This window comes from Haplochromis burtoni, unplaced genomic scaffold (genome assembly GCF_018398535.1).
Source record: "Haplochromis burtoni strain Fernald_Lab_line unplaced genomic scaffold, NCSU_Asbu1 Contig_71, whole genome shotgun sequence".
NCBI classification, from domain to species: domain Eukaryota; kingdom Metazoa; phylum Chordata; class Actinopteri; order Cichliformes; family Cichlidae; genus Haplochromis; species Haplochromis burtoni.
Genome location: NW_024582432.1, coordinates 1692891 through 1747391, shown reverse-complemented (window position 1 = coordinate 1747391; position 54501 = coordinate 1692891). Strand labels below are relative to the sequence as shown.

Here is a 54501-nt window from a genome sequence, read left to right as displayed (position 1 = left end):
CATACATACACAAAGCTATGTAAACCAACTATAAATAACGAATCTAAACTTATATACATAAAATACAGAAATGAATGAGGTGGAATGAATACTACAAAATGGAGTAAAAAGTCACATTTCTGTTTGTTTTTACATTTATATTAGTGGAAATACTAATATATTCTGACTGAATCCAACAACAATGTGTAATGACAAGCCTGAAGACAATGATCATTAACTCTTGAGCTCTGCTAAGCTAAAGATTTTAGCATCTTCCAGCTTGTTTGGTTTATATGGTGCTCAACTTTGTCTAACTCATGCTTCCAACCTTACCTGCTCCAAATGATTGGTTCTGAATGTGTTTATTCAGTGAATAGTACAGTATTTTCCCCTGAGGGTGGCTGGCTACCTTTAGAGATGAAGAGTTCAGTCATTCCAGGGGGGCTCAGAGTAGAGCCGCTATTCCTCCACATCAAAAAGAGTCAGGTTAGGTGTTCAGGCCATATCCTATCATAAAGAGGCTATCAGGGTAGACCCAGAGCACACTGGTGAGATTATATCTCTTGGCTGTCCAGGGAATGCCTCGGAGTTGACTCACTGTTCAATTCTTCCAACCAGCATTTGACTGACCAAGTTCAGCAACCAAGTTCAGTTTGCATTTTGGAGAAAAGCATGGGAACACGTTTGCGGTGGGTGGAAATTCCTCTCTGTTTATTTCTGTCTTAAGTCAGTCTCTATTGCATATGCAGACAGGGACATTTGTGGGACCATACATTACGCTTTAGCTGACAACTTGTAGGTTTGCTGCTTCTCAAATGAGGCAAATGGCTTCCTATGTTCAAGATTAAGAAATTTTAAAGATGACAATGCGGTCATTATATTGTCTAGTTATTAATTCTTCATTTATCCAAATTTCACTTCCAAGAGAGACCTGGCATCATGGCAGTAAACGTCAAAACAGATATAGCATTTAACAAGATCATACATTACCGTGACAAGGAAGAAAGACTTTTCTATGTGCAGGATGATGCAAGATGACTCAAGCAACAACTCATTGTTTTTCTGCAACTATCGTGCTAACTAGCTAGCTACCTTTTCTCAAGCAAAGTTCCACAAAGAAGCACAAATATTTGATGAGCACAAACTATTTTTAACCAATTTTATAGAAAAAGGAGTAGGAAATACTCTTTTTACATGTTTTAATTCATGTCCCATTTTGACAAACCATGGTTTTCCAATGTCAAAATGTGATAAACATCTTTGAGGTATGTACAAGATTCCTAGTCTCCTAGTGGTAAGGAAAGAGATTGGGGCAAGTAAACAATTAGTATGTGGTTGAGTTAGAAATGTTTAGTGTTTTGCTGAATGGTGTTTCAGAAGCTTTTCTTTTACAACAGTTTGCTACACATTCGACACATTTATCTCATTCACTGAGATCTAAATTGTTAAATATCACTTATCAAATAAAACAAACCTTCTACTGACTGTTTGCAGGAATCCGCCTTGGATTTACATAACTGCACTACATAATGAGGAAGTGAGACAGCCTGTTGTAAGGGCGGCTGTAGCTCAGGAAGTTGGGCAGGTTATCTACTATTTGGAAGGTTGGTGGTTTGATCCTTGGCGGCTCCGGTCTGCATGCCAAATATCATTGGGCAAGAGACGCATACATGTGAACGGCAGATCGAGTTCAGCAGAAAAAAGTGATTGTGTGAACGAGGCAAGTTGTATAAAGTGCCTTAAAGTCTCACAGGTAGAGTAGAAAAGTGCCACGTAAGCACCAGGCCATTTGCTATTACCTAAGCGTTCTGATCCAAAGCTTTTAGCAGAGCACTTGTTTGTGTTGTGCTGTGTTGTTGAGCTAATCTGTGGCAGAGATTAAAGAGTATAAATAAGAGCTGTTTCGGAAAGATGTAGTAAGATGCACAGCCAAACAAGTGAAAGTCTACTACCTGAACATCACAGCACCAAAAAATATGTTAAATCCATGCTAACACACTGTGAGCTTTGCGCATTTATAGTATCTTTATTTACATTTGCAAAGATAATTAGGGGATGTAATCCGACTCATCTGCCTTACTTTGGGCTAAGTTCATATATAAATAAGGCACACAGTTGCTTGTGTTTAAACAGAAAAGCAAAGAGGGCCTTAAAATGTAGCAAAAAATACTTTTCCATGAAACAGGAGGATAATCACTAGCTTTACCTGTTAATTGCAGTAATCCAGCTGCACTCTATGACATGTAATTATAGTTTGATTTGTTCTGTATCTACCCACTTGCTATAAAAGAAGCAGGTTCTTATTCCAGGCTTTTTGACAGATCTCAGATCAGCGAGTGCTTACTGGAATCAAGCAAAGAGGTGAAGTACAAAAGGCTGAGTCTGATCTGGAATCAGAGTAAAGAGGTGGCACTTCTGCTCTTAAAGTCTTGCTCTGGCTTGTTTATAGCAGGTCATCTGCCTGTGCATGACACATGTTTATGAAATTTTATTAATTAAAGGTTTGAGTCGGCGGCTGAATCTTGACACAAAGATTACAACTCTGGTAGGGAAACAAGAAGAGGCTCCTTGTTTTAAACTGTGTCTGTTCATCCAGAGACACTTCACACATTTTGTGGTCTCAGTTCACAAACACAATAAAGGGATCAGACTAGAAACCATTAAAGTGGGACACTGGATTTAATCTGTGTGGGTAAATGTGTGTTGCAGATGGAAACAGATTTAGTGCACAAAATCACAGGAACCACAGGATACAGCTAGCCTGGCTCCATTCAAAGCTTTTAACATTAAGTAATAGTGATAGTCAGTTTACAAAGGATTGTTACTATTGGTGTCGATGGGTACGATCACCGTGTAGTATTAGCATTTTGGTCACCACCATGTAAAGTAAGTAAGTAAAGTAAAATTTTATTTGTATAGCACCTTTCAAGACAAAAATCACAAAGTGCTTCACATGGTTGGTGCTTGTCCATGCAGAGCCCTGAATGTCAAAGTCAAAATCTTGAAGTGGATTCTGAATTTTATGGGGAGCCGGTGCAACTGGATCCGCAGGTGTAACGTGGAGGATTTAGAAGATTTGGTCAGAAGCTTTGCGGCAGCGTCCTGAACAACTTGCAAATGATCCACAGAGGCTTTACTTAAACAAGTGAACAAAGAATTGCAATAATCCAAACGAGATGAAACAAATGCATGGATGACCATTTCTAGATCTGAGCGTGAAACAACAGGACTCAGCTTAGCAATATTTTTTAAATGATAAAAACAGGAGCGAACCAATAAATTTGCATGAGTGTCCAAAGTCAGAGCTGAGTCAAAAGTTACACCAAGGTTCCTGATAGAAGGTTGTTGGCTTTTTGGAGCCTGAAGTTAGCATATCTGAATAGAGGGTTGAGTGTTAAAAGGTCAAACTACTTTGTACACCCACCATTGTCACTTCTGTTTTTTAATATGAAAACCTGAGACGAGGTGTTTATGGTACAATGTTCTTCGTGAGACAAAGCTGGTTTAATGTGATCGTAGCTCAGCAGATGATCCAACAGATCAGAGGAAATTAATTCTGTACTGTCCTTTAGTCACTTTACAGCTTAACCTCGATCTGCTTTGAAGGCCAGCGATCCCCAACCTTTTTTGCACCACAGTTCTTGTCCGACAATATTTTCATGGACCGGCCTTTAAGGTGCCACGGATAAATACAACAAGACCAAACCAAAAAAAAAGAAAATGTATTCATAACTAGTGCTGTCAGTGTCAATCTCGTTAAAATGACGTTAACGCCATAACTGCATTAACGCGGCAAATCTCCGTTAGCAAGTTAGCGCAGATCAACCCGTGCGTGGGGCTGCATGGTAACGGCGTCAACGCGTTAGCGTGGTAAGCTCATTAACGCATTAGCGCCGTGCACGCACGGTCGATCCAACTTCTTTTCTTCTTCTCAGAATACTGGGGGAAAAAATAAAAAATTGTGGCCCTAATCGTCTTCCGTATCCGTAGATTTTAGTCTATGGCCTGTCAAATTTTAAAAATATTTATGGTTAGTGAGTTTCAAAATGTGTAGAAAAACTTAATACGGGTTCATATTTATAACATTAACTTTCTTTCCTCCCTTTTTGCTTCTTCCATTTGACTTTTCATGTTTTTGGGGAAAAAAGGACAAACCAGAGCACACACAACATTCACCCTGATATTTCCTCCTGCAAGGCCTGAACTACCAGGCTGCTTTCTTTTGCAACTATGCTTCCAGAAATGTTGGAAAGCCCACACAGAAGATTTCATTTACATCCTGGCTTATCTGGACCCTATACACATTCAGTAAATTTCATATAACTGAACATATTTCTGTTTCAAATTGTTTTAGAGTCCAGCATTTTTGTAAACAGGATCACTTAAAAAAAAAAAAAAAGAAAATGCCTGATACAGTAGTGCTGAATGTCACCTATACTTTTACTACTTCTTTCAAGGCTACAAACCTCAATTCACATTGTTCCACATTCTTGGATTTTTAAGCAATATAAAAATAAAAAGCATCAGCTTTAAAAGGTCATTTAGGAGTCTGACCTATTACTCTCCTCAATAACATTCTCAAAGTCACCAAAATGTGGTGTCCTATTGAATCCTGACATCCTGGAGGCACAAATTAAAAAAGACTGAGCACATCAAATCAAAGAAACAGTGTATGGTCTCAATTTCTGCTGGTAGGTTGACTGATGGCTTTAAATTTATGACTTACTCATAATAGCAACTATATAAAGTTAGGAGATCAGACAAGCTGACGGCACCTCAATCCTCTGATCCTCAGGGATCAGATGGGATCTAAAAAAGACAAGACACTCAGGTTTGAACAAACAGTCATCTTTTTCACACCAGCAAAAAGTCATCCTTGTTAATATTTTAGCTGCCTGAAGCTATGATTCACAAACCAAATCTGAAAGCTCTCTGCATCCAAATATGAAGCATTAACATTACACAGCAACATATAGCATGCATTTTTAATTTCCATGCCTTTGATCTGAGACAACTTAAAAGTTCACAAACGTTACTTGAAACCGGTGACTTGGTGTGACTTTTGCAGGTATGTAAATAAAGACAATCCAGGTTTTATGACAATAATGCTGTTTGAGATGAAAGGACAGCGACCACTTTCATTTTGGTAAGTTTTGTGGGAGCAGAAAATATGAGCTCATATCACCCCTCCCCAACCTTTTGTGGTAAACTTATTATCCCGGTGCAAATGTGCCATAGCCTCTAAGAAATGTGCAGCTCTTTACTGACATCAAGTGGTTAAAATGACAGACGTGTACCTCCTTATAAATATTCAAATTTAAATATTCAGTACTTGGTCAAGTCTCCTTTAGCAGGAATTACTGCGTCGTTGTGGTTCGTTATGGCGAGCTGCCATCAGCTCTTTCTGCATTTTTTGTTTGGGGCCTTTTCCCCATATATACTCCATATATATGGGGATGGGGTTCAGGTCAGGTGAGGCAGTTGGCCAGTTCCATACAGTATTAATGTGGTCAGCGAACCATTTGGTCCTGCAGTAGTTTTAGCATTGCAGCCAGATACTGATTTCTTTTGTTCAGCTGGATTCACTATCACACAGATGCACACAAGAGCTCTCAAAGCTCCTGCTAAGCTGCTGTGTTGACTTTGGACTTCACAAAACACAGAAAATCAACCACTGCCAACAGCTACCGATGACTTTACAGACTGTGGAAACAGATTTCCAACATCTTGAATTCTGTACCTCTTGACTCAAACCCGTCATCTGAAAATAAAATCCAAGCTCTACTCATCTGAAAAAGTTAGGTCTAATCCACCGAGCTGAGAGGGATGATTTTATTCCACTAGATGTCACTGTTGGACTGAGAACATCTTATTAGGCTGTTCACAACTTATTTTCATATAAATGCCAAATGACATGTAAATATCAGACTTCTGGTAATTTAACCATTTGTTAATACTAGCATGAAACACAGAATGCTTCTGATTGGTCAGGTCTGCTTCACCGGTATTACTTTTGAATTTGGTTCATTAAATTTCTCTGTCCTCTGGAGCGAGGTCAGACCTCCTCTTGTGTAAACCATGTCTAACGAGGCCCAAAACCACCAGTGAGAACCAATTTTTATTTAATTGAATTCAGTCTACAATATGTTTTACAGTTTATTTTTTAACCACATTTTTCAGGCTTCTGTTCTCTCCTTTGCGGCAAATTTTCCTCAAAATGATGAGATCATAAATAGGATTGTGTTTACAAGAATATACATGGCAGTATCTATGAAATCTTTGCTGTGCAAAAGGAACAACGTCTAAAAGACTTTCAAACTACGTGTGACCAGAGTGAAGTCAGTCCGTAAACAATTAGCCTAAAATAAGTAGAAAGGAATGGCACTTTAGGGCTACTAAACCAAACACTGCTTCACTACTCTCCTCGATACACAACCACGTTCTTGTCGGTCTCATGAATCTTGATCTCATAGAGCAGGCCGGGCGGGAGAACCTTCACCATGTTGTCCCAGATGTAAACAGCCACGTTCTCTGTTGTGCTACGTGGGCAGATGAAAAAGTTTCAGTGAGGAAAAAAAATAAATAAATAAAATAAAATAAATCTGTAATAAGACCGGTGACAATAGCCTGAAAGGGTACACACCTGACAACAGTAGTAAAATATGGAACATCCTTATCCAGGTTTTTATGGTCCAGTGGAATCATGATTACTTCCTGCAGGGGAAGCACTGTTTTTAATTTAAAATGTTTCAAAAGACTGTACACCAACTGGGCAGTTAGTTACCAACTTCAGAGTTTGTTCTATACAAAGCTAATGTATGTCACCCTAAATGTTCCGTGTAAAACTAACAAATGCCAATTTTAGCCTGCATGTTGTAGAAGTAGTGCACAAACCAACTTAACATAATGAAAACCGTCTATAAACCAGTTAATATTTACAACAGTTAAAACTATACAATATTAATTTTAATTAGCACATAAGTAACTGAGTTATTTACTATCAAATTGTTAATAAAAACTGAATTATTAAATGAATCTTAGCATCCAAAACAGCTTTTATCAAGCTAAACAGTCCAAAACAAGTCTGTTTTTTTGAGTAACAATTAGCCAGTTTTTAAATTTCATTAAGGAAAAAAAAAAAAAAAAGTTACCTCGATACATTTCTTCAAGTCAGTCAGATTCATGACCATACCAGTTTTAGCATCAATCTGAAAACATACACAGAAAACACACTTGTTCCTGAAACAGGTTTTCCTATTTATTACTAGGGTGACATGGATTCCTCACAAAAATGTTGCAGATACCTTTCCACGCACGGTTACCTCCACTGTAGAGAGAAACGAGAGCGATGAATGAAGAGCATTACACTCCTAATATAGTTCGTTTAAGGGAAGGAGTGTGACAAACCTTTGTAGTTGTGTCCGTGACCGTTGGGATTGTTGCACTTTCCGTACACTTCTTTATTCTCCTCATCACTCAGGTGAATGCTGAATGAGATGTGAAGGAATAGTCAGGAAAGCCTTTTGGCCAAGACAGTCAAAAGCTCGTTAATGTGCATTTCTAACAGTCATGTAGTATAAAGAGATGACAAAAAGTATTTTGATTTTTAACAGTGTAACTGCCACATTATGTAGATGTATACCAGGTAACGTGTTATTGCTTAACAACAACAACAGAATTGTACACCAAACAATATAGTAAAAGACATTTATTAGCACAGCATAAACTGTTGATCTAGATCAGGGGTGGGCAACTCCAGTCCTCGAGGGTCGGTGTCCTGCAGGTTTTAGATCTCACCCTGGGTCAACACACCTGAATCAAATGATTAGTTCATTACCAGGCCTCTGGAGAACTTCAAGACATGTTGAGGAGCTAATTTAGCCGTTTAAATCAGCTGGACACATCTAAAACCTGCAGGACACCGGCCCTCGAGGCCTGGAGTTTGACACCTGTGATCTAGATCTAATTAAGTCGTCTCCAATTAATCTTTGGATAGGCTCGTTTTCGACAGAGCCCACTGCACGTAAATGCAGCATGAGTGGATATTCACGCGAGTCTTTCTCTGAGTTTAAGCAGAATGCCGCAAACACCAAAAGCTTTAATCCGCTAAAGAGCAAGAACACGGGTGTCAGTGACTTCCCCCTGCTCCAAACAATCCACATCACACTTATTCAGTATCCTAATCATCGCGCTTCACTTCTCCACGATCCTCCATCCACGACACACGGGATTTCACTCGCTCTTGTAAAAACACACTTCAGTACACGTCAAACGCAAACCCTGCGCCACCAGGTGAAAGCTACTTTGATTCGGCGCACTTCTGTGTGAGTGCTTTAAGAAGGTGTTTGAAATAAACCCGCTTTCGGGACGACTCTCCTCCCTAACGGAGGAGGGATGGAGGCGATGTACCTGTGAAGACGGTGACAAGCGCTGAAGCTCTCGATTCTGCTTATGTATCCGATGCGCTCCGCTGTGCTACTCTGCGCAGATGACCCTGCCATGATGTCACGGCACAAACACAAAGGGGGCGGCTTATATCAGCTGATAAACCGGAAGGAGAAGGTATAAAACCGTGACTCAAGCTGTAAGGTCATTGGCGCAAATCAGGGGCGTTATTATAAGTCACATGATGTACATATGCAACAAAAACCCTCAGGTGAAATTTGGAAGACCATGAATACATAAATACTCATCAATATAACACATTTTAATGCTGTAGATGCACATAAATAGATGACTACACGTGAGGGTCTTATCAGCAGGTAGTACCAGGTGTCCAACTTAAATGCACGACACTGCATTTTTATCCATAGTCTTCTTATCCTGCTTACACATTGTGATTGATTTACAAAAGTCAATATACGTGAGTCACTGGAAACAAAAAAGAATGGTGCTGATCTATGGGTGCATCCTTTCGGATACGTAAATATTATTAATAGAGCAGCAGCTGCAATAAGTTATTATATTATCAACAGTTATTTGAATAGAAAAAGTGCAATGGACATCATGAAAACATGAAACCTAATGTTATATAACACTTTACAACACAAACAAGACTCTTTCCCCCACATTTAGTTGCTGGTATCCAGTCATCCTGCTAATAGCAGCATAGCACTGTCAGCAAAGTCAATAAAGCCACAAGCTTAAACACAAATAAACCCTATTTCACGTAATCATCCCCATGTTGATGTCTGGTGCCAGCAATGACTAATAGGATGCGGTCAGCATTACCTGAGATACACAGGAATAAGAGGAAGAAGACGTCTGGGAGTTATTTAAAAAACAATGATCATCTGACAACCAAGCATGCACAGAATACAGTGTATGAATTACGAACGACAGGCTTAGAAAATAACTCAAAGACAAGAGCATAAAGTCATCCATCCGTCCTGTTCTCCCCTCGGGTGAACACAGTGAGACAAACAAGCATTCACACTCTCACATGCACCAGTTAATATACCATGCATGTCTTTGAAGCAAACTAGAGCACTAAGAGGAAAGTCACAAAGGCACAGAGAGAAAGAATCAATTCAAAAGCTAACCTACATGTTCTTCTTCTAAACCATGGAAGGAAATGCTGAGAAATATTTGGTCTCTGTTGTTATTAATTAAGAACTTTGTCTTACAACAATTTTAGAGTGGTCTTGCAGTTTCTCCTGGCTGTGTCATTTAGTTTAATTGTGAAACAACATCCCCCTGAGAAAACTTCTAAATGCTTCATTTGTTTGCTTCATTTCGACTGATTTAATAGGGAAAGCTGTTTTAATCACATACTGCAGTGTAATGCTGTGTTTGGTTTCCTTCTGGAGTAGGATTACTTTGCCACAGTGTCATTAGTGTGTGTAGCTGCTTCCGCTTTATAAGTCCTGCATGACTCTGTGATGTGAGTGCCACGCTGAAGCCCTGTGATTCCTTCTTTGCATTGCGGTGATCTTAAAACCATCATTATGTATATATGTGTGTGGGTTCCTCAACCAGATTGCCTTAAAGCTGTGTGATTAATTCCAGCATCTAATCCCAGTGTAGTGAGCGTGCTCTGCTTCAACTAATCCACAATGGTTAATGAGACGCTGTTTACTGCTTACTCTGTCTAATCCAGGAAATAGATAATCAACAGAAACAGGAAGTACAATAATCCTGACCTCTGAAATATTACTGTAAAAGCTGTAATATTTTATTCTGATGGAGACTTTACAGTGGATTTTAAAATTACGAGTTTCAGAACCATCATTTCTGCTTTATATGTTTTAAAGTGAGCAGCACCCTGTGGTGGCCTGCTATCTGACCCCCTCAAAATCAGCCAGATTTGTTTTACACCATTACTTTAGTATATTTAATAGGCACTTAAAGTACACAACCCCCCTTGTGTACTTCAAGCGCCTATAATTCAGAACATTGGTATGTATGGTAAATGTGGTAAAGAGTTGTTTTCAATAAATATAACGTACATATTACCAGCTACCCCTGACTAATCCTTAAACTGGCAAACCTTCACAAGACGAAAAAAATGAACATGATGTAAAGCTTGTGAAAAGGGACAACGCCGGCCTCTCTTTCCGATTCTGTTTGTCTTGGTAGAAATCACGCAGAGATGTTTCCATGTTTTACACAATCCTTTTATGACCCATTTTCCTTACAGATGCATCTGGAGATCAGCACACGGCAGTCCTATTCTAAAGGCTGATCTAAAGAATTCCACACAGCAGTTGCAGTTATAACCTCTGGTCACCTACTCCTACAGTAAACACCCCCAGGTACAGTGGCCGGGGGTGCTGACCCCCATCTCCTTTTAAGGTAGTGTCCATTGGCAATGGTCTGCCCCTCACCCTCAGTAACTCTTGCTTCCTGCCCTGGGGGTGGGGGTTGATTGTCCTTCTGCCCTGTACCCCAGTTCTTTGTTCCCATTCCAGGCCTATTTTCTATTTTGTATACCCATTAACTGCCATATTGTAATATTAAAAGCAATCCCAAACTATATTCTCTTTAACTCTGATGTATATTAAGGAATCTATTCTCAACAAGCTGAAATTGTCTATAAAGATGTCTCAAGCCTGCTCTGGAAGACAGGTAGGTCTGTGGAAAGGTGTTGTTGCATTTTAAGTTGTGTGCATATAACAATCTGATTTTGTGCTTGTAGCTTAGCGTGCAGTTCTTCTTCTTTGATGCTTAACAGCAGCTAACATCCAGAACGATGCATTACTGCCACCTGTAGGATTCTCCAGTCATTTAACGCCACTAACCAGTCATTCTGTTTGCTAATGAGCATCAGAGGGTAAAAGCTCTATCTTAGCTGCCTGGGTGGATGCTAGACTGAGAGTGTGTTTAGCATGTCTTCAGAAAGACAAGAGGGAGAAAGTTGGCACTTAAGTGGTTAAAGCCTCTGATGCTATGATTCCTGGTGCACCAGGGTGTTTATAACCATTTACCTTCATTAAAAATAGCAATGTGACTCTTGTATTTTCTGAGGCAGATGTTGATATTTACTTTGCTAGGTTTGAGCGTAAAGCTACTAAACTGCTACTAATGTTGCAGTTTAGTAAGTAAGGCACAGGGGGCTTGCTTTCCCCTGTTTCCCAAGGTCTAATTTACAAATACTTGAAGAGTGCAATTTTACAAGCACATGAACCTGTACCAGAAGCCTAGAGAGCATTTCCAGGGTATCCAAAACCATCTAGTCAAACCTACACAGACTTTACCAGAGGGAAGGGAATTTTTTTCGTTGGGGGCGTTATGCATCCAGGGCTATTGATTTAGCCATGGTGCAAGACTTATGCACTGAACTGTGCCCACATGTACTGGGGTGTATTTAGATGAACAAACTGTCAGTCATTTGTGTCAGACTAATTGTCTGTGGACTTGCAGGTTGACAAAATCTGCAAGATTCCTCTTCCTATAGCAAAGTTGTCACTTTGCTATGCCCAGTTCATGATGACTTTTCCGGCTTTAACTATTTTGGGTAACCTGTATGTATACCATGGCTCTTGCTGGGCCTTCTCTGTTGTTAATGTTTTTTTGTTGTTGCTTTTCATGTTCTCAGCCCACAGGAACACTTGTGAATGAACAGAAAGCTATTTCTGCAGACATGTTTGTAATGCTAGTTTATGGAATGATAAACCTCTGATGAAAATGGTTGCACCATGGAGGGTGATGCTACAGGCAAAGTGAAGGTGTGTCAAGATTTATAGGAAAGTAGGTGTAAATCAGGTGTAGCACCGTCATTCTTTATGATTAAAATCTGATGGAAATTATAGCTGGAAGGAACGATCTGAAACCACTTAAACGTAGATGGTGCTGAACTGATGCTGAGTGCTGGCTGTTTTATAACTGTTGGAGCAGAACTGTATGAAATTTGGTGCAAATTGGATTTTGTGCTGAGGGCGATGTAATTAACAGCTAGAACTACTAAAAGAAATGCCACTTATGTTGGCTGTCAGCAACATTTATTGGTGGTAAGAGGCCTAAATCTGGGCTCAGACTGAATGGATACACATAAGAGTTAAAAAAAGGCACATAAAAGAAAGGAAGGGAGAAATATAATAGACAAGAGGCAAAATAACTAGCTTCTATTCTTCCACTAATGCCAAGTTACATGTTACTGTACAAACACTGACAAAGTATTTGCTGCCTTCCTGCTTTCCCTCTTTTTTTGCATGTTGGTCACACTTAAATGTTTGAGACCATTAAACAAATTTGAATATTAGACAAAGATAACACAAATAAACACAATATGCAGTTTCTAAATGAAGGTATTTATTATTTAGGGGGAAAAATCCAAACCTGTTACATCTGCGACTGGGGAGAGTGCCCGCCCTATGGAAGACATCCTGCATCGTCCCGGTCCCCAAAAAGAACCGGCCCAATGAGCTGAATGACTTCCGACCGGTGGCACTGACGTCACATCTTATGAAGACTCTAGAGCGGCTCTTCCTCAACCTCCTCCGACCACAGGTACAACATGCCCAGGACCCACTACAGTTTGCATACAAGGCGGGTGTCGGAGTGGAGGATGCCATCCTGTACCTCCTACACAGAGCCCACTCACACCTGGATGGGGGAAAAGGCACGGTCAGGATCCTGTTTCTTGACTTTTCCAGTGCCTTTAATACCATCCGGCCCTGTATGCTTCAGGAAAAACTGAACAGGATGGAGGTGGACCCCTGCCTGGTGGCTTGGATCTCCGACTACCTCACCGACAGACCACAGTACGTCAGGCTGAAGGACATCACGTCTGACACTGTGGTCAGCAGCACAGGAGCACCACAGGGAACTGTGCTGTCCCCTCTTCTCTTCACCCTGTACACCTCTGACTTCTGCTACAACTCTGAATTATGCCATATTCAGAAGTTTGCAGATGACACGGCCATCATGGGGTGTATCTGGGATGATCAGGAAGAGGAGTACAGAAGTCTGGTGAGGAACTTTGTCGCATGGAGTCACACAAACCACCTGCAACTCAACACCTCAAAGACTAAGGAACTGGTTGTGGACTTCGGGAGGTCCAGAGAAGGTCCACTGCCGGTTCAGATAGAGGGGGAGGAGGTGGAGGTGGTCAACAAGTACAAGTACCTCGGGCTGTGGGTGGACAATAAACTGGACTGGTCATGCAACACAGAGCACCTGTATAAAAAAGCCCAAAGCCGACTGTACTTCCTCAGGAGGCTGAGGTCTTTTAACATCTGCAGGAAGCTCCTGAGGATGTTTTACCAGTCGGTGGTTGCTGGAGTACTTTTCTATGCTGTGGTGTGCTGGGGGAGCAGCACAGCAAAGAAGGGACTCATCCAGGCTGGAGAAACTGATCAGGAAGGCTAGCTCTGTGGTCGGCATGAAGCTGGACACTCTGGTGACAGTGGCAGAGAAAAGGACATTAAAGAAACTGATGGACATTATGAACAATGCTGGGCATCCTCTGCACACGGCCATAAACAACCAGAAGAGTCTGTTCAGTGACAGGTTGCTTCTCCCCAAGACAAGAACTAACAGACTTAAAAACTCCTTTGTCCCACACGCCATCAAACTGTTTAACTCCTCTCTGGAGGGGAGAGGGAGGGGAAACAGGAGGACAAAGGAGGGGGGAACAACTAAGCTGTAGTGCCTCTTCACCTCACTGTACAATACCTTTGTGCAATACTTTTTGTAAATAGTCAACAGTGCAATAGACTCAATACTTGAAATGTGCAATTCACTTGTATTTTTATTTTTTTCCTATTTATTCTATTTATCCCCTTGTATATTTTATTTATATTTCTCTGTATTTATATAGTTGTGTGTGTGTGTGTGTGTGTGTGTGTGTGTGTGTGTGTGTGTGTGTGTGTGTGTGTGTGTATATAATATTCTGTAACTCTGTAACTTCTGTCGGTGCTGTGCTTTTTTGGAAATCGAATTTCCCAGAGGAACCCACCCGAGGGATTAATAAAGTTCTATCTAATCTATCTAATCTAATCTACAGTAGGTATTCAAACACACTGATCAACCTATTCTCTGGGTTTGTGTCTGGGAATGTGTGTTTTATCAGTGCCTTACCACATCAGAGCACAAAAGCCAAGGCCAGGTCAGTTCTGACTTATTTGAGGAACGTCACACAGGAACAAGTGTCAGCTGTGAGTTTGTAGCTTATATGAATTCAGTGACTTGTGAATGCAGCACACCGTGAATACTCCCGTCATAAAATAATTTTTGTCAATTTTAACTTCTTTGTTGTTGTTTTGAATCCTTCTATGGTTACTTTGCTTTGATGTCATATTATGTAGTTACTTTCAGTCACCACTTCATTCCAATCTAAATAAAGTTCAAGTATAAGAACCCCAAGTGTGGTCCTGTGTGTGATTCAAGCCGCTACCGCTCCTCCCGACTCCTGGGGTGGACTGTGCGGCTCTTTCAGACTTGAAGCACTACAGTTCATGTCTGTGAACATGATAAAAATAATTTTGTTTATATCTCACAAACTGACTTTAGTCTCCATGGCAGCCCTTTACCATGTAAGTGTACACGGGAAAAAGGGAAATTTGTGTCCATGAACATAAATCAATAAATGAAACTATGAGACTGTGCACTCTCTGTGTCACTTCACATGACTCTTCAAGCACATGCATGAAATTCCATTTCAGTGTAACTGAATCTGTTTGGAAAATGTAACTGCAGTGTCTCAGGCCCAGATAGTGAGAGAAGAAGCACACAACCACACTTTAACTGCCGTTTTATTTCTATATATGATCAGTATCATATTTTGTGACACTACATGTACAAATCATCTTATAGTTTTACTGTACCTTTACATCACCTTTGATACATTTTGAGCTTCACAAGAATAGAAAACATGAAAAGCTTGCAAAACATTCTGCACATATTCACATTAAAACAACAAATACATTGTATTTATACACACAATTCAATCCAAATGTATCATATGGATATTTATAACTGGCCTGACATATTATATTGTGTAAATAAAACAGAGAAATGCTTAACACTGCTGTTTGTGTATAGGATAACTTTAACTGTGCGAGTACTAATATCAAAGGTGAACATTACGTGCCTGCAATTGTGTGGAATTCACTGAATACTGTAAGTACATAAGAATCTGATTAATGGATTTATAGCCATGGATGAAGCTTGTGTATCTTAGTGGCTGGGAATGCAGCAGGATAAATTGTCTTCTGGTGAATTTAGAGTAAACACGTTCTATACTGCAAGTTTGTAAAATTCACCCTGAATGAAAAAAAATCTATTTTATTTCGAAGAATGCTCTAATTACAATCTCAATGCAAACGTTTTCTCACAGGGTGTCTGTTAACCTCTTCTCCATACATTTAAACTTCCTGCCCATTGTGCAGTTATGTCTACCTTGGTGTCCCCTTAGTCAGCGAAGGCCTGGGGACTGAGGATTTGGACCACTGCTCTGAAACAAACAAGTTTTCTTGTTGGTGATCCAATCTTGAAAACGTATGTATATCAGAATTCACTCTCTTCCAGAATCTCTTCCATGGTTTCCCCAAGCGTCATCTCACCATCGCTACTGGATAGACTCTTCCTGGTGAGGAACTCAAGTCCTGTCACATCATAGCCATTCAGCGCTTGACCCTTAACTTCTCCTTTTCCGAGTACTCTGCCTCTGCCGTGCACAGCCACCTGGAGCAGGTGGGGGTGCATTGTTGAAATGCCGCCCTCGTCATAGGAGTCACTTTGCCGAGAGCACCGCGGATGATGTCCTCGAGTACATTTCCACAGGTGCTTCAGGGGCATTCCCCGAAAACAGGTCCTGACCTTGAAGTGGTTGGTGAACAAGAAGAGCTGCCAGCGCTTTTTTAGTTCAGCTTGTACCTAAAGATAAAGGTTCCCAGTTATAGCAGTCCATTAGGCATATATTTACATACATGTACATAATGGCACGTAGCTTCGGATTTATACTTTTTGGAGTTGCTGCAAGTTACTGACTGCCTTGTACGCAAGTTTTTTTAAAATCACAAGATTTTCAGAAAACGTAACCTCTGATCTCTGGCCTTGAGATCAATGTCACTGCAATTTAATCTTGTCCAACATTTTTTATTAGATGCACCAATAGCATCAAGTTGAAAATCTTAGGCGACTTAATTCTTGAGCTGTCACATTCACAAGATTTTTTAGAAACCTCTAACCAAAGTTGGGTTACAAATCTTTGTGTGTCTTGGGCCATTTGACCTCAATAAATCACATGATAGGGTGGGGCTAGGTTTCACAATGGGTTCACCCGAAACCTCGGCTGATTGTGACCCACATCTGTTTTCACACCTTGTGTGATTAGGTAGAGGATCAATAGGGGGTCCATGACCCTCTTGGGGGACACTCTCATAGGGCTTAAACTGTGGGACTGTTGCTCTTAGAACTGAAGAAGCTTCTCGGATGAAACGTCTTCAAGAAACTTAAAGAAGTCCAGACACTTTTTTTCCAAGCACCTTAGACTACGATGACCTGGATGACTGAGAACCTTCACAGACATTTAGTATCATTTAAAAATGGCCCATGTATTTGTTATACGCATCCGTTACACTCCTCTGACCGGCCAATTATCTCATTTGTTGGTTTCAAGTGTTATTAGTTGGGGCGAGGGGGCTGTGGTAGTTCACGGTTTATGGTCACCACTTTCCCTTGTGAACAATTGTTCTTGCACGCTCCACTTTGGTGTTATTTTGATTAGTTGTGCGCCTCATGATTTTTTTTAATGAGGATACTATCTTGTCAGTCTTTACCTTGTTCAGTGATATGTCAATATAGAAGCTCAGAGAACATCAGACCATAGAGGCTAATGTACTACAAGCTGGGGTTATATTATGAAGTACAAGCAGGTATGTGGTCTGCTAAACTGCAGAAACTGAAGAAAGAAGCTTTAAAGCTTTCAGGCAACAAAACAAGAACTTGTGCATTTTAAATTTATTTTTTTGTTAAGTTTTCAGTTCTTACTATACAATTTTCCTGATATCAAAACTGCATTTATTGTAACTGACAAAAGAAAAACATACCTCTCCATTAGCAAAGCAGTACAGAACAGCTACCAAGAACCCCTAAAAAAGATTGTACGCAACAAATAGCAGTTATAATGCAGTTTTAGAACAAAATAAAATTCTCATCAGGTGGATAATTTGTATTAGTGGTGTTACCTGGAATGAGCTGAGGGTGAGGTTGACAAAGTTCCGAGCATAGCGACTGCTTCCATCTACACACTCGTCTATCAGCACAGTGAAGACTACTTCATGGATTCCAAGCAGAGGAATCAGCACCAGTGTTGCTCTGGCCAAGCTAAAGTCCATAAACAAATACATTTATCATTGAGAATGAGTATGAGCATTTTTAGAGTGGAGTTATCCTTTGCTCTTTTTAAATCTAAGGGAATAAGAAACATTATATAACCTGTGCGTACATTTATATGCATGATTTTCCCTCGTGGTGTGACATTTATGGTCAGAGCTGTGGGGGTGACATTTGAATTTGTGCTGCACATGATTAACATTTAAATGGTAAGCCAGGAGTCTGCTGTACAAGTTTAAGAATAAGACTTTGGAAACGGTTCTCAAGATCAAGCTTGTTTCCTGACATTTAGACAGGGAAGCAGTAAAATCTTAAATACCTGTATCTGTAGTCGGTAAATTTCACCTGATCTGCTTTCAGCTTGGACAGCAGCAACATCAGAATCTTAATGAAGATAAAGAAAATAACCTGCAATATACAACAAAAGCAGGTTTAAATGAAATGCACATTAAAAAAGACTAAAAGTGTGTTGGAAATGCTTCAAAGTAAGAAGATGGCTAATATCATTCATACTTGTGACTACAGTAGCATCATATCACATGCCAACACGAGGCATAAACCATTACATGGAGAAAATTAGGGGGAAAGTAACTAATTAATTAAGCACTACTGGAGCCACATGACATATCTGTAACCAATGTGACTGTGCTATGGTTCTTTGAAAAGTGTGTAGAGGTTGTTGAGAAACTTGACTTACTAACACTGATAAAGTGATCGGGCCCTTTATGATCCACCAGAACCCTCTGTTAATAATGGACCAGCATCTAAGGAATAAAGGGTTTACGAGTCAAGCAGCAGTCTGTTAAACTGATTATTTTAATATAAAACATGTATTGAGAGACTTACTCTGTGTTTTCATATAAAATCTTGACCACTGTCCATGGTGTCACAAACAAGGCCGGAGTTCCTGAAACACCAATGACATGAGATGGTAGTTGAAACTGGAGCATTTCAGATTAACAGATCACACTTAAAGTGCACATGAATCAAACTACACAAGAAGACGCTATCGCTCACAGTTTTGAAGCACTACAAGTGCATGAAACCTTCACTGCCACGGGAAATGTTTCTGACTTGGACAAATGATCCTGCTAACAGATGAAACCCATTCAGTTTTTACCCACATGGAGAGAACCCATGCAACCACAGAGACAACATGCTAACTCCACAGAGAGCAAGCAGACTCAAACCCACAACCTTAGTTAACCACTGCACCATTGTGGAGTTAACATGATGAAATACCTAACTTAACATTTAATTCATCCATATATAGCTACTGCCTTGATCCAGTTCTTTATACTGGCAACCCTTTCTTGGATATCTGTGACTGTAATGGTTACTGGACCCTGTTCTGGGAGGTTGATGTGGTCTTGTCTCAGATCCACGAGCCATAGTTGGCTAATCTCCCCCCGTGCTACCTTGATCTTAGCCTCTAGTCGCCTTCTCCATGGAGGGTATTGCTCCTTGTGGCTGTTCAACTTGTAGCCAAGCATCTCACTGATCACTGCTGCCGTAGTGTAGATCAGCTTGTTAGTCACGGTAATAGTGACGGTAAGTATTGTCCATCGTGCTGCATTCACATCATCTAGTAGGTCTTCTGAGGGTACTTCACGTAGTCTTGGAGGATCCACGTTTCAAGCTTTGCCATGATTCTGTCTTTCAGGTCAGTTCCTCTCGTACTCAACGATCCTTCTTCATTCACACTTTGGGCTTGGTACCCAATCTCGGGTGGAGGTGATACTATCTCTCCCCTGACCTGCCATCCTGGCTCCCCCTTGCCGTAGCATGTGTGTTGTACCTTATCAATCTCTAGCTATGAGAGCCCCTTCTTCTTCTTCTTCCCTTCTTCCGAAAGTTGGAGCACTGAGCTACATTATTTCGCCGTCAATGTGGATGTTTGGTATCGAAGATTCCATCGGTCCCTTCATGTAACCCCAGTCAGCTTCTTCAGCCAGTAAGCGTGACCCATATCGGGGCCTGGTGCTGTCCAACTCTTCATACTGGCAAACCTTTCTTGGATGTCTGTCACTGTGATGGTTTATGGACCCTGTTCAGAGAGGTTGCTGTGGTCTGCTCTCAGATCCACGAGCCATAGTTGGCTAACATCTCTCCATGCTACCATGTTCATTTGTTTGTTCATTCTTGTGTGAACATGTTAATATGGCCATGTCCTTGACTTATCTGGACAAAAGTGAGCTTTGGGCTCAGGTTACTTCCTAATATAAAAGCATACACACAAATAGTTTATGCATGACTCACCCCATCCTAGCAGCATGTATTTCTTCAGCAGACACCTCTTGGTCAGCACAGCAGTGAAGAGCAGCGTATGAAGGAAAATGGCCTCCACCAAAAGCCAGAAGTAGTTACAGGCCACAAAGTACTCCATGCACACCTTGGACAATCTGCACATTATCACTATCTGTTAAAGTGTAAGTTTCAGGTAGATTAGTCTCAGAACTGTATCCACTGAAAACCACAAACAAATAAGAAGACATTATTAACAGTCTTTAGAAAAAACACTATGGTTAGTGTACCGGAGAGCTCGAGTAGGTGTTCCATCCAGGGTCGTCCTTTGGTAGGTTGGAATACATGATGTGCATTATGATCTCCTTAGAAAGGATAGCTGCAGCTCTCAGGATGAATGACACAAACAGATTCATATGGATGTAGTTCCTGGTACAGTGGAGCTTCCTGGTAAGAAGATACAGAAGCAATTTGAAAAAGCCATTGATCCTTCTTGTGCAACTGTAAAAGCATTACTGAGGGCACATGACATAACATAAGTGGAAATGAAAAATGCTCTTGGTTCTCACAGGTACATGGAAATGTTTGTGGCTTTTAATGTAATTAAAAATGATAACTTGTCTCCACAGGCTTGTAAATATCTCTTCCTAGTGGGTAACTGTCAAGTCCTGTAATCCTCTGCATAAAATCAATGCAGTTGAAGTTAATAAGTCCATCCTATATTTTGCTAGTGGTATAACAGAATTATAGAAGCTGTATCCTGCCGAGTGGAAGCATAATGTTGTAGATGTTTTTAGGCCTAAAGGATACCTTCAGTTACCATCCAAATGTAGTGCCAAAATGTAGCATCCATATTGCAACTGAAGTCTGTGGAGATCTGTTAAAAATGCAAAAAGTAGAAACTTCCAGCTTTTGTTTCCTTTACGTAAAGCAAGCATGCCAGGTTTACTAAATATGGCAGCTCTATACATGTGAACTACGGTCTACAGTTGGCAGCTCGACTCTATAATGATCTAGTAAAAAATGTTATCATGTTATCATACACAAGATCTGATGACCAAAGGTTCAAAGTTAATACCAAAGTTGTCATAAATCTTTATAAACTTTATTTTTCTGAACATTAAAAAGTTGTTTCAAACCTTAGCATGCCCATTAGCAGAGTGGCTAATATGAGAGACACCAAAGACAAGGAGTAGCCAATGACAGAGATGAGCCTGAGGGCTGTATGACGCAGCATTTCATCCTCCTGGAAACAGATATAATTACACAATAAAACTGACGGAGGCAATGCTACACTTCTTTAGCACAAAAATTCTGATTAAGGACAATCAAGAAAATAATCCCTTATAGTCTTTCTAGAACTTTTACGCCTAGAGAAAGAAACAAATTGCAAATTGCAAATAGAGACCTCGCTTTCAGCGTTAAAACCTAAAGGGAAACTATGTAATACACACCCTTTCCCTCACCTTGTCTTTAAAGTAATGGTGCTCCTCACACTCTGAGACATCCCTCCAGGGCTCGGAGGAGTTCTCCATTTGTCGCCATCTCCCATTTTCCAAGCATTCTCTATGTGCGCTCCTAGAATTGTCTGGAGGTAAATGGAAGAAACATGGATGGGCATTATTTCCTCTGACAGCTCAGTGAGAAAAAAGGGTGACTTGGAGGGGCGATAATTACTTTACGTTTATTGTTTTGTATTTATTCTGGGTAGGCAGTTCTTCTCCTTGGAAGAAGAGGTCAAGAATTCAAACTTCATTGTGATATATTCTGTATCATTTTCTGGTGGTAGATTTAAGAAATGTGAAATGTTAAAGTACTTCAGGGCACATCTTTATATTCAGTCTTTCATAAAGTTTCTAAATATGAGGGACATACTGGAAAAATGTCATCTGATGTCCAAAATTAGAGGGGTAGCAGTCTATGCTAACATTTATTTTCCCCTAAGGGACTGTGTCACTTACAGTTCAACAATTTAGCATGAAATTCTATCAAAATTGAATCGTGCTCAGTTATAACAATGGTTATTTGAAGCTGGGTGATTTTGTATTACTTCTGCATGTATAGTTCCTCCTGTCTTACTATTGAGAAAATAATTGCATGGAAAATTCAAATTGAATAAAACTGACTTGAGATTGCACAAAAAAATTACATGCACTTTAAACACACACATACACACAAACATAAAATAACGACAAATTTACTCCGATCATTGTGAAGTGAAATTGTGGCATTATGACAGCCCTAAATGCAACCTGTGCTTTTTTTCCATAGTTAATAAAGAATACAAGAATTCTTTATTAACCTACAACTATTGGCAAAAACATTAAAAATGTTATTTCAGTGTATATTTAAGAGAAGAAGCATTTTAAATTGTGTAACAGTGGGTTACAGCTCAGGACAGAGTTCCAAGAGTTTATTATGACCATTAGGCAATAATACTGTGACTATGTTTCTTCTTTTTCACGTTTAAAGTGTGACTGTGTAATTAGATGTTTTGATTTTGACATTTAAATGCACTGTAAAATTCGTATGCTTTTTGCTGCATTCTTGTGACTAATGAACAAAGTATGCATAATACAGTTTTTAAAAATTTGTGCACTCCTATGTGATTTGTTTTGGATAAAACAACATTACCGTCACTGATCCACGGTAAGAAAGACGGACAGGGGACGGACACATTTCCAGGAGAAGAGTGGGGCCAACATACAAACATGTCAAACGCTCCTTTGCAGTAGTTTCCTGCAATAGAAATAATGCTTGAGGATTTTGTAAAGGTAATAAAAAATGACAAATATGAAGGCTTGCAGAAGGCTTACCAGTTATTGAGAGTGCACTCGCTACCAGAGTTTTATTGCAGTTCTTCGAGTATTCATTCCGCTTAGCAATCAGACTTTCAAGCAGTGAACCTGTTACCTTCCATTCAGATGGAGAAAGAAGTGAGAGAAAAACTGTTATTTGATATGTTTTCGCTCAGGATGATATCTGGGAAAGAATTGTTTAAGATGCTTATATAAAAGACCACATAAACAATACATCGTACAAAACGCTGATCATTTGACTTATTGGTTTTTATCAGGGGAACATCTTTATTGGTAATGAAATTCATGGACTCCAAACTCTCTCAAATTTGCCCACTACAACAAAAATTAAAAAATAACAGTTAAAATTTAATTAAAAGTCTAACAGACAGGTTGTGTGAATAACATTTTGGAATATAGTTAATCACGAGAAGAAAAGACAACCCATCATTTTAAAAGTAATTTTCACTTAGGGGCAATCGTGACTCAAGAGTTGGGAGTTCGCCTTGTAATCGGAAGGTTGCCGGTTCGAGCCCCGGCTTGGACAGTCTTGGTCGTTGTGTCCTTGGGCAAGACACTTCACCCGTTGCCTACTGGTGGTGGTCAGAGGGCCCGGCGGCGCCAGTGTCCGGCAGCCTCGCCTCTGTCAGTGCGCCCCAGGGTGGCTGTAGCTGCCATCACCAGTGTGTGAATGGATGTGTAAAGCGCTTTGGGGTCCTTAGAGACTAGTAAAGCGCTATACAAATACAGGCCATTTACTAAAATTGTTTAATTATGGGTGTGTTCAGATGTGAGACGCTATCTTTTTCTTTTACCAAGGCACGCTTACACATAAGGATGTTTTCCTAATGACTTCTCTAACTGACTAACTGCACCATCTTATGGCACACACTTGTGTTACATGAAAGTAAAGATGAGTTTTAAACTTAAGATATTAGTTCAACACAATACCAAATGTAGATGTCTAGAACATGAAGTTATGGTGTTGTTTCTTCAGATTGTTGTAGTTCATTTTCGGAGGTTTTAAATATTTCTAAGTGCAGCATTTAAAAAAAGAACCTCTAACCAAGCTCAGGAAGGCCAACAGGGATAAAATGTATAAAAGTGCATCAATAAGATTCAGTTTAATCTTCATTTTAATGAGGTTTGAAACACCTTCTGTGACACAAACATTTTCTTTGTTTTCATGTCCTTTACAACAATCGTGTTTTGTTAGTGGCATTTTCTTATTATTAATAATGTGCCAGCAAACATGACTGTGTGTGCCTACAGGTCCAACAATCGTTTTGAGGTGTCTACATGGGTTTTCTATGAGTAAACCTAGTATAAATTGTCCACCAAAAAACCCCATTAGGAGACCAGAGGGGTGAAACTACTGTCTGGTCTGCATGGACCAGCCTGGAGGCTATTTCCAAGCACTATATATTGCATATGTTTTTCAGCTGACACTGGGATGAGCCAAGTTTGTTAATACAAATATCTAATCAGTCGATTACACTGCAGCACATCAATGCTTTTAAACATGTAGACATGGAAAAAAGAACCTGCTGAAGGTCAAACCCAGCATCAGAACGTGGACAAAGGCAAATTAGGGACTCTGAATGTGCCATGGTTGTTGGTGAAAAGATCTGCTGAGACGTTCCTGCATAATCATCTCAAGAAAATGTTTAGTAAGCAGTAGTTCTCTGTGCAAAAACGCCTTATTGATGCCAGAGGAGAATGGCTAGCGTGCATTGAGCTGACAGGACTGTATGCCAAAGAGCATACACAATGCATTGATCCTTAAAACGGCTGCAACACCTGAAGACCACCCAGTGTACCACTCCAGTCAACGAGAAGGCAACGACAACCGATGATTGGAAAAATGTTTCCTGATCTGAGGCGTCATCATCATATGATTCATTTATGTATTTAAGTGAATGCTTAGTACCCTGTGTAATCATTGCATATTTACCATATTAAGTTACTCAGAAGGAGTTTATGAAAGGAGCACAGTTTAATTTTAAGTTTTTGCTAATTAATTTTGCTTCAAATTAAGTGAAAATTAAATCAGTTGTTCAATATTATGAAAGTTTATTTATTCATTCATTCATTGCTGATTAAATTAAAGCGATTTACAGTTAGCTACAGTCATTTAATTGAATTGTCTATTTAATTTAATGATTGCAAGATTGAATCTTTCACAGTATCTGCAGCCTGCAGATGAAGGCACCGTTGCAGTATCCTTTTTTATCCACTTGGTGGGAGTATTTAATCAGGAGCAGCATCTGTGACTGAGGGAACATTTTCATCTTAGTTTAATCTTCAATTGATACATGCAATTTATCAACCTGGCTCACTGCATTAGTGACATGCCTTCAGCAATGCAAACACACACCTGTGTATTTATTCCGGCCTCAGTGACATATACAGAGTGTATAGTTGTGCCCTGAGCTGGGTCATAAATTCTAATTCCCCCTTAATTTGCTTTCATTAGTGAGACGTCAGCATTTCCTGTATTTGAGACCCCGTCTTTTATAGATGATATCTAGCTCACCTATCTTATCTTGGTTGAACACTTCCAAGCTTCACATCAAAATGAGAGCAACAGCTGAACTAGGCAACCGCCTGTGCCGCTCAGAATGTCCCATGTGAGCCAGCTGATAGAGAGCGTTTTGACTCTCTGAGGGTTGTCTTGTCAAAAACCCATCCAGAGGAATATAAGGAATAGCTGTCTCACTGTCTTCTCTCTTGTCTCCTGTGGGCCTAAACCTCCTTTAAACTCAAACAAAGGCTCCAACCCCCCCCCCCCTAAAAAACCAAAAACCTTTCAAGGACTCAGATGTTAGCTTTGCTTTAAGTTCTTTCAACAAAAACAACAACAATAAATCTAGATTATCCTTTCAAGAATAGCAAGTTGGTTGAGCACGTTGCTAAAGGCAAGTAAACGCTGCAGAAAATACATAAAAGCCAGACGGATCACATCAATGTTTGGGCTTAAAACAATCTGCAACACAATGCATTATATATGTCTCCACAGACAACTGTTAGCTGTCATTGTTACTGTTATTTTGTGCTGCAAAATGATCGTTTGAATCAAATATAGAAGACGTTTCCATTAAGTGTGACGCAGCTCTCACACTCAGTGATAAATACTGCTTTTCTGTCTGGTTATAATTTCACAGAAAAGCCTCAAATGTGTGTGTATGTACAGTTTACCTGATGGCTGTAGATGATAAAGAGCAGTGTGAGCAGGAGTTTGGTCCTCTTGTTCCAGGCTGGCATTGGAGCCGGCATGGCTCTGTGTTCACATTGAAATCAATTGGTGTCTGGTCTCCTGGCTTTCCTGCCACCTCATGCCTTTCGCTTTGGCTTGTCGGGCCTCTCACTCATCCTTGCTTTAGCGCCGTACTTCCTTTTTTGCACTGCTGTTCCAGCTTCACTGCATCAAAAAGAGTGGATTTGAACCTGACCTCCTTCCAAGAAACTCCGAAAATTTTGTTACGACGGAAGGATGATTTGAAAGAATTGTGCTCAAAGCTGGTCTCCCACCTATACCAGTTATCCTTAGAGTTCCTTAGATCCAGCAAATGCTTCCACTCTAGTTCTTCAATTAGCTACTATATTACTTTTTAATAACAGATTTCATGGAGGGTAAAACCAAGTTCTCATCTGTTCACGAAGAGCTCTGGGACTGAGGTGGATCTGTCTGTGCTCCCTATAGATACAGAGCAGCTGAACACGCCTGTGGATCCTCACCGACAGATTGCCTCTCCCACCCAGTCCTCCCCTAACCAATGAAGATAAGGCCCCAGAAGAGTATAAATGAACTAACTTTGTTGTCCAGGAAAACTGATCACACAGGAGTAAACTGGTCACACACTGTTGTACCAGCATTCACTGAGATTTCATGCGCATATGCACTGAAAAAAATCACAATGCACATACAAGCACAAGCAAATACCACCTTAACTTGTGACAAAAAGAGAAGACACAACTGCTCCCTTCTGTCTAACTAGCTCAAACAGTAACTGGGCATCACCCAGCATTTCTGACACTAATGGGGATCTAGTGTAAACTAACATCCACAGAAGCCAAACACAGACGAGCAAATTAGAGAGCAAAGAGCCAGGGTTGGTGCATTAAAAACCCATCTCAGTATATCATTAAGAATAAATCGCCTTGCGTAATTTATTTTTAATTGACAAAAGCTAATTTCACAATCAGAAAGGAAGTAGTAACAGTATTCGTTGACTAACCAATTAGCTAATTAAGCCACAACTTTCTCATGACTTTTTACAGCAGATAGAAAAAACTTAAACAAAACGACAGATAAAATGTTATTACATCACATGGATCACAAAAAACCTTGCATATGATGAATTCTTATTTCATAACCTAATAATTGCATTCTGAATTTTCTTACTAACAAATAAATTCCATTTCAGTTCAGTTCAATTTGATTTTATTTAATAGCACCAATTTACAACAACAGCTGCCTCAAGGCGCTTGATGATGTATTAAAGCTGTATGTACGCATGCACGTACAGTCCTGTGAAAAAGCAGTTGCTCTTTTGTGACCTCTTAGTTAATTGTATTTTAGAAGCAGTTACATGTTTCAGAACATTTTGATTTTAAACGAAGAAATGCAGTTTTAAAAATCGGATTTCATTTATTAAGGGAAAAAAGCTATCCAAACCTGCCAGACTGAAGTAAAAAAGTTGTGCCCAATCATAGATTAACTGTGATTAACCACATTTGTTGGAAAGCTCAATTTCACTAGCCACACCTAGGAGAGATTACTGTCTGACAAGGGAACCAGGCTAAAAGCCACAATCTAAAGAAACAGCTACGCAACAAAGACTTCAGTTTACTCCACAGTAAGAGTGATTATTCACAAACTTGGAGAAAACTTGGAACAGTGGTGAACCTTCCCAGGAGCGGCCGGCCTACTAAAATTACTACAAGAGCGCATGAATGACTCATCCAGGAGGTCACAAAAGAACTATGGAGAACATCTAAAGAGCTGCAGATGCCACTTGTCTCAGTTGAGGCCAGTAATCATGACACAACCACAAGAAAGACGCTATGATTTTCCCTAAGATTTTAGGAAAAATATTTTGTGAACTGATAAGACAAAAGTTACCTTTTGGAAGGTTTGAGTCCTGTTACATCTGGCATAAAACTTTCAGAAAAAGAGACATCTTACCAGCAGCACCAAACATGGTGGAGGTAGCAAGCAAGCAATTTATTTATAAAGCACTTTCAGATCAGCCCCCAGCTGAACACAAAGTGCTGTACACTTGACATGCCAGAAATGATACATTGAAAATGTTAAAAAATAAAAAAATAAAAAATAAAAATAAAAATAATATAAAATAAAATAAAAAATAAGATGATTATTAAAATGACATTTAAAATAATAGGTAGTGTGATGTCTGCAGCACTTTGCTGGACAACTTGCTGCAACTGATGGGACCATGAATTCTGTTTATTACCACAAAATCCTGAAGGAGAATTTTCCAGCCATCACTTTCTGTCCTGAAGAGCAAGTGCACTTGGGTTATGCAGCAGGACAATGATAGAAAACACACCAGCAGGTCCACCTCTGAATAGCTAAAACAAACAAACAAACAAACAAACAAACAAACAAACAAACAAACAAACAAACAAACAAACAAACAAAAAGGTTTTGGAGCGGCTTAGTTGAAGTCTGGACTTAAATCCTATTGAGATGCTTTAGGACGATCTTCAACGGACGTTTACAGGCCGTTTGAGTGTGTATGTAATCTCACACCACACATGTACAAACATAATCAGCAAAATTATCTAACGAAAGGAAGGTGAAATGAAGAGATATCCCAGGCAGCAAAGTGACTCCGAATGTGATATTTACCTATTTTCAACTTCAAGGAAAAACCTCAGATTTGTGTATTTGTTACATGTTAATTAGACTTTAAAGATTTACTGTAATATGAATGTGACAGAATCCATTTTAGAGAAAGCTTGGCAATACAGAGCTGTGGCTGAATGTGCACACTATGTGCCTGCAGACAGTAGAGATTAGGTTTAGACTAGAGGAAAAATACATCAGAATTTTCAGTGTAATTTGAAAGATTTAAATAGCAGTGTGCGGTCTCAAGCAGCAGACGTATGGCCTTAGGGTACTGGTGTGGAGGGATTCTCATTTATAGCTGGACAGCAGGAAGAGAAGAGGCTGTTGAAGAGGTAATGTGAGAGTTCAAATGTGGCCATTTCAAACCCACTTAATGGTCGAAACCTCTCCCATGGTTTGTGCTCTGGTTCCATTTATGAGAGCTTCACTAAACCTGAGAGCCACTCTGAGTCTTTTACCAAGAAAGTGATTGTGAGATAGCGATCTACTAGTAAAGGCAGTGGAGTAAAATGGATAAAATAACTGTATAAATCCCATTCTAGTAAGTCCAATTTTCTATTTTAGTTTTAGGAAATACACTGCTGGTTACATATCCAGAATTGAAATCAGTAAAATACAAACCATGTATACATTTACCCATAAAACAAACATATTGATAGTGTAAATGCATGCTAAATGATCTGTTAAGGATTTACGACTGATTGCAACAGGACACTCTTTTCTAGACATTTAAAAACAAAGGTTAGGTGTGTATGTGAAGGTGTTAGATGTGGTTGTGGTGGTCAGCAGTGACTGCTGTTGTCATGATAGTCACAGGACAGTTCAAACGTTTAATTCACAAACTCTGGTTTGAATAAGAAAGTCAATATACCTGCAGTTTCAGTGAGTCAACTGAGGAGCACAGTCTCTGGCTCCCTTGAGACAATGAAGCTGGAAGGGTGAATTACATAGTTCAAAGTCCAAACTGAAGTAAATCCATGAGATGAGGGTCTGACAAAGGCAGCAAACTGAAGGGACGCACAATCAGGGATTCCTGGGAGATGAGAGTGTGAATCACCCGGAAAACAACAATTCTGAATATTTAGACTTACAAGCCCTAAATTACCACAAAGCCAAGCTGAACAGCCTGACAACGAGTAGCTCAAAAGCCAGTTAGGCAGTTACAGGCAATGACACACAGGTGTGATGATGCAGCTGCTGCAGCCCTCGATCACACCTGCTCTCAAAGCCCAATCACACAAAGACCTGGGAGCAGAAGAGAGAGAGAAAGCGAGAGCAAAATTAGAGGGGCGGTGTACAGGGCTCCAGGTAACCATGGCACCTGTCAATTACTGCACAGTAAAGAACAACAGGACATGAGAAAGTGACTGGAGGAGATTTTTAAATAAACAAATGTGTTTCTTGTTTGGCCGACATTTTCAACTTTCTCTCATTGCCTCCACCACCAAAACACCAAGATGCTAACAATGGGAAATATATAGGTTAATACTATTTATATTACACTGTCATATTATTTATGTTTTGTGAAAAAAACAACATGAAATTCTGAATATTTTTGGATGCAAACCTGTCATGGAATATGTATAAACACTGCATCCATAGCATTTTTGCAAAACATCATAGCAAAAATAGGGAGACATCAAGCGATGATGAGCTTGGTTGGTTGTTTCCAAACAACAGCTCAGCAGCAAGGAGATTTTCATCGTGTCAGTAGGGGGGGGGCTTGAGCTCCTGTTGGCAGAGTTGGGACCACATCTATGGAGGCAGAGGAAAAATTTTAAAGAGCCGATTGACCCAGAGCAGCGTCTAGCTGTGTGTCTGAGGTAAAGCAGTATTATTTTACAATTTTCATATCACTGTATATTCAGTATCTGTGTTCATTTTGAGCTACCAAAAAACCCATGCAAAATTCTCCTGTGAAATGACACAGTAATTTTCAACTAACAAAATATTTGCGAGAATTTTACATTCTCAACATTTAGAGGCCTAAACTGATGCTTCTAAACGGGGCTTCAAAAACTAGTGGGTGATGTCACAGTCTATGTTATCTATGAGTATCATCGCATTTTTATGCTGGTACAAGCCAATAATAAATGAAACAAATTATGAACTCATAAAAAAGTAAAAAGTATTCATAAAAATATAAAAGCTGAATTAAAAGTACAAAGAAAGTTTCATTTATTAATTCAATTGTCCAGTTTGTGGTAACAGACTAAGTTAAAGCATGTTATCTATCTATACTATATCTATAGGCATTACGGCTAAAGTGCTAGCAAATTCTGTTTTCTTCATTCAGCAGACAAAGAGCAACAGAAATATTCATTTGAAAGATATGTTTCATCTGATTATATCATTGGAAGTCCAATTCTTGTCTTACTAATTATCGAAAAAATATAAATGCCAAAGTCATAAAACCAAAGTAATTTAACTGAAAAATGATAAAATGCTCAACAAAACTGTGAGGAACGGATTTAGGTGCTAATTCTCAGAGTTTCAGTATATTTTAACACTGGCCAGACTAGCTTTAAATTTCTTTGTGTCATAAGGTGTGAAAAACATTCATGTGAAATTCCTGTCAGTTATAGTGAGTGTGCTGCATAAATGAATGCATGTGTGGCACCATGTTGACATAAACTTTCAGGAAGTTGGTCCTCTTTACTACGGTGGCCCTGAGAGGCCAAAGTGACTGCAACTTAAGGAAACACCAGCAATAAGAAAAACGCTGCAAAAGCACACAAAACACAACGGAAATAGGAAACATGACAACGGAAATAGGAAAAAACACAAGGGAAGTGTTTCTGGGGAGACAATAACCGGACAGACCAGTTGCAGGAACCCAAAACATGGTAGGCGTGTTTTATCATATAACGCTGATGATGGATTTTTAGTCTAACACGCTTACCTCTCATCTTTTCTTTCCTCACAAAACCGATAGATCCTCCACTTCTTTTAAGTGTCTCCCAGCGCAATTCTTAGCATATTTTGGTTCCTGCAGCTGGTCCGTCGGGTTATTGTCTCCCCAGAAACACTTCCCTTGTGCTTTTGGAAATCTCTTTTTTCCTATTTCCGTTGTGTTTTGTGTGCTTTTGCAGCATTTTTCTTATTGCTGGTGTTTTCTTAAGTTGCAGTCTGTTTGGCCTCTCAGGGCCACCGTACTTTACAGTATCCTCAGGATCATTGTCAGTTAGTTTAGAATTTGATTAATTACTTCCCAAAAGTGTTTTAACAACTCTTACAGCAGTGTTGGAAACACGCTATTTTCAATCACAGACTTTCACTTTGGGGATATATAAATGATCTGACTATTTTCTCAGCTCCTAAGAAATGCCATTTATCTTCTGACTGTGTTGCACTTTCCGAGGATTCCAAGTTATACTGTCATAACGTAAATAGTCATTTATATTATTCCTTAAAACCTCATTTAAACATTTAAAATAAGCTAAAAAGGTTGAGAAAGAAATATAATTACACAACATATTCTGTTTTCCCATGAATCAAACTGACCTTATGTTAACAACATTTTTGATAAATTTGACTTTCAGTCCCAAACAAGCAGCCATAAATTCACGGAGTGAATTTCAAGAGAAGGTTGAAGGAGGTCAGGCACGGTGATTAATGTATCTCTCCACACCAGCACCTCAGCTGAGGCTCGCCTTTTAGACAACATAGTAGCGGGGTGAGGTAGAGATGGAGATGGGTGTCATTCTTACACGTATTAGGCAAACACAGCCCTGCAAATGTTTACGCTCTCCTGCAAATGGTTTACCAGACAGGACAGGTGCTATGTGGAAGCTTAAACAGGTTGCAGTGCTGCCGCATAAACTGTTTGGATCTCTAAAGCCTGAGTGCCTGCTGTACTGTGCTCGGGAGTTGGAGATCTGGTCTTTTTTCAGGTAAAGAGTACAAACATTTCTTAGTAAGGAGGCAGCGTAGTGTTAGGATGCTTTAAAGACACTTATTTAAAAGCCCTGAGGCAGAAAATTACAGATATATGTGAATACAGCACATAACCTGTTAAGTCATGTGCTCATTAACTGAATATAATTATTTTTATATTACTTTTCATATACTGTATCGGTTGTGATACTTTAATGCAGGGAATATTTGAAATATTACCTATGTTAAATATTATGTATTTGAAGTACTCAGCTTGTAAATGTCCAAACGCATGTACAAAACATGTGCACACATCCTCCTTGCATTTACATTCTTGCTAATCCAGAGTAATGGCTGGGCAGAGAGGCATAGATGGTGGGAGCAAATGGTAGCTCTCAACTGGAAAAACAAATAGGCTGAGGCTGCAGCAAAAGAGCCCGCTGTAGCCCGGGGATGCTCTGGAACATCCTGTCTATGGGTTTGCCTGGGTCAACACTCCACACAGCTACAGGCACTGCATCATTTGGTAGCCGGAAAACAGCATTAGAACCGCATCAAGGTAATAGCCAACCCCGACGGTCAAGTTCGCACAAAAAGGAAGTTTTTGATCTGATTCTAGTCTCAGAAACCCATTTGTTCATTATTTCTTTTACTTATATGAGCCAGAAGCAAAGTAATCACTTTTATTTTAAAGAAAACTGTTTGGTGTAGATAGAGCTATATTGGTATATATTAATAATTAGTGGAAAATCTGGTGTGTTTCACTGTTATTATTTTGAAAAGAAAAAATGCAAACATGCAGGAAGACCCTTAAAATAAAATTATGAACCTTTTTTTCTTTCTTTCAATTATATTTAACCAACCAGTTCACCAAAATGATTAAGTCTTGCTATACAGTTTCACCCCAAAATTAATACATTATATTCTATCCATCATTCTTACATCCATCTTCTTCTGCTTATCCAGGGGCAGCAGCTTAAGCAGAGAAGCCCAGACCACCCTCTCCCCAGCCACCATCTCCAGCTTGTCCAGAGGAACACCAAGGCATTCTGAGAGATATAATCTCTCTAGCGTGTCCTGGCTCTTCCCCTGGGGCCTCACCCAGGAGGCATCCTTGTAGGATGCCCGAACTACCTCAGCTGGCTCCTTTGGATGTGGAGAAGTAGCGGCTCTACTCTGAGCCCCTCGAGGATGGCTAAACTCCTCACCTTATTGCTAAGGGAGAGGCCAGCTACCCTTCGGAGAAAGCTCATATCCGCAGCTTATATCCACACTCTTTTTCTGTTATCACCACTCAAAGCTCCCCTCACTTAAACTCCTCCACTTGGGGCAGGTAACTCGGCCCTGACCTGGAGTGGACATCACCCTTTTACGGCTGTGGACGATGGCATCAGACTTGGAGGTGCTGATTCTAGTTTTTTTCACACTTGGCTGTGAACCACTACAGTGTGAGCTGGAGGCCACCACCTGATGAAGCCAACAGAAACATATCATACATGAAAAGCAGAGATGAGATTCTGTGACCAACCAATTAGAAGGCACCTGGCTACGCCTATAAATTCTTTCCATAATAAGCATGAATAGAATCAGTGTGTGTTTTGGGAAAGGGCATCTTTGAGCAGTGACCTAACCTAAACGAATTCTCCTGATTTTACCCTAAGTTCCCATGTGAAAATGGCTTACCACTTAGCAGAGTACTGGCCCTTTAAGTGCTTGTGTTTTGGTCCTAGTATAGAAACATGCAGCGCATAATTTCAGTTGTTGAGTTTCATTGGAATGAGCTAATGAAGATGAATGACTAAGCTAACAGAGAAATCCTTGACTTAGGTAGTCATGACACCACATTTCCTGTTCTGACTCATTACCTGTTACACACGGAGTAAGTAAATATAAGGCCGAGGATACTGTAGGAGGAACAAGGGGGATCTAAATATACATCTCAGATCAGCTGGTACTTTTCCTACACTGATGGAAACTGATGGTTTCTGTTTTCTCTAACAGTGCTAGCTTACTTAATAGCTCATGGACAGATTTGTTTTTTCTAATAGCTGAAGGCGCTTTTCAATAGTAGCCAGGATCCTGCGGTGGGACATAATATTGGCCATTGACGCTGTTAACAGGTCTGTGACACAGGACTCAACCCTCTAATTCCTTTTCAGCAGCTCTATATGTCCTTGAGCTGGCAAAATGAAAAATGCCTGTTATTTCTTCATATCATCTTCTCCCTCCCCAATCCCCCATAGATTCATACATTTACTGTTCACACATGCTCTGTTAGTAATATATGTTTTTGTCAGCGCCCCCATGCTCGAGATGAAAGGAGAGATTAGCTCTGGTTTAGGAAAACAGAGAGAAGGAGGGTTTTGGGAAGGTTGTCAGCTCTGTACTTCAAAGATTTATCATCCATTTACATTCTCCCAAAACACAGTCTCAGCACCAGACTCTAAACAAAAAGCAAAGAGTCCTTAAATAAAACCTCACACTGTGGCATTCACAATAGAACTTTACCACTATTAATTACTCGTGCTCATGCATGAATTAATGCATACACTTGGATATGTTTTTATGAGCAAGTTATTTAGAAAGAAAGTTGTAGATTAAAAATCATTAAGGATTATTTATTAGCAGAGTAAATATTGTAATCAGACATGTTTATTCATGAGTGTAGTTTATATTTAGAAGAGGGTTCATAAAAAGTTGTTGACATGGAGACATGGAGTGATAACTAGGACATATTCAGGCCGGTGAAAGCTTTAGTTTGGGTAAGAAGAGGCCTCCATGTGGAATATTAAATAAAAAATTACATAACCTCTGATACTAGTAGTTAGTTCTCTACATTTCTGAGATTGGTTATCTGTTTTGTGTATTTGCCAGAAAATATCTTTCACATACTTTTGCACTCTTAGACTGCATTCTGTTTTGCTCCAGCCGGGAGATAACGATCAAATAATTAATATTTTAAACGTTTATCTGCTTCTCATGGCAGCTTTATGTACACACACTCAACATTGCCGGACACTTCTTGGCCCGCTGTTTCAGTGCAGAAATGTTCCTCTGTTTTGTTTGTTCTGTAAGCTGAGGCCAGACCTAACAGCACTCATAGCAAAGCTTGGAGATGCAACTCAATGCTGCTTCTGGAGGAGAATGTCAAACACATGAAGCAAACAAGTCATTAAGGTATAATTGATTCAATGCAGCTGCAAGGTCACTGTGGTCAGATCTGAGCTATAATGATAATTATTTGTTGTATTTCAAGTTCTATGAATGCAAGTATCAATCTATTCAGTGCTGGCTTTAAGTGCTAAGGAGCTAAAATGTGCTGTGGGTTTTTCCATTTCTTTGCGCATTGCATCTCGTACCACTTACACACTTATTGGCAAATCCCAGGGTGTGAGTCAGAGTCTAAGAAATATTTAGTGATAACCAGTCAACTTTGTTAGTACCCCTGAAAAAGACAGTACCTCCCCCCTTTTTGTCAGGGGCACTGACAAAAGAAAGGGGTTGACTGGTGATAACCAGTTGAATGGTAGTAGACACAAGACAGTACCCCTTTTCAACCCACAATCAATCTCACAATCCCTCAATCACTCATGTTTTGAAGTATGGCAAGAGTTCCCAGTGAAATTTAAGAGTTCAGGCTTTTTCACACTTATAGTTCATTTACTCTTGTAATTGATGAGTTTATAAACTTAGCTTTCCCCGTCATTTGGTTTGTTTTCACAAAGAGAAAAATCCAATTCAACTTCAAGCGAACCATAAATGAGTCGCTCTGGAGTTTGTTTGGAACTGTACCACGACCTCCTCCTCCAACGAGAACTGCTGTTCTTATAGGTTCCAAAATAATTCATTTTTTTTTAAAATAATCCATCCACCGAGGTCGTGCTAAAAAAGTAGTTGGTTTAAAGATGTTTGGCTGAAATGGATAAAAGTGACTGAAATTAATTCCCTCCATAATGTGGCTGGGCATTAGAGCTGGGATGAGGAGCTTGGACATTCAGAGGGAGTTTGGAATTGAGCCGCTGCCCTTCGCCTCAAATGGAGCCAGGTGAGATGGTTTGGACTGAGAGACTCACTCAACCAGCTTTGGTTAAGCAAACAAGAAAAGGGATCGATGAATGGAAATCTGTAAGTAACTCTGAGACTCATAGCGTCACAAAACAACCAACGTCTATTTTGATTAGAGCCACTAAAAGTCCCTGACTTCATAAGTGAACATATTCTGATCAACATATAGCATTTGAGTAACATTCACGCTACTGTATCAATCCAACAAATAGTATATACACAGGGCCTTTAAATATTAAAGCTAATAATTACCACCATCCTTGCTTGTGTGGCTGATAAACTCCAGAACTTGTCAACCTCAGTGGGTTTAGCGTGGAGAGTGATGGTGAAGTGTCAGCCTGGAGTCCAGTTTAACAGTGAGAGAGACCAGAAACTCTGTCAAACATGGGAATCAGAGAGGGGTAACTAAAATGTCGAAGGAACGCATCCAAGCCTTGGATGCTGGTGCAGGGAGAAAGTGACACCTAATATTTGATGTGTAGAGTTTACAGAATTAGTTTTTAATTAGTCTGGCAGTGCTAGAATTAATTATCTACCTACCTACCTACCAACGTAAAATGCCACCTCAACATGCTTTTATTGTAAGGTAAAGACCCTGCAAGAATTTTAAGAAAATCCCAACAACGACCCCTTAAGAGCAAGCATCTGGCAACAGGAAAGGAAAAACACTCTTTTTTTACAGGAAGAAATCTCAGTCAGATCCAGGCTCAGGGACAGGCGAGCCAAAGATTATTAATAACTAATGATTAAATGCAACATGGTGTAAAAGATGGAGTGAAAACAGGTGACTGAAAAATGGCAAAGCCCCAGCAACCTATGCTTATTGCAGGATAACTAGGGGAGGTTCAGGGTCACCTGATCCAGCTTTTATCATAAGCTTTATCAAAAGGAATGTTTTAAGCCTAATCTTACAAGGGGAGGGAATCCAAACTGGGAGCAGAAGAGGGGCCTGGAAGCTGGAGGCTCTACCTCCCATTCTACTTATAAACACTCTGGGAACCACAAATAAGTCTGCAGTCCGAGATCAAAGTGCTCTGTTGTTTTGTGAGTTCTTTAAGATAAGATGGGACCTGATTATTCAAGATCCTGTTGGTGGTATTAATTCTCCAGTTGGATGCCAATAAACGACTGGGGGGAAAAAATGCTACAAGAGAATAATGGCCATTGAAAGAGATATCAAAACTGTTTCAATACCAAATTGTCACAACAAACATGACACTGAATGCTCAAAACCTTTATTGTGGTTCTTTTCTATATTTGTTCGCATACTTTAACTTCACATAAAACAGACTGATGAAAAAGCACAACCCAAATTACTATTTTAATGAAATGTTGTTGTGAGTACAATAAATGTGAGTGGAATTTTGTTTGTGATGAAATGTGACTGTGCCGCAATTCCTTTACAAAAGAAGCTTCTGGTTACTTAGCTGTCAGCAGTGTTGATAGGACTATATTTCTAACAGAAAGTACTTCCAACAAAACCCTTTTACAGTGAGGTTTGCGGATCATCCAGGAGAACAAAGATATTTCTCCGGAAAGGCAAATGGAAACTGAATTTGAGAAATGCAATTTTTCAGTGCTGTTAGTCTCACTAACAATATTCCACACTCCTCTTTGTTCTGGCATGGAGGCAGTCATACACAAATTACAACTTTGTAAAAGAGGGGATTAGTGAAGTTTTGACCTCAGTGTCAGAATATTTGTCATGTCAGTTGTGTTTTGGCTAGATCCTTGTAGAAAACATGAAACCCTCGATCCAAAGACTTGAAGTTTGCATCCAGACTTTTGTCTGTATAAAGAAACACTTTTGTTGTGTTTAAGGAAAGCTGATTCTTTAGATATAAATACAATTAAAATAGATGAACTGCATTAACCCTTTGAGGTCTAAGTCATTATTGGTGACAGCCTCAACTCTAACCATGATGTAACAAACCTTTTGGGTTATAGCACCACTAGGGGGGGAGTCTCCTAGGGAGTGTGTGAGTATAGCGTGGCAGCCATTACATGCTGCTCGTGTTCTGTTCTCAGGATAGACCTCACCATTGTAACGGCCTGGCACCGGCGACTACCGATCCCCGCACATGTATGTACGGACAGTGTAGAGCCGTGGAGACCTGGCTTGTATGGTCTGATGTTGCTGACAAGAAATAAAGGTCTGTTGTTTAATTTAACTGACTGGCTCCGTGTTATCCGGCTAACCTCCACACCACAGGCCCGCTGGACCGGCTAGCCGCTCCTTCCTCGCCAGACTGCCGTTACAAAGATCTTAACTGACCTTGATTAGAATATGTCTTTTTCTGTTTTCATTACACTGTTCTCCTGAGTCTTGTCAATAGTAACACATCGAAAACTTCACATTTTCAAAATCTTCAAAACTTAATTTTTTCTCCACTTTTTCTCCTCTTTTTTTCTTTCTTATAAATATGGGGCCTAGTATTCAAAGAACCTTTGCATGAGATAAAAGATTTTAAATCAAATTCTAGATTTAACAGTGAGCCAATTAAGAGACGTAAATGTGATCTTTTTTTATAGTCCCTGTTAATACACTTTTGGATTAACTGAAGCCTTTTCAGGCAACCTGATAATAATGAATTACAATAGTCCAACCAAGAAGTAACAAATGCTGGAACTACTTTTTTACCATCACTTTGAGACAGGATGTTTCTAATTTTAGAAATATTGTTCAAATGGAAGAAACCAGTGTTACATATTTGTTTAATGTGACCATAAAACCTCTCTCCAGAAGGTATTTGCCTTGTCTAGCTGCAATTTTTTGTCAGTTTTGGAGCAAGGACTCCTTTTGTGTGTGACATCCTCTCAGTCTATGGCAATATAAAACTGGCTTCACTGTGGACAGTCACACTAGTGTTCCAGCAGTTTTCAAATTGTTTTAACCAATTTCCTTTTATCTGGGGGTGATTGTTTGGAGCCTTTTTTAGACCTTGGTAGTGACTTGTGCTAAAACAGTTTGAAATGCAACATCTTATATGTTCTCCATTAAACTGCACTGAGATGCCTGCAAAAAATGCGCAATGAACAGCGTTGACAGAAATCAACACACATTCTACATCCCTTCAGAATTCCCAAACATAAACACTATCAATTTTCTCCCTGTTCTCGGCCTGAGTCCAAAGTCCATGCTCAAGATATGTTTGTATCGTTTCTCCGATCCTGCCCAGATTTGGCCACAAGTGTCTTCCACTTAGAAACAGGAAAACTGCTTCTTTTTCTTTCTCTCATCCTTCTTACTAGACTCAGTTTGTCCCAGAGCATGACCCCGACTATAGATGTGACTAAGGACGTGTCTACTCGCAGGAATCCCTCCATTTAGACTGGTCGGTGGAGCTGAGCTCTGCTTTCTTGTAGAAGGATTACAGATCCTGTGAAGAGCTCCTTCCCATTACATAATGACAGAAGATAAGATCCCACACCAGCAGCCACGTTAAAGGAGATGATGTGCAGACCTGTAGTGGTTTCATATATCAGTGTTTAACCCTCTCAAACGCTCCTTTGCTGCTGCACTGAATTAGCCATGTCAATTTAGTTAAGAGCAGCATTTCTTCGTGCTCTCGTCTTTCACACCTTACTGCTCGAGTGGAAAATTCCTGTTTCCAAACAAAAACTTCACAGGATGCCGTGAGGGCTTAACATCAACTGACAGATTTCTCCCATGGCATCACTTAAAGGTCAGCCGCACTCAGTTTGTTTATTTCACGCAGCTCTGAAACTCTCCATGATGACATCTGTTTTGGTTATATCAGGGGCCACAGTGCCCCCTAATGTACTGCAGACAAAACAGAATGCATTGTCTGATAAAAAAGATTTCAGTTGGGTTAATATAGCGACTGAATGCAGAATATAGTTTCCTTGCAGAGCATGATTTTATTCCTAAATCATAAAATTGGTGACCTAAAATAGATTAGCTGGTAAGAAAAGAATTACATTTCAGAATTAATTACCAATGTAGTCACTGGTATTATACGGTGTATATGTATATGGTAGCTTGTATTTGAATTTTGAATTTTAAAGCACTGGGAATATTTTTGCTCTAGGACTGCGTGCCGAGCACATAACTGAAGAAAAACAACAATAATTAGTCATAAATTACTTTCCCTTTTATTCTTACTTTGAACAGTCTGTAAATGCCAAAACGATTTTATTTTTTGCCTTTAAAACAAAAAAAGAAAAGAAAAAGATTACCTTCTTCTGAATACAAAACAGGAGGGCATGATATTTTGGGTAAACCTTTAATTTGAAATGTAGATTCACTGTGTGAGTATGAGCTTCACCATATGCTGGTTTCCAACCCTCTGCTAAAAACTCAGCAGAATCAGCTTTTTCTAAATATTTGCTGCAGCCATTTAGCTAATATCATGAACTCTCTGAACATTTCATGCACTTCTGTCAATTGCCACTATTTATAAGAGATGATGGTGATATTTTTATTATGTTATTTTTATGTGCTTTTAAATAAAATAAAATAAAAAACCCATTCAGAATAAATTTATGGCTCAGATATTGTGACATGATCCCATGGAACATATATATTTTGAAATAATTTAAAGGTTTTGAGTCTGTAGAATTTGTTTTTTCCAGTAAGAAACACACACATGCTGACGCCATATACTGATGAGATGTGCGGGGCTGTATTGAAACTGATTGGATAAAATATTTTTTTGCGTTCTACCATAATTTCTCTCATATTCATGACAATTGCATCTTTTTTCTTTTTTTTTTTTTAAACTCGTTCGTTCAGTTGATCATAGTTGTTTGTAGAGACTTCCTGCAGCTATGCTTTGTATATTCCACCAGTCTTTCATGCCTCATGGGTAAAAGTATTTTCACATTGGAAACACTTGTACATTCTTGAATATAGCTTTTCTTCCTCCTCCAGATGCATTTAAGGAGTTGAAGTGATTCTGACATGGATTTTGTAGCCACGGCAGGAAAAATAAGATGAAAAACATAAAACATTCTCTACAAGGGATCCAGATCAACATTTTGCTGAACAAATAAGCAATTTTAGCAAATAGATGGATAAAGGAACCTTCTGCTGGGAAACTGAAATGCATTTTTTCTGTGTATCTCTGTTTTTACTGTTTACCTTCTTTTTTTATTGCCCATTTAGTATCTAAGACCAACAAGTCAATGTGGGCGGAAAAAACACAAGTAAAAAACATAAGTGATGCAACTTAAACAGTCCACCAAAAAACCCTATTTCTGTTTGGATGGTGATGTCACCTGAAGGGGGCAGTGTTACCCCACACACTGGCTCTGGACTGTAGAGCCGCAGTGTGTAGCTGTAACATCCTCAAATCTCGGCATGTGTGTCACCACCGCATGTAACGTCACTTCATCAGTCCTATAAAAATAGAATGATCTATAACCCGGCCCTTATTTTTTTAACATTTAAATTGCCCACACTCGATTATGTCCCAATTATCCAGTTTAATGAGTAATTATACGCTGCTTCTGAAAGTTATCAAAGGTAATATCTTCAGCACCACACACAGTCTGTGAGTTTATGTGTCTGTGAATTTAATTGTAGTCATTACAATTAGCAGCAAAGAACACATCTTGAGGACTTCTAAAATAGACTTGATGACTAAATAAACATACATACAGTAAAGTGAATAGCAGATTAGAACGAAAGGTATTAAGTAGTGTGTGTGTGTGTGTAAAGTAAATTAATAGTCACATGCAAGATCTATGAATATAAGAAGGTCAGACCCCTAATATAGAGTTGAGGGTTAACACTTGATGAATAAACTGAGCTTGAGGTATGATGTGCCTGAAGAGGTGTTAACATATTGGCCTGGAGGCACAATTACTTGATCTCTGTGTGGTGGCAGGAAGTGTGACAAAAAGTATTCTTCTGGTTTATTAGCGTAGAAGAGTTCACAGTTATTTTTACTTATTCTGGATTTTGGAAGAGAGTCCAGCACACACTTGATTAGTGTACAGAAATCAGTGCTGCTTTTGCTTCAAGATGGAAATTAAAACTCAGCACTTGAGAGCTAAACAACAGAAAGACCTTCTAACTGAAGGTCAGGTGCAAAAGTTTAGGAGAAAAGGCTGGAATCTTATTCAACCTGAGAAAGAGCTGCAAAAAGATGAAAGTCAGATTAAGACCAATAAGGTGTAAAGAAAAACAAATTATGGTGAATTATGGGTAGAATGGATCAATGTATTTGATCTCACCAAAACAAATATGTGCATATAATCATGTCTTACTTTCAGCCTTCTTAGTCAGATGTGATTTAATGGGGCTTGTCATAGAAAACATTTCTCACACATAAATATTAACAATTGCTGAATTTCATTTTGTATTGTGTTTCAGACTGTATATAAAAGATGGACACACGGAAGCTAACAAGTGAAGTCAGTGCAGACTTTACTGCTGCATCCTTTGTCATCTCCAACGGAGGCCATCGCCGAAAAACAACAACACTTTTGTTAACAGTTGTTTACATGTCTCGGATGAAAAAGTAAGGTTATATCATTAATTGCGATCATTAGTGTTTACAGAAATGAGAAAAAACCAGGGGTTATTCATTGGCTAGTATCTTCTTATTCACAAGGTGACTTCACAACCCATCAACATTGGCTACATCCATCATTTACTTGTATATGAATATAGTCATATAGTCTTTTTTCATAGTTTAAAACCTGAAGCTGGATTTAATCAGTTTTGAGTAATACAACACTTAATAGCAAGTGTGGTTTATATTGTATTATAAAAGCTTGCAGTTTAGATAGTGATTTCCAAAGTAGATTCTCTGTGAGACGGCAATTGGAGGTGGGGGAGTTCACTAGTTTCCATCTGAAGATAATACACCATGTTCTGACTGAGAGATTTCTAAAAAATTAAAAAGTGCAGCTCTGCTATCACTCTGTACATAAATGAAGACAGAAAACTAAACAGTGGTGACATTTGTAGGGTTACTGAAGTTGGGCTAATTGGTATATAATAACGTGGTGGCTAGCTACACAGCTATGGTTAGCATAATATAAACACATTAGCACAGTGAAGCTGGAGGATGAACGCTAACTTTTTTCCACTCGATAAAAGATCATATCTTTTTAACTCTTTTTGAACGGCTTTATGTTTGGACATTGCTTCAATTTCATATTCAAACTGTTCCACAGTTTCACTCCATGCACAGAAACACAAAAGCTTTTGCTGGTAGTATATACCTTCACTATTTCGAAGTTACAAAAACCCCTTAAATTATAACTTACTTCTTTTTTTTTAAAGGGCCGGTGTCCAGAAACTTTTAAATATGTCAAAATATTAGTTGTTTCCCTGTTGGTTTTGTTTTTCTATATGCCTTTTTGCACCTCGTATTTTTGATTTTTTTTAAGCTTGACTTTTTGTTCCTTTGTGAGCTTTGGGTTCTGCATGTTTTTGGGTTCTCACATTTACATTGTCTTGTTTTGCAGTGGCCATAATCACTGCTAGCCAAAACACATACTTAGAGGCAGTGATTTAGTTATTACTGTTTATGTTTCTCCAAACACAGCACAATAAGTGCCACTTAAAGCAATTAATATGTAAAATACAAGATACAAATTATATAAAATATAACAATTTTAAAAAAGATGTGAAAGCAGGTCATTAAAAGAAAAAAGGCTTCAATACTGACTTTGCTTTGCAAAAAAGTCGTTTATATAGAGTCTGGTCTTGCCGAGTCTACAAAATAATGTGATGCAAAAAGCTGCCCTATTTTCCAAGCAGGAATTTTTTATGAATGAATTAGATGACTTACTCAGGCTAGACTGGAAAATGGGTCAGTCATATATCATCTAGCTTTTTCATATATTAAACCACAACGTGTTTGCAATCAAAGTGTGGGGTTTATGAATAAGGCAAGATGAGTCAGAGCTGTGTATGTTCATGACTGTGTCTGCTCTTGACATTCTACACAGAAAATTGTGGCATGTTTTGACATATTTGACATGAGGAAATTATTCATGTCAGCTGTAGTCTTTGAATAGGAGATTATAAAATGTTATGTAGATTGGAAATGGCGTTCCTCAAGCTGTTGCTACTTCTGAAACTCCTCTTAATATTGCATCATTAATTGATGTTTTTGCTTCATACAATTTAATGCAGTGAATGTGAATTATAAATCCTGAGCTGTGCTCCAACTTTTGTCAGTTCTGATCAGATCCACATTCCAGTCTCTGTATTTAATGTTATTACTTTTGTATGGAGGCAATGTTTAAGTCTTAGTGGGTTTGGATGTAGGTGTGACCACTTAGGGGTGCAGCAATAAAAGAACCTTTTCACAATTAATTCAAAAATTACAAAAGAAAATCTCAACTTATAATTTTTGTAGTTTTTCTGTAGTTTTCAATTAATTTAGTTCATAAATACGTGACACAAAGATGATGCAAAGAATACATAGCCATTGCAATAGAAAACATGATGTAAGTGCAAAATATGAAAACATGTTTCTCACTTCTTCAGATTTCTGAATGTAGAATTTAGTTCATCACTTATGTTTCTGTATGTGTCATGATCGGCTGTGTGGCAGGCAGGCAGGAGTGGTGGACCCAAAATGCAGGATTCTCAGGACACGAGGTTTAAACAGAAAATGCAGCTTTATTGCTGGAGCAGAACATCAAGATAAAATAAAACTCACAAAAGCAAACAAAACTCTAAACAGAGATGCAGGAGGACTGGAAATCCTAAACACGCAGCAAGTGAGGGTGAACAGACGTTAACGACGCGACGCTGACACAAAGACACACTGGGCTTAAATACACTGAGGGAGTCATCAAGGAATTAGAGACAGAAGGGGGACACAGCTGGGAGAAATAAGACCTAACGAGACAGGGGAGAGGTAAAACTGAACACACTGACATGAGACATGAACTTTCAGAATAAAACAGGAAACTAACAGACACAGAGAACCAGACAGGACACTGAACTTGACAGGCAGACTCATGAGCAGACACAATAACACCATGGACAGACAGAGGGAACACAGAGAAGTGGGAGCAGGCAGGCAAAGAACAGAAACCTAACAAATGGCAAAATCACAACAGAATACACACTTGGAATGAACAAAAGCATAAGGAAACACAAAACACTGAGTCCTCAGACTCAGGACCATGACAGTATGGGAAAAAGGGCAAAAAAGAACAATCTGTTCATTCCTACCACACTCAGTGGGAGCTGGATTGGGTTGGATCAGCTGATCATCAATGAAATTCTGAAGGTATTGTCTTTCTGTCATCTGTCTGAACAAACCAACGGTTAAATAAAAAAGCAACAAAAGGACAAAAATCATCAGCTCATCGTGAAACGTCATGGTTACTGTACTGTTCAACGCTATCCTGCTTAATCGTCAAATCTCACAGGAGAAGCTTACGTTTTTAAATTTTTTTTTTAGGTACCTAGAGTAAGTCTGTGTAGGCGCTCTTATCAGAGACGCTTCTTCAGTTCTAAGCCCAACGGTCCCAGCTATCTAGCCTTAGTGGGAATTGTCCCTTAAAAGGTTTGTTGACCCACAATTGATCATGTGCCTCATCAAATGAGCAAAGGTATGAAAAAGGGTGGGGGTCATTATCAGCCTCACCCTATCATGTGACCTGTTGAGATGTGACAGATGATGTGAGTGGGAACGGATCTCAAAATGGTCCTTCACAGTGGACATTGATGGCTTCTTTTACTCCTCTGTCAAACCATCTGTCTTCTCTGTCCAAAATGTGGACAATGGCATCTTCGAAAGTGACCTTTGCCCTTTAGATGCAAATGTACAGCTGGGTCTTGTCCATCCATCCATTTTTTTCTGCTTATCCAATTAAGGGTTGTGGATTGAGGGGTTTTTGGGCTTTTTTGTTTTGTTTTTGTTAAAACAGCTTGAAAAAATAGTGAAAAGTTAAAAATAATTTAAGAGCAAGTCAATGTAATGAATGCATTGTAAAACCTGTGAAAAGAGGAGTTGCATAAAAACAGTGTATATAGAACGGGGCAAAAAGAGGGATGCATGTTTGTGCTTGAATCTGAAGGAGACGCAGCTCAACAGGTTATTTTCCCCAGACGAAGAACCCTAATTGAGTTAATAAATAACTGTTCCAGGTATGCTGATGTTCTGTAAGACTCGAATATTTTAAAATAATTAATGTAAAAATCTTGTCTCCTACCTTTGAAAGAGTTTATTTCATAACTTGATCACTTGTCCTAAATGTGTTTTTGCCTCTGTTTGCTTAATTATATAACTTTACACAAGAGAACTGGTTTGTAGGCAGTTACAGTGCAAGTCCAAGACATTGCTTGACTAAACTCTGTTTATTCATTGTTTCATTTGAGCTGCTCCAACTGACCTCAACTGTTGAGACTGTATTTCTAGCTGTGATAATCATAATCCAGATATTATAAACTAGCTTTTAATGTAAAAATGTGTGGATCAACTTTTCTGAGTCACTTTATACTCAGTGCAACTAACAGGAAAAAACGTTAAGCTGTTTTAATCTTTAAACTTGAATATTTATGTGAATATTTTGTATATTTTCCATCATAATTTCATGTCATAAAAAAGAAAAGAAAAGGTTAATAATGGAGAAATAAATACAAGAATTATCATACCAAGTCTTCAGTGTGGACTGACTTGGTATGATATGTAATGAAATTCACATACAAACAATCATATTTCAGTCATAATAGGAATTTGTTCATTTATCATTCAGTAGATTCTCAGTAGATTGCAGTTTCTCCATTCAGAGGCAGTGACCCGTGTTCTGCTGGCTTGATATGAAAGTAACTGCATCCTTGCTGATAACTCTTAGAGAAACATGTGGGAATGGCTTTAACATCCTGCAGCTTTGAACATTCATCTGAACGGCTAAGAATTACTGAGGTGAAAAGTTTATCATACAAACAACTTTCTGCAAACAGGGTCTGTATGATCCAGAACACACACGTGCATTTATTTTGCAGTCGATAACTTACATTATCTTTCATTTCTGGCATAACTGTTTTAAAAGTATTACAACATTTTTCCTACAACTGAAAAATAGTAAAATAGTATGAAAGCATCTGTGTGTATTGTATTATCTGCATCGTTACCTTTGCATATCTGCAATAGGATGCAAGATGGAATTGTAAACCACAGTGCAACCAGCTGTGAAAACTGAAAAACGTGAGCCCTTGACATACTGTTGCCAGAGCAAGTTTCTGTGATCGGACTTTGGTAGTCACAACACGGTCTTTCTGTGGTCAGCAGCAAAATGAGACTGATTTTAGTCAAGTTTCTTTCTGTGATTTTATCTGGACCTACGCGTTGATTGGCTAAAGTCTGAGCCTTGCTGGTGTCTTTGGCCTTGGGCCTTAATGTTGTCAAGTAATCTCAGACTGCCTTGCTTGTGTTTGAAAACTCTCTTTTAAAAGAATTTTGAAAATTCCTTTGGTGTTTCTTAGTGGTGGGCGGATCGATATTGAAATATTGATTCTTTCGATACAAGTAATTTATGTTCTAGAATCGATTCTCAAATTAAAATATTGATATTTTAGTAATTTGAGGTAATCATTGGGATCATGTAACTTGGAAGGAACTACTTCCTCTTCCGCCTTTCATAGTCATGTGCGAAATACGGCTGTATAAATGTGTCGCAGGCCCTTGGTGTGCGCACTCACAACAATGGCTGAGCATAAGCTGAGTCATGTGTGGACATATTTTACCTCCACAAACAGCCAAGATGCGGTTTGCGATACATGTGGCAAGACAGTGAGGTGTTGTGGCAGCACCACTAACCTCGTCAAACACCTCACAGTAAATCATATCACAGAATATGATGAGCTTATGTTGAGGCGAACTGAAGAGGAGGAGAGGGACAGGTGCTGCTAGGGCGAGACAGACGTCTCTCACGGAGTCCTTTAGTGCTGCAGGCAGGCAGCGTGTTCAAATAGTGCACAACTTCAGGTTTTTTATTTCTATATGATGAATTCTGTATTATTAAGCAACAAGAACAAGTAGTCTAATGTCCTGTAATTATTATGAAGCTATAATCTGAAATACAATAAAACATTAAGTTTCCTGGCTGATTGGGACCCACACCCAGTTTCACACCTTGGCTCAGGCGATTAGAGGATCATCAGGGGGTCCTTTTGTCCCTCTGTGGGGGGATTACTCCCACTAGGTTTAAATCTGGGACTCCTCCACCATTTGACCTTAGAACTGAAGAAGCTTCTCGGATGAGAGGTGAAACGTCTTCAAGCAACTTAAAGAAGTCCAGACGCTTTTCTTTGCAAGCTCCTTTGACTGCAGTGTTGTAGTATGACTGTTTAAATGTAAAAGAACCCACCCACCACTTTAATCACACTCTAGATCTTGTTTTAACATATGGCATAGAAACTGAACATTTAACAGTGTTTCCTGAAAACCCTCTCCTGTCTGATCATTTCCTGATAACATTTACATTTACAATTATTGATTACACAGCGGTGGAGAGTAGACTTTATCAAAGTAGATGTCTTTCTGAAAGCGCTGTAACTAAGTTTAAGAATATAATCCACCCACTGTTATCATCTTCAATGCCCTGTACCAACATAGAGCAGAGCAGCTATCTGAACGCTACTCCAACAGAGGTCGATTATCTTGTTAATAATTTTACCTCCTCACTACGTACGACTCTGGATACTGTAGCTCCTGTGAAAACTAAGGTCCTCAAATCAGAAGTACCTGACTCCGTGGTATAATTCTCAAACACGTACCCTAAAGCAGATGATCTGCTTCTTAATTCAGATAAAACTGAGGTTATTGTACTCGGCCCTGAAAATGCCTAGAAATATGGTATCTAACCAGATTCTTACTCTGGATGGCATTACCTTGGCCTCCAGTAACGCTGTGAGGAACCTTGGAGTCATTTTTGACCAGGACATGTCCTTCAATGCACATATTAAACAAATATGTAAGACTGCGTTCTTCCATTTGCGCAACATCTCTAAAATTAGAAATATCCTGTCTCAGAGTGACGCTGAAAAACTAGTTCATGCATTTATTACTTCCAGGCTGGACGTACTGTAATTCATTATTATCAGGATGTCCAAAAAACTCCTGAAAAGCCTTCAGTTAATCCAAAATGCTGCAGCAAGAGTCACTGACAGGGACTAGAAAGAGAGAGCAATTTCTCCTGTTTTGGCTTCCCTTCATTGGCTTCCTGTTAAATCCAGAATTGAATTCAAAATCCTGCTCCTCACATACAAGGTCTTAAATAATCAGGCCCCATCTTATCTTAATGACCTTGTAGTACCATATCACCCTATTAGAGCACTTCGCTCTCGCTCTGCAGGCCTACTTGTTGTTCCTAGAGTATTTAAAAGTAGAATGGGAGGAGAGCCTTCAGTTTTCAGGCCCCTCTTCTGTGGAACCAGCTTCCAGTTTGGATTCAGGAGACAGACACTATCTCTACTTTTAAGATTAGGCTTACAAACTTTCCTTTTTGCTAAAGCATATAGTTAGGGCTGGACCAGGTGACCCTGAATCCTCCCTTAGTTATGCTGCAATAGACGTAGGCTGCCGGGGGATTCCCATGATGCATTGAGTTTTTCCTTTCCAGTCACCTTTCTCACTCACTATGTATTAACAGACCTCTCTGCATTGAATCATATCTGTTATTAACCTCTGTCTCTCTTCCACAGCATGTCTTTATCCTGTCTTCCTTCTCTCACCCCAACCGGTCGCAGCAGATGGCCGCCCCTCCCTGAGCCTGGTTCTGCCGGAGGTTTCTTCCTGTTAAAAGGGAGTTTTTCCTTCCCACTGTCGCCAAAGTGCTTGCTCATAGGGGGTCATATGATTGTTGGGTTTTTCTCTGTATCTATGAAGCGCCTTGAGGCGACTTTTGTTGTGATTTGGCGCTATATAAATAAAATTGAATTGAATTGAATTAAATTTGTGTGTGTTTCTTCCAGTGTATTGTTTCTGGGAGCACGTTATCCTCTCTGGGGGATCTTGTGAGCGTCTGGCCAAAGGATTAGCATAAAAATAGGAGTATGTTACAGGGGCAGAGACAGAAAATGAGCTGTACACCCACACAATGTCAAGGTGCATTACAGGAGGTGGTTTACATATTAAACCTACTGGCTGAAGTCAGAGAGGTGAAGGGAGGCTGTGAGGAGACACCTGAAAGATACTGAAATTACAGCACAGGCCAACAATTATTTAACCTCATCATCTCATAAGAGCATTATTCCTGATGTGTTGAAAGCCATGTGCATCCCATTCACCTTATTATATGCCTGCTTTTTTAATGTTTTGAAAATTAATAGCTTGGCCTTCTCTCTGATCTTTAGCTGTGAATCTATAGATGCTAACTCACAACATACTCACAACAAAACAAATAAACAAACAAACATAAAAGATGGACATATCCACAGAAATTGGTTTTGGAAGTTACTGCTTTTGGAATGACAAGTGGAATACTAAGTTATCAGCTAATGCACTTGAGACTGGCTCTTCATCTACATGTAACAGTATACATGTCAGTCAAAGAAGCCAAGTATCCAAATGGGTAAGTTATGTATATACATCTAGCACTGTATTATTTCTTTTAAATGCTGTTTACTTTGACATTTTAACAAGGGAGCCCATAATAAGTTGTAAGAACTACAATTCTTACTGGTTTCATTTTTCAGTCCCATGCTTGATGTTTGGTTCACCAATCAGCACCTCTAATGTTGCAACAGTTCTCAGCTCTGCTGTGCGCTATTTTCTGACAGACTTGGAGAAAACCTATTTTCTCCTCAAATGAAATGAGTTATTGATTTCTGATTATTCACAAACACAAACTAATGCATTCTGACCACATCACTGTAAGTCACTGCTCTTTGACAGTGAATACTCATATGGACCTTGATAAATTCAGATGCATTCTTTATGTTGTCTGGTGTTCCCTAAGGAGCGGCTGTAGGCCTTTAATTAAATATCAGCCAACACAAAGTATGTTCTGTACTCTGTTTATACCTTTGGCAAGAAAAAGATTAATAGATTTTAGTCTGTTTTCCCCTGAAAGCACTCTGGGCACATTGCTATTCTGAAAACGTCTGATACCAAGGACAGAAACATATAACAATGTCTTGGGGAAACTACACTGTAAATGCAAGTGATATTAAGTGTCAGAAACCTAAATGCGAGAAAATTGCGCTTACGAAAAGAGGGATTACAGTTCACTACTTGGATGGGTTGATAAAATGTGGGTGACAGTATGCATCCCATTCTTGAACAAAAACTCTGACGTTAACACATAGAAAGGTGTAACAGTATGACATTGTTGAAGGGGAAACTTTAAAGCGCACTGACTAATTCAGAGCCTTCTAAACTAATAAGCCAACCAAGCATGAACACTGCCTCCAATTCCTTCGGGCCATGTGCACATTCTAATGTAACCAAAACTTGGCAAAACACAATAATTCCAACTGTGTTTTGTATCATAAAGTAATACTGTTGACATGAAGAAAAAAAATGCTCTCAAATTATGGAAACGGCCAACGGGATGTGTTCTGTTTGATGTTCACTTGATACATAATGTATGTATGTATTAGGTGGCTGTAAATAAAGTTGCGCTCTCTCAGGGGCGTGTTCATTCATTCATCAAGGCAGATGTGTGTTTATTCATCACTAATTATCGCTGGCACAGTTTGCTGTCCACGTCGGATTTCTTTGCACATTTCATACTTCTGCTAACAAATACAAACTAAATCACATTGGAATACCAGCAAATTCAATGATCTGATGGAATTTGATGGGTTTCTCCCACCTCACCTTGGAACACACGAGCAGTGAGAGGCAGAATTATGAGCATTTTGAGCCGGACACCTATCGGTTATCAATTTTTGATGTGGGGAGTGGAAAAAAATTCTGACTGGTTTGTAAAGGTGGGAGGTAGTGTAGGTGTGGGAGGTGTGGAGAAATGGTGGAATAAGTGAACAAGTGTATTTTCACAGCTTTTAATTTGCAGCTTCAAATTCATAAACAGTGCAATTTCACCATATTGGATAATTGAGAACCTTACAGCTGTTTGTAATTTCTGTTGCTGTAAAAATGATGCTGCTGACAAAGTCACCATCAGATAAAATAACCAGTTTTAGCAAATAGGCAGAAATCTGATACAACATGGATTGGATATGTTAAAGATAATGATGTTTCTCTTGGTGTTATTTACAAGTAAATAAGTTAGATGTTAGAAGCACCAGAGGCTACTTTGAGTCTGTGAGGGCAAAACAGAATCAGTAGCACCTCACAAAGGCCTAATGTTCTCTTTTACTTAGTGACTGATGTCTTTGCTATGTGATGCTTTGACTTCTGTCTGTTGGCTGCATGCAGATCTGACTTTCTCGCCACTTACTTTTCATTTTTGAGAACTGACATTTAACGTACCAGGAAGTGGTCATCTGCCTTGTAGATTCGACCTTTGGTTGCTTCCTGCACAGTAAACACAGACAGATTCCACTTCACAAACGCAGCACTATTAGATCTCACCAGTGCCACCACTCAGCTCTCTTTCTGGCTGCTCCGGCTTTCTTTGACTCAGAAAGAAACTGGAAGCCCAACTGAAAGGTTGAATTTTCAACCTCTACCAAATCTGTGAGAATGAACATTAATGTGACGGCTTGAGCTTGTTCAGCAGCAGCGAGAGTCTTTACATGTACACAGAAATATGACTGAACTCACTTCATTGGCTCCCAGTTTAATATAGAATTACCTCCAAAATCCTTCTATTCATAAAGCTCTAAATGGTTTGGCTTCCCACTACATCTCTGACTTGCTCAACGTCTGTAACCCAGTCAGACCTTTCAGGCACGGACTTTTTAACGGTTCCCAGAATTTAAGCCAAGTGGGGGGGGATTACACTTCAGTTCAAATGTCCCTGTAAGCAATTGGTCTTTATATATTTTAAAGTATTCTCAACTCACCATGTCCAAATTTTGTGCTCAGTGTACATTCACGGAATATTTGTGAGTCATGGACAGAGCCTGGCCACTTGGCTTCCACATTTGTGATAATGTTGGCAGCATCACATATGATCTTCACAGTGCAGAGAACACAAATTAGCATCCATTACTATAATGAAATAATCTTGTTAGTTTGAAATGCTACAGGGAACTATGTACCTGTACATTAATGCTGTGGAAAGACTTCCTGTTCACATAGTCTCCTTCATTTACTGAAGGAGCAATGATTGGAATGTGAGTGCCATCTGTACAGCCAATCACGCCTGGGAACCCTGAAAATAAATGTAAAATTTAAGTAGTAGTCTCAAGTATCACCACATCATAAATTAAGTTTTGTTCATCCTGCTACCTGCAATTTTGTGGCATCCCTCTTTGATAAATCTTGTGGGTCTATGACCGGGGAACACCACAAACGAGTACAGGAGACGTTTCAGTGCAACTGTAACATTCCTGACTGCCCGACAGACGGTAGCCTTGGAAACGTGCTCAGCGTCACCAATATTATACAGAAAGCTCCCGTTTGCAAAAAACCGAAGTGCAATACAAATAATATGTAATGAACTGAGAGGATGTCCGCGATGTGTCACATGCTAATATATGGCCTGAGGATGTTATTCAAATAATTATAGATTGTGCTGAAAAACGGTAACGTTCACACAGGAAATCATCAGGAAATGATAAAATGTCCAAACGCGCTCTAATCACTCTCTCCCGGCGGAGAGCTCTGCGGAGAATTTGGGCTTCAACATCTACTGGCTCTTCAAGGAAGGGGCACGCCATGTCTGACACTTCCTACAGTCAGGTTTCCGACAAAGAGGCGGAGAAGTCAGGGTTAGTTGAAGTAAACCTGCTAGGGGGCAGGTTAGCTTCACGGAGTGTGTCGTCATAGTAACTCACTCAGAATTAATCTAAACTCGCTTTGTGAAACT

General features: G+C 39.4%; 2 protein-coding genes across 2 annotated transcripts; both read right to left on the bottom strand.

Moving 5' to 3' along the window:
* Positions 1-5236: 5236 nt before the first annotated feature.
* pts (6-pyruvoyltetrahydropterin synthase) lies at positions 5237-8504 on the bottom strand. Its single transcript, XM_005923767.3, has 6 exons — positions 8389-8504; positions 7387-7466; positions 7284-7306; positions 7131-7187; positions 6623-6693; positions 5237-6518 (listed from the first exon to the last, which is right to left on the bottom strand). The coding sequence occupies exons 1-6, from the start codon at positions 8478-8480 to the stop codon at positions 6395-6397; spliced, it is 447 nt and encodes a 148-aa protein (XP_005923829.1). The 5' UTR covers positions 8481-8504; the 3' UTR covers positions 5237-6394.
* Positions 8505-15161: 6657 nt separating this feature from the next.
* LOC102296058 (glucagon-like peptide 2 receptor) lies at positions 15162-26482 on the bottom strand. Its single transcript, XM_005923768.3, has 14 exons — positions 26331-26482; positions 25998-26220; positions 22818-22914; positions 22636-22740; positions 21468-21589; positions 21141-21247; positions 20292-20448; positions 20017-20176; positions 18604-18664; positions 18455-18521; positions 18077-18165; positions 17610-17748; positions 17472-17513; positions 15162-16296 (listed from the first exon to the last, which is right to left on the bottom strand). Exons 2-14 carry the CDS (start codon positions 26073-26075, stop codon positions 15928-15930), a joined length of 1593 nt encoding a protein of 530 aa, XP_005923830.1. The 5' UTR covers positions 26076-26220; positions 26331-26482; the 3' UTR covers positions 15162-15927.
* Between the last annotated feature and the right edge of the window lie 28019 nt (positions 26483-54501).

Excerpts from the sequence above, each read along its gene's own strand:
- pts (XM_005923767.3), bottom strand. The coding sequence starts at position 8,480 with ATGGCAGGGTCATCTGCGCAGAGTAGCACAGCGGAGCGCATCGGATAC. Across the intron at positions 7,467-8,388 it reads GCTTGTCACCGTCTTCACAG|CATTCACCTGAGTGATGAGG; the intron begins GTACATCGCCTC and ends CATCTCATTCAG. Across the intron at positions 6,519-6,622 it reads TATTTTACTACTGTTGTCAG|CACAACAGAGAACGTGGCTG; the intron begins GTGTGTACCCTT and ends CTGCCCACGTAG.
- LOC102296058 (XM_005923768.3), bottom strand. The coding sequence starts at position 26,075 with ATGCCGGCTCCAATGCCAGCCTGGAACAAGAGGACCAAACTCCTGCTC. Across the intron at positions 18,522-18,603 it reads ATTTTATATGAAAACACAGA|ATGCTGGTCCATTATTAACA; the intron begins GTAAGTCTCTCA and ends TTTATTCCTTAG. Across the intron at positions 16,297-17,471 it reads ACTGCTTTGCTAATGGAGAG|GTACAAGCTGAACTAAAAAA; the intron begins GTATGTTTTTCT and ends CTTTATCTTTAG.